We start from the raw sequence: 72,089 nt of genomic DNA, 5'->3' as shown, positions 1-72,089 counted from the left end.
CAAGGTAAAATCGATTTCTACTTCACTATTCCTTCAAGTTTTACTATTTCTTCTTCTCCATAAACATTTTTCTTTGAGATTATTCACATGCATGTTCATAACCATGATTTTTATGATGATGGTGATATTATTTCACCCAAAAACCAACATGCTTGTGATGATCTTCAAGCTTAGATGCTTGATGATCAATGTTTGTTGTTAAAAGCTTTCAAATATGTTCATGAAGGATTTAATCCCAAATAAATCCCTAAAACTTCTTTTTTGTTCAAATGCGATTTTTCCTAGAATCCAACCAACAAAATAAGATGGTCTGTAAATTTTCAGAAATTAGCTCATTTGTCTTGAATTATTATAATTATTGCAATAAAATAGGGCAATAAATCATATAAAATACTTTCTAAGGTCTATAAATATTAGGTATATTCGTGGATCACCCCTAAAGTAAATAATAATATCTCAGTAAGTTTCATCGATTTGGTTACTGTTTGATACGGTTTTGAATTTTCTTTTTGTTTAATTCAAATAAATCATAAAACAACTTTAGGGAATGTGAAAAGGCAATCTAGATTTTTTGCTGATCCTACCTCATGTGGAATACTCAGAAAAATATTTTCAGAATTTTTCAGAATGCATACCTATCTTCCCTTGATTTTTGTATTTATAATGGACTAATAATGGGAAAAATAGTTCTGATCATCCTAAATTCATTAAAATTTACCAGACGATCTTATAATATATTAGAACTCTAATTAAAAATTTGGATTATTTTTCTATTCAGTATGCTATTTTTCTTCTATTTTCTAAGATTAAATACACTTGAATCCACAAAATCAGATTACATATATAAAAATCACCATTGGTATTTTCCTAGGATTATGTACACTGTAAATGAAGTTGCAAAATTTTTGGTAATTTAATTTAACTTTTTGATAATTATTCACAAATTAATGATTATTCAAGAGAATAAAACAAAGAAAAATAGCAAAACTAATTGAAAAATATCTTTTATATTTTTTTCACAGCTTCTATATATATAATAATAGTGTTAAAAAAGTTTGGGAAATTTTGGAAACTGTCTTCTATTTATTTCCATTTTTGTTAGAATAAATTAACAAAAATCATAAAATCAGGTTAAACTATTTAGAAACTCATTTTTATATTTTTCCCAGCTTAAGTATGTTCAATGGAAGTATTATAAAAAGTTTGGTAATTTTTATCACCTGTATACTATTTTTCAAAAAATTATATTTTTATGAAGGCTTAAAAATTTGGAAAAATAGCTAATCACATCAAAAATTCAAGGGAAAATTTATGGAAGAGCTCTACTGTAATTGGAACGAAAATGTAAAATTTAATGAGTTTTGGAAACTGTTTGATAATATTTTTGGATTTTAGGAGTTTAAAACATCTTTAAATGTATTGAAATACCCTCAATTAATATTACAAAAATCTAGAAAATAATATCCAAAATTATCTTAATCACATGAGTTATAAAATTTCACCATTTCAGAAAAATGTTTGTAACTTAACAATATTAAATCTTGACGCAATATTGGTATAATTCTATTGTAGTAGTAAATATACTAGTGTTAGATTTCGATTAGAGACTCACTAGTGTGTACCATTATTGTAGGAATCGGTAGTGGTACAAGTGGAATGTAGTACAAGACACTATTTGCATCATCTCAATGCATTGTGGTATTCACGACTCCCCCTATTTTCGGTTTTTATGTTTTGGGGTGGAAAAGCATGTCCGAAAAACTATTTATTGTTCGTTGTGTTCAAATTGATTTGTATCAAACTGAATTGCTATATTTTGCTATGTATGTTTATGAAACTTGAAACACGAGGCCTTATCGTCTTAAGTCCCTTACCTTACACTTTATTCTAACCATTAACTCTTTGAGCCAATGGTCATTATGGATAGTGCTATTAGGAATTGACAACTCCTCGCTCGCCCGATTGCTTGAGTGCATGATACCATATTAATCTATGGAACGATAAGCCTAGATCTTGATAGGGAATCAGTCATAGGCTTGGTTGTGAACTAATTGTTTGCTCATATACATACAGACTCGTTTATTAATTATAGCAATGAACTTTGTTTCTTATTATAGCAATAAACTTTGTTTCTTATTATAGCAACAAACTTTTATTATTGGATACCTATTTACTTGTCTTAGCAACGAACTTGTTTGCTACTTGTAGCAACGAACTTGTTTGCTCCTTGTAGCAACGAACTTGGTTGCTCATTATAGCAATGAAACTTGTTTACTCGTTTTAGTAACAAACTTTATTTCCCATGAGAATATGAACGTTGCATGTCATTTGGGCAACATACTTTATCTCTCATGCTGACAACGAACATTGTTTATGCAAACTTATTTACTCATTTTTGCAATATATTTCTATTTGTGGAAACTTTATTACTTGCTTTAGCAACGAACTTCTATTCATGAAAACTTATTTACTTATTTTAGCAATGAACATTTGTTTATGGAAACTGTTATCAATATTCTGATTATCATGACTTCAATCTATATTAGGTTACAAACCTGTAAGTACTCACCAACTACTTTTATAGTTGACACTCGTTTTACATGCTTTTTCAGGAATCATCTAGTAAGAGGCACGTAGAGACACAACACTTGTAGGAGCATTTGCATGTGTTGACTTTTAAATACATTGTAATTTCTTTTAAAAATTTGTTCAAACTCATTGTAAATTTGTAATGATTTTTAATACTATGGTTGGTGTTGTCTTTTAACTTTTGCTATGAGACCCTTTGTACTACAATGCGTCGTGTTTCCGCTTTAGCGTGGTGTGACACCATAGAACCCTCCCTAGAGCCTAGATCTGAGATATGAACCACTTGGGACGTCCCAACTCTAAGGACCAAGGTTTTTGAGCCAAAACCTTCATAATATGGAAACAAATAGATCTAAGAGAAGAATGATCAAGTTGGAAACTTGATTACCATAAATGGTAGCAAATAGAGTGTAGTTCCTGGATCTACTCCTTTTCTCTTGAATCTTCTATCTTCTACTTCTACCATAAGTTTCAAAAGGCACAAAATAACACTCAAAATGGCAAGAATAGCTCAAAATCACTTATGGAGGATTAGGGTCTTGGAGTTAGTGATTTGGAGGTGGTGGAGGCTAGGATGGAGGCCCGATGTGTTGCTTGAATATGGTGCAAACCATAAAGATTAGGGTTTTATCGATCCTGGCCTACTCGCCGAGTCAGAGATTCGACTCGTCAAGTAGCTCCATTAAAACCCGCGTCCACTCTGGCATCTCCTCGACGAGTTAGGGCTACCAACTCGTCGAGTAGCTCATACAAAATAAAAATTTAATTACTAAAAATGCGTACCAGGAACGGGGTGTTACAAAATACCTTTATTTTTTATACAAATTGGATGATATAGATGTAAAAAATCATTACATATCGACGAAAAATATATTTTGGATGTATTTATTCTTAATTAATAGATTGGATATAAGTGGGCTGGATAGACGTAAGTGTATGGGGTTAACGATCCAAACATCTCACATATCAGATACACATTCTAGAGTGTTATTATTTGGTCTATCTGCATATTTAGTGATCAAGGATTAGATATCTATACCACCACATATAGAGATTATCTTCAGCTGAAAATGAGTTCATTATCGACTCCACAAACAAAGTTGTCACCCTTCGGTTTTGCTATTTAATATTTGAAAAATTAATCCCACTAGAGTTACCTGTACCAAGAAACAAGAACTTGACCGGTTTAATGTGACATCCCATTTTCTCAGCCAGAAAAGACCAATTTTTTTTATGCTTTATAAGAATCAGAGTACCTTTTTAATAAAAATGTTGCGGAATTCGTTCCCAGAAAAACATGATAAATACGTTATCAAAGCATTTCCGAAGAAATGTATTTTATTCATTTTAAAACATTGGGATGTCATCATCAATACAGAAACATAAGCATAAACAAAACTTACATTCATTATCACTAGTGATTTATATCTCCTTAATCTCTCAGTGTAATGTAACTTGATATCGAAACCTATGATACAAATAAACTGAGTGGGTCAGGTTGGAAAACCTGGTGATTACATAGGGTTTTCAACCCACAATAATATAGTTATTATGTTTAAACATCAAACAATCAACCCAATTACCCATCCCCATTATCTTCTTTATTCTTAAGGATCTACCCTAAGAATCAGCTATTCCTCGTTCATTTATTCCTAAGGATTATCCTAAGGAATCGGCACGAAATCCATCGTTGCCAGTGTTTTTCTCAACGGGCACTAAATCCATAGTTACCAAGGTTTGCTCAACAGGCGCTAACTCCATAGTCGTCGGGGTTTACTCAACAGGCGCTAACTCCATAGTCGCCGAGGTTTATCTCGTTTATTGATAGTATCGTTTTCGAGAGTTCACTCGCAATACATGTCAATGGGTTTTTAGAGTACACCGGTGAACACATCGTTCACAACACCTACAGGTTGCGAGCCTGCTAGTGTTCCATTGGACTGTCAAGAATAGTCTGTGGTTGTCATCCATACTCTGCTAGATGACGAGGCCAACATTTGGGTAAAGGCTTCTTACATCGTCCACCTCTCACCCTTGCCTCATGGTCTATATCACCTCTCAACTCATCATCCAACTAATATTTCATCTACCCATGTTTTACCCAACATATTATGTAGATATAAATACATATACAGTTTAAATCATATAAAACTTGTATAAAATCGTTCATCCAGCATAGATAGCAAGTATACAAATAATATGCACACATATCATGTAGTTTATATAAAATACTCATATCTATGTGTAAGATGAAAGTAACTATGCACTCACTTGTTAAAGTGATGATTCCAAACTCGGGCAGTGCTTCGCTTTTAACGATTCTATTTTCCTTCGACGAAACCTAGCATTATTATTGCTAAAGTTTAGTCTAATGTTTGACGAAACTAATTAATAGTCTTTCTATTATTACTATTATATAAGTGTTAAACAGTACTTTTCACCCACTATGTGCAGACAGGGGCCAGACATGAAATACCGGAGGGCAGGATCATTTTGGCATATAACACTTCTGAATCCAGCAACCCAAGCGACCCTCCAAACCAGATTCCCCATACCGCGAGCGGTTAAAAAGATATTATAATGACACTTATACAACTCATAATAATAGCCCAAATAATTATTATAAGTTCCTAATAACATTACTATATTGAAACATAAGATATACTAAAGATAGGTTAGGCGTAGCTCACTTACAACGAGTTTTCTCGAAAACCGGGCTTCGCTGGAGCAGCGTTACCAAGCCAAAAGGCTCTTTTCTTGGGGATTTGGGAGCCTCTGGGCTTCCTTTGGGTGCTAGGGGGGTTTACCTAGACTTTAGGGGGCTTAAAGGAGGCTAGAGAGAGAAAGTGAAGTTGGGATGGTGTGAAGAATGAGGGAACCCGGTACCTCTATTTATAGGTTGGAATCCTGCTCTACTCGTCGAGTAGGAGGTCCTACTCGTTGAGTCCATGGCCAGGTGTCACCACCTGGTGGCTTGCCTTGGGGAGAAAGCCTTGGCCCATATTCAGCCACGTCACCCGATTTCGCACAACACCCTGCCGACTTCTAAACCCCGTAACTTTCTCATACGAGCGCCGTTTTCGACGTTCGTTATATCCACACGTAGGTAAAATCAAGATCTACAACTTTCATTTAGACCCCGTCAGATAATTCTCGACCGGTCTTAAATTTAACAGTAGGAGGATATTAGACTGTTAAATTACCGCGAAGAATTCGTAACTCCTTCATACGGACTACGTTTTCGTCTATCTTTTTATTGTTAAGTTCCTATTAATGAGATATTCAACTCTCATTTAGGTTGCATAGGCCAAAAACCGCTCGAACTAAAATTCGAGTTTCAGGCCGTGCACTGCTATGCCAAATCTTAGAAAATTCATAACTTCCTCATATGAAGTCAAATTTGGGCGTTCTTTTTTTTTGGTATGTTATCGGTTTAACGTATACTACAACTTTTGTTTAGATTACTAAGGCTAAAAACTTCTCTATCGTAAATTCACTATTTACGTCTCCCGGTGCCGTGTCGGTTTTGCCGAAAAACTTCGACGGACCATAACTTCTTCGTTATAACTCGGATTTCGGCGTTCTTTATATGTACGGAACCATTGAGACATATTCTACAACTTGGTTAAGATTATTTATTCTAAATAATATTTTGTCGAAAAGTCGTTTTCGACCCTTATTATCTCTAAATTGACTAGCCTGGATCTACGAGCGTTACATTTAAGTTCTTTGTTGTCTTGGGTTGCATGGTAAGATTCTATTTTAATGCAACACTAGTTTGCTTGCAGTTCCTGTTTTATTACTATTGTTATGATTGATGGGCCAACAATTTGTGGATTCAGATGTTTCTAATTTTCATGTGACCGCTAATCGTCATAGTCGATTCAATCTAAAAGGGGAACTACTTAGACATCATGTTCTTAACGATTGTAATTAAATTTAAATAACCAGCTCCTACCTCTAACATAGAGAGTGAGAGTAACACATAATGTGTAACCGTGGTCTTGGTTTTCATAAATTATTAAATGTGACATTAAATTTAACTGAGGGAAATATATGATAGGGGTATATTTGACATTTAAATTAATATAATGAGGTTAAATGTCATAAAGGGAAACTGTAATGTAAATTAACTTAATTAAAACAACCTAAATGAAAAATTACAAAACTTGAGGAGGAAATTTGTAATTTCAAAAAGTACGATTTAGTAGAATTAAGAACTTGGGTATATTATGAACAAGTTGGGAAATTAAGGGACCAAATTGTAAATTAGTATGAAAACACCCTATCGAGCGGCTGACGGGCTGAGTTTACACGTATCCCCGTTTACGGATCTTCATTTGTGGCCCCCCAGTTTTTTATTTTTACTTATTTATTTATTTATTTTAAACTAGTCCCTTTACTTTTAAAATTTTTACATATTAGACCTAAAACTAAAAAATTTGATTGTGGCCCCCTTTGATCTTCACTTTTATACATATTTTACTTTCGGTCCCCAACTCAAATGTTCAAGCTCCGTCACTGTGTATCCCATCCATGTTGCTTCTTATCCTAATGAATTTAACCCCAATTCATTGATATTTACACTTCAACGACTTACTAACCGATTTTAGATGCAGAATAAATAATGCAACAAGCAAATAAAAGCACAATCAATCTATATGGTTTATAGATACATCCATCGACAAACATGTGAGATAAAGATTTTATTGATACGGTCTAATTTCTTACATGTTATAGTTTATACGAATTCAAAGGATACACACACTAGTAAGTTGACCTAAAAACTGTCAATAAAGTCAAACCCAAAAACTCTAAAAATTAAAATATGGTTAGCGTTTATATGGTCAAATGGTGAATTAGAATCCACCACTCAAAATGTGAATCGGGATACAAATCTCAACAATTTCCTACTTAGATGGTGGTAAACCAATCTACTGTCGTTCAATGTAGATAGTGGTTGTGGTGACTCTTGGTTAGGTTTTTTTTGATAAAAGAAAAGAGAAAAAAAATTCCAATCTAAATAGTGGTGGTAGTATGTTGTGATAGCAGTTGTAGTGATAAAGATGGTGGTTGTGGCGGTGTTAAGTTTGTTTAGGGTTATTTTAGAAAACTAGTTTCAAGAGGGTGCGATAGTGGTTGTGTGATGGTGATGGTAACAACAATGACAATGACAAGATTAGTGGTCGAGGTGGTGGTTATGGTGAGTATTGGTTAGGGTTTTTTGGAAAGAAGAAAAGAGAAAAAAAATCCATAAAGAGAATAAAAGGGTTCACATATGAGGGAGGGATATATGTGATTTGTTTATAGAGCGTTGTGGTGAGTATGGTGATACAAGTGTTTTTCATGCTTAAAATGTAATACATTAGGCTTTTGAGAATATTATTTTAAAATATTTGTCGTGATTAGTTGATTCTTATAAACATGAATCATTATATTTCATAAAGATCATCCTAATTACAAAGACAAAACTGCAAGAATGGTCCCTCTGGTATATTGAAAATTACCATTTTGGTCCAAAAAGATTTGACTAGAACTAGAGATCAAAACTTTTCATTTTGTTGCGAGTTTGGTCCAATTTGGTTTAAACTTTTATATAACGACGATTTTGCCCTTATTTTTTCCGGTTTTTATTTATTGATTTAAATAGTTTTATGATTAAAAGAAATGAAAAAAGAAAAATAAAATACCCCCTCTCTCTCAACGTCTTCTTTCTCGTATCTTTTTCCTCTAACTCAGACCAAAAACACTTTTCACATATAGATACACACTGAAAATTAAAAAAAATAGCACATAACTGGAGATCGATACATATAAATCAAACACATATACCTTACACATACTCTCTAGAAATCAAAAAACACAAACTCAATCAGAAGTTTAAAAATGTAGAACTACAAACTTTGTTAACCCTTTTACTCTCTTATATCATCTTCGTGTTTACTTTCCCTCCTTCCATTTGGTCAATCACAGTTAACCTTTTTCCTATCTTAGATCGATCATATCTATCAAGGATCCTCATATTTCTTTTAATTAAGGTGCATATGTGTAAGTTATGACCATAATATGCTAGTGGTTCCAATTCATGTAAAAAATCAGAAATCAAACAAGCACTCGTTCTTGATGAAATCAGAGACATCAGAGCCGCTCCACCTTGATAGCCGGTGCAAACTCCCTCATAAACCTCTAAATAAAGTCCTCTCATGTCATCACAACCACTTCTGCCGTCCTTACCGCTCGGGTAACCTCCTTTCACCAGTCCCGAGCATTGTCCCTCAGCAAGTAGGACGCGAATCCCACCTTTGCCCCCTCAAGGCAAAAGCTCGTTGAGCATTCTCCTTGTCAGTGATCTAGAAACGGCTAACTCTACACACCTTGAACTCCCGAAATGAGGGAGTTCACACCCCAATCTGCCCCGCAACAATCTTGGCTCAAAAAGACGTGAGATGCTCCTCCAAGAGCTCTAAAATCCCCTCCTTTATGGTATCGAAGATCACAGGAGTAATGCCAAGAATATCACAAGTAACCTCAGTTGCAATAAGCTCACGCAACCTCTCATCAATCGGTTCTGAGCCTAAGCCAGAACCTGAACCCGATCTAAAGCCCAAACCAGTACCTCCCGATCCCAAACGAGTGACCACCATCCTCAAATTGAAACAAAAGATATAAACAATCAAAAAACACTCGAGGCAAACTCGCAACACACAGGTACCATTAGAATCCCCATATCTCACTTGTATCGGGTAGAGGTCCTGTGATTTAGCAGTACAGGCCTAATACCACCTTCCACACCTACTTATACCTTCCTCGAGGTAAATTATGATTCCAATAAGGTACCACACTACAACCAATAACAAGCCTCTACTACCTAACATACACATCCTAGACTCTTCTAGGAATTCCCAACCTTCACCACTAGCAGTACCAAGAACCTCAATCAACACCATTGGTTGCCCTATGCATGCAAGTTGTACACAAAATAGGATCGCATAGACTGTCAAATGAAGATTCTACTCTAAGTCCTTAATCAAATAAGGAACATGAAATGAGGCTAAATTGATCATTCTAGGGCTATACAATCCTAATCATATACAACTTTGAAAGCATACACAACAAATAACTGAGCTGATATCAATTCCAAGTAATACATGGCATAAAATTCTATTGAGCTATAAGGCATCAAACAAATCAGGCAATCCTATCATACGATTCCTGAAGGTATCCTTAGCCCTAATCTAGCACGCAGTTCACATATCAACCATACTAATGACAATACATAAGTATGGCTAACTTGGGAAACACTTACTTGAGCTCGGCTGATTGCACGTATTGCACTCCCCTTTTTCTTAACAAAATATTTTTCAAAAATTCAAATTCTTTTCTTTTGAAAAGATTATCATTTCCTTAGTTTGAGTACTAACACACCCGAAAGTGTGCCCAAATCCCTCAAATCAATGCTCTAATACCAATTTGTAACGACCCAAAACCAAGATAAAAATTTTCATTTTAAAACAAGAGTTACAATCATCACATTGCTCCAAAACCATCACATAATAATAATATCAAATAATCAGATTACAATATCAATAAATGCAGAAAATAGTGAGGAGTAAATGTCATGCCATCATGTCGGGCCCTTCCCCTTAGAATCGGAAGTACCTGAAACCACAAACATAAACTATAAGCAAAAGATTAGTGAGTTTCCCCAAAGTACCACATACCAAACATAAATAAGTTAGTGCTATGGGCCAAACCATAGTCTTACAAGTATTTTCCTGCCGAGGGCCAAACCCAGTCTTCCATACAGTTGTTAGGGGCAAGATCCTGGTCTTACATACATATGCTAGGTGCAATATCCTGGTCTTTCATACAGTTTCCAGGGGCCAAATCCTGGTCTTTCTTATACATATCATAGATATAGCTAGCATCCTATATCACAGAGAATGAGCTGGACTTGGTGCCTTCGACCCATTGATACAGTGAGAGAAAACTCACCTCAGTCCGTTGATAAATAACTAAATGCTCGACTACCGAACCAGAAGATCCCACACTGAACACAAACAAATCACCCTAATCAGGAATAGGTTATAAACCATAATCGTGGGCCTAAATCCCAAATCCAAACCCCCTAAGATAAAAGCCCATTTTACCCTTCCCATAACGGGCCTAACCAAATTTGACCCAACAACACAATAATGGACCCTAAGGCCCAACTCACGCAACTTAAGGTCCACCAACAAATTATGAGCCCACCTACTCTAAACAAGCCAAGTCCTCACACCTAACTAAGGTCCAAATGTCCAAACCCCAGCCGATAACCAAAATCCCACTAAGAGGTGTACGCACTGCGTACATAGTGTACGCTTGGCATACTTCGACCACCATTACACACAACGTACTGGGAAACTTACCAACTTACGTCATTTAGTGCTTAATCCTTTCAACCATTCGGTCCAACTTTCAGATCTTGTCCATTATAGGGTTCTAATACATAAAGTTGGCAACTTTAACCCTTATCATGTCTTAATGGAACCCAACATCCATTTTTTCCATCATGACTCATATTAAGGACTCAAATTCCTGCATGGACTCATAAAACCATCAAGGTGACATTTTTATGCTTCTATAACAAAAAGGGATAGAGATCTAACACCTCTAACTCCTGGAGTTGTCCAAACTCACAAAGAGAAGCCATGAGACCAAGTAAAGCTCATAAACAAGCCCTAAAATCTAACTATCCAAATGAATCATCATGGAAAGAACTTTATACCTTCAAAATCCCCCAAAGTTGATGAAGACTCTAGATCTAGAAGCGCAATCTCAACAAATTCTTGGTCTCCAAGTTCATTCTTCTTGAAAACACACCAAAATGTCACAAAAATCACTTTATATCTCAAGAACACTCAAAGGATAAACTAGGGATTCAATGGGATGTAATAAATAGCAAGGTTGTAAAAATTGTTTGACGTTAGCTAATCGGTGGACTAGGGTCAAGAGATTAATCGGCTAGGTGGAGATTAATCGGAGACCATTAATTGCTAATTTGTTGAATTTTAAAAAATAAATATGACTAATATCATATAAAAGTTCATAAATACCACTAATATCATAACAAAATAGGTTAATATGATTAATAAAAGACTAATCATACCTTAAATAGTTTATATTGTGATATAACTTCTTCAAAGTGTTAAAATTTCATCGGGTTCTACTGCTTCCCTCATTGTGTATGTAGGGATTAATCGCTAGGCGCCCTCTAATCGGTCGAGTAACGCCTAGGGATTAATCAGAGATTAATCGGGACCTAGTCGGGATTTTTACAACACTGATAAATAGTGGAGGCTGATGAGGGTAAGTGTCTAAAGGCTATAATGATGTTTAAATAGGGCTCATGACCTAAAAATTAGGGTTTGGTCTTAGCTGTCGGACTCCTCGTGTACACCACGTACGCCCAACGTACGTGGTTAAGTTTCCCGACTCCAAGCGCGCCTGTACGCAAAGCATACCAAATGTACGCCTAGCGTATGAGGGGAAATTTTCACATAAATTCTCAAACTTCAAATGTGTGACATCCCCATTTTCAAGGCCTGGAAAAAACCGATTTGGTTATGATTTTTTTGAAAATCAGAGTATACTTTTGAAGAAATATGTTGCGGAATTTGTTCCCAAAAATATGATAAAGAATCTATCAAATCATTTTCGAAGAAATGTATTTTCATTATATTAAAAACCTCGGGATGTCATAGTCAATACATATCAAAAACATAAACAGAAACAACATAGGCATTACACCATCTATTTATTCTAGTGGACTATAATCCATTGATCTCTCATCAGATCATCACTCCTGTGCTATCTTGCCACTACCATTATACAAGAAACTGACTGGGTTAGGCTTGGGATCCCGGTGAGCATATAGGGTTTTCAACCCTCAATAAGTTTATTAATTTCATCAAATCAAATAACCCGATTACCCATTCCCGTTATCCTCACTTTATATCCCTAAAGCATCTAAAGTAAGGGACCTAGCCTAAGGATTTTCATCGGGATGACAACACTGCTTAGGGGATTCCTCAACAATACATGTCAATTAAGGCAACCATGAGGGGGATGGAGTACACCTGGTGAATATTTAGTTCAAAAACACCTACAGGTTGCGAGTCTGCTAGCATTCCACTAGACTGTCTAGAATTGTTTGTGGTCGTCATCTACACTCCGCTAGATGACTGGATCATCTTAAACATCGAGACCTCTCATCAATTTTATTTCCTCTTTGATCATCTATTTCATCTACCCATCTTTACCCATCATAATCATAGGTATTGAATACATATACAATTTAAATCAGGTAAAACATGTATATTTTCTTCATCCATCATAAATATCTAGTACACAGATAATGTGCACACATAGCACATAATTTATAATAAATACTTCATATCTATGTGTATGATGAAAGTAACTATGCACTCACTTGTTAAAGTGATGATTCCAAACTTGAGTATTGCTTCGCTTCTAACAATTCTATTTTCCTTTGACAAAACCTTGTATCATTACCGCGCGCTAGATTTTAGTCTAATATTTATTGCGACTATTTACAAGCGATATTGCTTTATCAGTGTTAAACAATATTTTTCAACCACTATGTACAGACATGGGCCAAACATGAAATACCAGAGGGAAAGACCAGTTTGGCATTGTAGCACTTCTCAAGTCCAACAACCCTACGACCCTTCAAACCAGATTCTCCGTACCGCGTGTAGTTAAAAGATATTATAGTAACACTTTGTATATATATATATATATATATATATATATATATATATATATATATATATATATATATATATATATATCAAGGTTGTAAAAGACGCTCGACGGTAGCTTGGCCGTAGACTGGGTCAAGGGATTAATCGGCTAGATGGTGATTAATCGGGGACTCTTAATTATTAAGAAATTTATTATTTAATTAATAAATCTAACTTTAATCCTAATAATATAAGTAAATAAGCATAAAACTTTAATCACAATGTAACACCCCGTTTATAAAATAAATAAATAAATGTATAGAAGCCCTAAAATGAATAATAATTGAGCGAGGCGTTAGTTTCGAGGAGTTAGAAGTCATAATTACAGAAGTCAGGGCGCGCTTGGTAATTAATAGACTTAAATTGAAAATATTTGAAGGCTTAAGGGTTTATTGGTAATCTAGGGATTTATTATGAAAGGAAATCATAGAATCAGGGGTAAAAGGGTAAATAATGGATTAAAAATGAAAAGATCCCATGGGGAGGGACCATAATTGTAATTATGGTAAATATGTCATATAGGTGGGTATGTATGAAACCTTAATTCGCTGGAAACCCTAACCCTACGCACCACTTATGCAGCCGCCATCTTCACCTTATTCCCCTTCCCCCTCGTCCCAACAGCTACCTCTGTGAGGCCATAGTAGGATCGCCGACGACTCCATGCGACTCCGATGACAGGCCTGTGGCTGGTGCCGAGATTACCATGGTGTTCCCTCTTCCGAGACCGTTCTACATCAGCTAGCCGCCGCCACCGCTTGTATAACCGACGAAGGGAGGCTATTCCATTCTTTTTCTCCGACTGCCACGGGCCACCGCGAGGGTGGCTGTGATTGGGTGCATTCCCTTGCTTATTTCGCCGTCACTCAGCCTTCTCTTTTCTCCATTTCTTTCCGATGGGTACAACATCGCTGCCTCCCCATTTCTGTCGCTTCTGTCGTCGTCGGAGGACTCGTTTCCGTTGCTCCGGTCAGCGATTACCACCCCGAAGGGGGGGGGGGGGGCTGCTGTGTGGGTTTTGTGTGTGGTGGTAGTTGACGACGTAACCTGCCGCTTCCGCCTTTCCGGGCTCTTCTGCCGTTGGCTGCCGCCTTCCCGTCGCCATCAGCCACCGTGGAAGGTGGCTGTGTGCGTGTGCTGCTATGAGTTTAGGTGTGTGATGGCGTATTGTGTTTTAGTGTGGGTTGTATGTAGTTTTGTTTGGCCGAAAAATTGAGAAACGTCCACCGCCACCACCGTGAGGTGGTGGCTGCCGACAAGCATCGCCGCCGGCCACCATGGTGTGGTTGTGTGTGTAGTTAGCTTAGTTAGTGTGTGTGTGTGTGTGTTAGTTTTAGAGTAAAACTTGTAATTGTAATTAGCTTTGATTATTAATGAAAATAATAATAACCACCGCCGTAAGGTGGTGGCCGCCGCCGTGAGCCGCCATTGACCACCACTACCCGAGGCGGTAGTGGGTGGTACCCCACAAGCAAACCCTAAAGGGCCTAGCAAGACCCTAATAGGCTTAAAGATTAATTTTGGGCCTAGTGGGCCATGTTTGAGTGGAAACCCTAATTGTGAGTAATTGGGCCTTAGACTTATTGGACCCATCTTTGGGCCATTGGGATTGGAGTGTGTATTAAGCCCAAATCACTCCATATCACTTATCTAGTAGAGTAAAGGACTTAATGGATTAAGTCCTTAATGGTTTAAGTAAGAAACACTTAACCCTAGTTATCCTTTTATGTGAAACCCTAATTTCACTTGGGCTTTGTGTTGGGCCATCCAAGAACAAGCAAATGGACTAGAATAATTAGTTGGGCTTTAGAGTAAGGCCCATATGAAGGATTGGGCCCAATTTGGAAAATTGGGCCATAGATGGGCCATAGTTGGGGCCTAAATGGTTGTATGATATTGGGCCCCTAGAATGATACATGTTGGACTGGAATGATCAATTGGGCCTTAAGGGAAGTCCATGTAGAGGCTTGGGCCCAATTTGGAAAATTGGGCCATATGTTGGGCTTTGATCCCTAGTTGACTTTGGGCCTATGGATTGGGCCTTGGGCTTGGGTAAGCAAAGCTAGGGGTAATGTAGTAATTACCCAAAGTATGTATTTATAGTTATGTGTTAGAACCCAATTATTAATTGGGTGTTATTTTGGTGTTGACAGTTAGGGAATCTGTCATCCAGCAACTAGAGGTTGAGTCTGCGGGACTTCAGCAGTGTGGGATTTTGTCTACGGGACTTCAGCAGTGTGAGGTGAGTTTCCTTCCAGTAGGAACGGGTCTACGGCCACAATGCCGACCCGTTTAGTTAGCAGTAGTTCCGGACTACAGTCCAATGCAGTAGTTCAGTATGCTTGGTGTCTTTGTGATACAGACATGGTATGAGTTATGCGTTCCGGACTATGGTCCGATGCAGTATGCAGTGTAAGTGTTCATATTATATGCTATGATTATGTTCAATTAGTTCCAAACCTCGGTTCGATGTAGTAGTTAGTGTGTTTGATGTCTTTGTGATTCAAGCATGTTTTGTGTTATGTGTTCCAGACTCTGTTCTGATGCAGTATATGTATTTATGCTAGTTGATATGTTACGATATGCTATGTTCAGTCAGTTTCCGGACTTCGGTCCGATGCAGGGGACGGGGTCCCAGTCAGTTCCGGACTTCGGTCCGATGCAGTCAGTTCCGGACTTCCGTCCGATGCAGTTAGTTCCGGACTTAAGTCCGATGCAGGGGACGGGGTCCCAGTCAGTTCCGGACTTCGGTTCGATGCAGTTTCCGGACTTCAGTCCGATGCAGTGGGCAAGGCCCAATATGTGTTTATATGTTATTGTATGATATGTGATAGTTTGGGGGAGCTCACAATTTTCGTGCTTACAGTTTCAGTTTTGGTTTCAGGTACTCAGTTTTTAAAAGAGGAGCTCGGGAAGATTGCAGTGCACACACCATTTGTTCAGCCTAGGATGGTTATACTCTAATATATTTGACAGTTGTTATGATATGATGAGATACATTGTTTATCATTCTTATATGACGTTTGATGAATATGGAATTTAAAACGAAATTTTCAGACTGTATTTTTGGGATGTTACAAACAAGTTTAAAAACCACAACAAATTATCATCCAAAATAAACATAAAAAGGTTAAAAATGTGATATATTATTCAAAAAACATAAAGTTATTGAACAATAAAGATTGTGAAATATTCTTGTAAGAATGAAGAATTAATTTGTGAGGAATGAATCTAAAAAGATATATAATTCTTTAAAGAATGGAATTGATATTCAACTCGAATGAAGGTCCCTCCATCTTGAACTCAGGTCTCCTTCTCTTGATCATCAACCCTTATATCTAATATCACATTCTTTGAGAATGAGATGTCAATTTCCTACATCTGAATACAAAATCCATGAGTTAATAATTATTGTTAAAAATTGTGTTGTAACTGAAATTCATTAGAAAGAAAATTCCTGAATTCTCTAAAAATAAGAGAAACATTTTCCATTATCAGATTATGTACTTTATATTTAGAGAAAAATTATTCATAAAACTTGGCTAATAAAGTCCAACGATTAGGATCTATAACACAATTTAATCTTATATACTCCAACATTCTTTTTATGCTATAAGAAGTATAATCATTAATTTGAAAATAGAGAAAGCACAATGACCATAATCAAGAAAACCATGGATGCCCTAACTTCATTTGGATCATCGAACCTATGACATCCCCATTTTCACGGCCAGAAAAGACCGATTTTGTTTATGCTTTATAAATAACCAGAGTACTTCTTTTAATAAAAATGTTGCGGAATTTGTTCCCCCAAAAAAAACATGATAAATGTGTTATCAAAGCATTTCCGAAGAAATGTATTTTTATTCCTTTTAAAACCTTGGGATGTCATTGTTAATACAGAAACATAAGCATAAACACAACTTGCATTCATTTACTCTAGTGATCTACATCTCTTTTAATCTCTCAGTGTAAAGTGTCTTCGTATCGACACCTGTGATACAAATAAGCTTGAGTGGGTCAGGTTGGGAAATCTGGTGAGTACATAGGGTTTTCAACCCATAATAATATAGTTACTTTGTTTCTTCACATAATACATGTCAAACAATTAACCCAATTGCCTATCCCCATTTTCTTCATTTAATATTCCCTAGAGAATTATCTTAAGGGTCATCTCCTATATCGTATTTACCTCTCATCTCTTTAAATCACATTTCCTTATATGTTCGTTCCTAAGGACTTTTCCTAAGGATTATTGCCTACAACGCATAGACAGTAATGATTCAGGGATTACCCCCTCAATACGCGCTTAGTAAGGGTTGGAGTATCATCGCATGAATACGTAGTTACAACATCGCCTAAACTCGTAATTCATAGTAAGGGTTAGAGTATCATCACATGAATATGTAGTTACAACATCGCCTGAACTCGTAATTCATCACCTACAGGTTATGAGTCTGTTGGTGTTTCCACGGGGTTGTCTAGAATAGTCCGTGGTCGCCATCTATACTCTAGTAGATGACTACATCTCCACATTGTCGGACAAGGTTATGGTATCTTTCATCCTACATCATCGATTCATCATCACCTATTTATCCTCACCTAATTATCATCACCTTCCTATCATCACCTATCTCTCATCATTTTATTTCATCACACACCAACTATTTCATCTACCCATGTTTTATCCCAACATATTTGTAGATATAAAATAAATATACAGTTTGAATAATTTAAAACATGTATAAAATCATTCATCCAACATAGACAACAAGTATTCATATAATATGCACACATAGCATGTAATTTATATAAAATACTTCATATCTATGTATAAGATGAAAGTAAGTATGCACTCACCTGTTAGGGTGGTGACTCGGTACTCTGATAGCGCTTCGTTATCTCAAAACAATTTTTCCCTTGACAAAACATAGTATCAATACCACTAGGGTTTAGTCTAACGTTAACCGCGACTAATTAATAGTCTATCTATTATTACTATTATATCAGCGTTAAATAACACTCTATATAACTCATAATAATAGCCCAAATAATTATTTTAAGGTTCTAATAATGTTACTATAATTAAATAAAAGCTATATTAAAAATAGTGTAGGCGTAGCTCACTTACAACGGGTTTTTATAGAAAACCGAGCTCCGGCGGAGCAGAGTTTCTGAGCCGAAAGGCTCTTTTCTCGGGGCTTCGGGAGCCTTGGGCTTCCTTCAGGTGCTAGGGGGTTTACCTAGGCTTAGAGGGGGGGGGGGGGGGTTAGGAACCCTTAAAGAGAGAGTGTAGAGAGAGAAAGTTGAAGAGGAGAGGTGTGAGAAATGAGAGAACCCGTCACCTCTATTTATAGGGCCAAATCCTAATGGACTCGCCGAGTCGGGTCACTGACTTGCCGAGTCAGTGCCATGTGTCATCATCTGATGGCTTGTCTTATGGAGAAAGCCTTGGCCCATATTCAGCCACGTCACCTGATTTCACACAGCACCCTGCTGACTTCTAAACCCCGTAACTTTCTCATAAAAGATCCATTTTCAACGTTCTTTATATCCACGAGTAGGTAAAAACAAGATCTACAACTTTCATTTGGACTCCATCGGCTAATTCTCGACCGATCTTAAATTTAATAGTGGGAGGAGATTAGATTGTTAAATGACCGCGAAAAAATCGTATCTCCTTCATACGAACTCCGTTTTCGTCTGTCTTTTTACCGATGAGTTCCTATTAATGAGATATTCAACTCTCATTTAGGTCGCATAAGCCAAAAACCGCTTGAACTAAAATTCGAGTTTCAAGTTGTGCACTCTATGCCAAATCTTAGAAAATTCATAGCTTCCTCATATGAAGTCAGATTTGGGCATTTTTTTCATGGACGCTCTCAGTTTAACATATTCTACAACTTTTGTTTAGATTTCTAAGGCTAAAAATTCCTCTATCATAAATTCACTATTTACGTTTCCCGGTGCCGTGCCGGTTTTGCCGTAAAACTTCGACGGGCCATAACTTCTTCGTTATAACTCGGATTTCGACGTTCTTTATATGTATGGAATCCTTGACACATATTCTAAAACTTGGTTAAGATTATTTATTATAAATAATCTTTTGTCGAAAAGTCATTTTCGACCCTATTATCTCTAAATTGATTAACCCGGATTTACGGGCGTTACAGAACCTGTATAGCCATGTTATCAAAATTTCCAATTTCAATTTAAAAATTCAAAACACATTTCTTTTTAGAAGAACAAGAAGAAAGAAATTCAGTTAGTTTCCTTCATCCAAGTGCTTCTAATACAATTTTAACACTTCCAGGGTTTCCTCTTCATACCACTTCACAAGCCGTTTCAAAAACTTGTTTTCTAAATACATCTAGCACTTGTTGAACCAAACACCATTTTTTCCTAAGTCAACCCTTTCTCTGCTAAATAATGATAAACCAAACACCAATGAATAACCCTTTCTCCTGATTTCTCTTGTTTAATCTCGACAGTAAATAAAAGAAGAAGAAGCGAGACTAACCTTTACAGATGACGACGACTGGATTTCGGAGATTAGACGGCATCGGAGGAGAAACAGAAGGTGTCAGAGGAAGATCAGACGTCGGAGTCGATAATGTTTAGAACGAGACTGTCGTGAGAAGCTTCAGAAGGTAAGGAAGTCGATATCGGTGTGCTTGCGGCAACGAGGAACCTCATAGACGAGGAAGATGTTATCGACATCGTGAATGGAGAAGAAGATGGCCGCATTTGACTGAATGTGAGAATTTCAAAAAAAAAGATTGAATGCAATGGAATGGATGAACCCTAGCATCAAGTTTTATACTTTCACAATTTAGCCCCTAAAAGTTTTTAATTTTCGTTGACTTGCGTTGATCGATTAGAGCGCCTAGACCCACCTAGCTCCGATTATCTCCGACTTTGACCGAATTTGACAACGCCCGATTATAGAGGCCGATTAGCTATAAACGTCTTCACTGGAGGACCACCAAGCGCCTAGGCGCTGATTAATCGGCCGTCTAGGCCGATTTTTACAACACTGATATATATATATATATATATATATATATATATATATATATATATATATATATATATATATATATATATATATATATATATATATATATATATATAGTGTTTATAAGTTCATAATAATGATAATAAACTTAAACATAAGCTGTACTTAAAGTAGGGTGAGCATAACTCACTTGCTAGGGGGTTTGGATGTTATGCACGTTCACGATTTAACGTATACTACAACTTTCTTTTATATCACTAAGGCTAAAAAGTATTTTATCGCAAACTTACTTTTTATGATTCCCGATGTTGTGTCGGTTTTGCCGCAAAACTTCGACATGCCATAACTTTTTCGTTATAAGTCGGATTTCAACGTTCCTTATATCCTAGAAATCCTTATTACGACTACTTCAACTTTCTTCAAAGATATTGGGTCTATCTATTATTTTATTTTGTGACGCTTATTTTTATTATTATTTTATTACGTCATTAATAGCAAGTATAATGCACATAAAATCACACAAGTCACATAATACTCAAATAATTTCTCTTCATTACTTCAAAATAGGTTACAATTGTTGAGCCTAACCATTATATCGTTAAGATAATGCTTAGCCTAGAAACACGGGCGTTAAAATTCTCTCCTCCTTAGGATGATTCCGTCCCAGAATCATGCATCAACAAACATATGTGGATAGCGACTCATCATGTCGCTCTCTGTAACCCAGGTGAGGTTCGGCCCATTCATATGTCTCCATTGGACAAGCACCAAGTCGACCATCTTGCATCATAACTTCTTTATCTTACAGTCAAAAATTTCCTCGGGCTCTTCGATTAGCCTCTTATTCTTAACTCCGAAAGTGGAATTATATCAGGAACTTCTCCCGTAAAATTCCTCGAATAACACACATGGAAAGTGTTATGAATATCATCTAGTTCTTCTGGAAATTCCAGCTTGTAAGCTTGGATCCCAATCCTTTGAAGAACCTTGAATGGTTCAATAAACCTTGGACTTAACTTTCCTCTCTTTCCAAATTGTATAAGTCCCTTCCACGGTGAGACTTTGAGCAACACCGAATCTCTAACTTCGAATTTCATTGGTCGTCGCTTCTTGTCAGCATAGCTCTTTTGGCGATCTTGAGCTGCCAACATCCTTTCTCTAACCACTTTTAGCTTTTCAGCATTCTGATGGACTGTCTCGGGGCCCATAAACTACTTTTATCAAGCCTCATGCCAGAAAGACGGCGTACGACACTTCTGACCATACAAAGCTTGATAAGGTGCCATCTTAATGCTCGAGTAGTAACTGTTGTTGTTGGAAAACTCTATCAGGGGTAAACTCCCATCCAAGTTACCTTGGAATTCTAGGGTACATGCTCTTAACATATCTTCCAGTGTTTGAAGTGTTCTTTCACTTTGACCATCAGTTTGCGGATGGTAGGCTGTACTTAAACACAACTTCATACCCATTTCCTCTTGTAGACTCCTGCAAAACCTTGATGTGAAATGACTATCATGATCTGATACAGTCATTAAAGGTACACCATGAAGTCTTACTACCTCCTTCACGTAAGCATTTTCAAGCTTATCCATAGACCACCTCTCATTGGTTGCTATGAATTATGCACTCTTTGTGAATCGATCCACGACTACCCAAATCATGTCATGAACGTTCTTCGTCCTGGGCAGTTTAGTCACAAAATCCATGGTGATGTCTTCCCATTTACCCATGGGTATAGGTAAAGGTTCTAAACTCCCATATGGTTTCTAATGTTGTTCTTTAACTCTCTCACATGTTACACACTCAACCACATACTTCACAACATCGAGCTTCATCGTTAGCCACTAGTAGTAAGGTTTCAGTTCCCTATGCATCTTAGTGCTGCCGAGATGAATCGAGTACATGGTATTGTGAGCTTCTTCCATTAGAAGATCTCTTATTCTTTCCATCGTAGGCATCTGAATCCTATCTTGGAATACCTTTAATCCTTGACTATTTGTACTGAATACCAATGTTTTGCCTAAACGTTCTTCCTTTCAGTTATTTTTCTCTAAAGCTTCTTCTTGAGCTTTCTTGATACTTTCCACAATCGTTGAGACAACTTCAATTCTTAACGCTCTTGGCCCCTTTTTCTTTCCAAGTTTACTTTTCAACTTAGAGCATCAACTACGACATTTTCTTTACCAGGGTGGTAAAGTATCTCATAGTCGTAATCCTTGAGAAACTCTAGCCAGCATCGTTGCCTCATATTCAATTCTTTTTTGATCAAAGAGATACTGGAGACTTTTATGATCAGTGAAGAGTTTGCACTTTTTGTCATAAAGATAATGCCACCATATCTTTAATACAAATACTACCACTGCCAACTCCAGATCATAAGTGGGGTAGTTCTTCTCGTGATCTTTCAATTGTCAAGATGCATATGCTATCACTTTATCTCTTTGGGTCAGAACACAACCTAACCCAACTCTATATGCATCACTATAGACTACGAAGTCTTCAACTCCGTTAGGTAAAGAAAGAATTGGTGCTTCGCACAACTTCTTCTTTAATTTCTCGAATGCTTATTCATGTTTATCACTCCATGTATAGGTAGCTATTTTATGGGTCAAAGCTGTCAATGGAGTAGTTATTGAAGAAAAGCCTTGGATAAATCTTTGATAATATCCAGCTAATCCCAGAAAGCTTTGAATCTCAGTGGGACTTTTTGGTCGTTCCCATTTCATCACAACTTCAATCTTTCCTGGGTCAACCATTATTCCATCCTGGTAAACCACATGACCCAAGAATTGGACTTCTTGAATCCAAAAATCACATTTAGAGAACTTTACATATAGCTTTTCTTTCTTCAGAACTTCTAATACTTCTCGCAGGTGCTTGCCATGCTCCTTCTGGCTTTTTGAGTAAATCAGAATGTCATCTATGAACATTATCATGGATTTATCGAGGAGTGGTTTGCAAACCATGTTCATCAAATCCATAAATGTTGTTGGAGCATTGGTTAGTCCAAATGACATAACCAAGAACTCATAGTGTCTGTATCTCATTCTGAATGTGGTCTTCTCAATATCCTGTTCTCTCACCTTCATCTGATGATATATAGACCATAGATCGATCTTTGAGAAATAGATCGAACCTTGCATTTGATCGAACAAGTCATCAATCCTTGGCAATTGGTACTTGTTCTTTACCGTTGCCTTGTTCAAATCTATATAGTCTATGTACACCCTCATGCTTCTATCATTTTTCTTCACAAATAACATCGAAGCTTCCCAGGGTGACGAACTAGGTCTAATGAACCCATTGTCCAACAACTCCTGAAGTTGCATCATAAGCTTCTACATATATGTCGGTGATAACCGGTATGGTGCTTTTGCTATTGGTGTTGATCCTGGCAACAAGTCTATTCGAAACTCTACTTGTCTATCAGGGGGCAATCCATGAAGATATTCGGGAAAGACTTATGGATAGTCACATACCACTGGTATTCTGTGTATCTCCTTCTTCTCCTTCTTTGCATCGATTACAAATGCCAAGTATGATGTGCATCCTTTAGAAAAACATTTTATGGCTTTCATCAGGGAAATGATTCCATAAATCACTCTAAGTTTGTCCCCGTACACCATAAATAACTCTCTTCCAAGTGGGTTTACTCTCGCCATCTTCTTTCTGCATAATATCTCAGCATTATTCGCACTAAACCAATCCATTCCCAGTATGATGTTGAAACAATTCAACTTAATGGGAAATAACTCCTCGTGGAATTTATTCCCATTCAAGTCGATAACAATGTTTTTAATAAAATCGCTAACAATTATGAATTTGCCACTGGCAACTTCTACCACTGGAGCACTATTAAGTTTATGTACAGGCAATGCTAGTCTTTCACCAAACTTATGCGATATAAAGGAGTAATTCTCTCCCGAATCAAACAATATATTGGTGGGCAATCCATTTACAAGAAAGGTATGTAAAGCAACATCAGCTTCATCCTTTGCCGTTTCCAGGGTCATCTGGAATGTTCTTTCCTTTGGCATCGGGGGAACATTAGGCCTTGCTGCCTCTTTCGTCTTCGGGTAATCCTTAGCAATATGCCCTTCTTCATTGCACCCATAACACACCCTCTTGTTGGATGTGATATCATTGGCATAATGCCCATTCTTCCCACACTTGTAACAAGTCACCTCCTCGCTACATTTTCTAGAGTGCTTCTTCTTGCACTTCTCGCACCATCTTGCCTCACCTCCTCCTCCTTTAAACTTTTTGGAACCAGACTTTGAGAATTTTCTTTTCTTGTTGGACCTTGAAGATCTGCCAAACATCCTTTTCTCGCCAACCTCAGCTCTCTCCAGACCCTTTTCTCTTATCTGGGTCCCAACATTCTTAGCTGCCCAGATGGTGGATTTCAAAGTGGTTGCTTGCTTGACCATCAGAACAAAGTACACTTGAAATCCTTTAACAAACTTGTCGACCTTGGAGAGTTCAGTCAAAACTAGGTATAGAACAAGCTTCACCTTCTTCGTAAAACTTGCAGCATACTCGGTGACACTCATTCTTCCCTTCTTCAGGTTCTGAAATTCATTGTTGATCTCCAGCAGATCCTGCTTAGCATAGTATTGCATCATTAGTTGCACCAAAAAGTCTTCCCAATACATCTTGCTAGCTTCTCCCTTGGGCATGGTATCAGCTAGTAGCTTCCACCAGCTCAGTACTCCTGACTTTAACAGTGTAATCGCGAGGGCAATCTTCTGTTTGCTGCTACAGTCATAACTTTAAAACATCATCTCCATCTCGGAGATCCAATCCATGAATTCCACTGATGTTTGGCTTCCAGAAAGACTTTGTGGTTTGGATGCCATTAAATCCTTTTACTTGCACCCATGTCCATCATTTCCTCGATTGGGTTGGTTTCTTCTACCAACTCGTGGCTCAACTTGACTGACATTCTGACTATAGTTTCCTTTGCCTGATAGTTCAGGTTGTATGATGGTCAAAGTAGGTTCATCCCTATCATGCAACATCTGTCTCATCTCCTCACTTTGTTCGGCCATCATATGCCTAATCATTGCTTGGACTCCTGCAATTGTGATTGGCTCAGGTGCAACTGCTACTTCCGGTGCACGCTCAATCACAGGCCGCTGATTAGCATTTCCATTAGCATTTCCGAGTCCACTTCGGGTTCTCGCCATGTTGATCTATACACCAAAGTAAGTGAATTTAGATCTTTATTTACGATAGACGTTTAAATCCTCCTTGTCACTCCAAAAAGTTACATGCTAGTTCTAATACTGTAATTATACGTTTAGAATTCTGAACACATTTCTGGATCAGGTCGGAAATAGACCATAAATCCGATCAAATAATAGCATATAAAGCATCTTTGTAGCTATAACATAAATCATTTATCACATTATAGCAATTTAGGCATCTTTCCTAAAATAAGCTAGTGCCCGTGTCTAAAATATAGTAGACATTCATCTCATAATCATCACTTAGCATTCTAAGTGTAAGTCTAGAAATCCTAAAAATTCCTAGTTCTCTTAAACTAATGCTCTTATACCAACTGCGACATCCCCATTTTCACGGCCAAAAAATACCTATTTGTTTATGCTTTATTTGAAAATCAGATTATACTTTTGAAGAAATATGTTGTGGAACTTGTTCCCAAAAAATATGATAAAGAATTTATCAAAGAATTTTCGAAGAAATGTATTTTCATTATATTAAAAACCTCGGGATGTCATTGTCAATACAGATAAAAAACATAAATAGAAACAACATAGGCCTTACAACATCTATTTATTCTAGTGGCCTATAACCCATTGATCTCTCATCAGATCATCACTCCTGTGTTCTCTTGCCACTACCTGTATACCAGAAACTGGTGGGTCAGGCTTGCGAGCGTGGTGAGCACATAGGTTTTTCAACCCACAATAATTAAGTTTATTAATTTCATCAAATCAAACAGCCCGATTACCCATTCCCGTTATCTTCACTTTCTGTCCCTAAAGCATCTAACGTAAGGGACATAGCTTAAGGATTTTCATCGGGATGACAACACTGCTTAGGGGATTCCTCAACAATACTTGTCAAATAAGGCAACCATGAGGGGGATGGAGTGCATCTGGTGAACATTTAGTTCAAAAACACCTACATGTTGCAAGCCTGATAACGTTCCACTAGACTATCTAGAATAGTCCGTGGTCGTCATCTATACTCCGCTAGATGACTGGATCATCTTAAACATCGAGACCTCTCATCATTTTTATTTCCTCTTTCATCATCAATTTCATCTACCCATTTTTACCCATCATAATCATAGGTATAAAATACATATAAAATTTAAATAAAGTAAAACATGTATATTTTCTTCATCCAACATAAATATCAAGTACACAGATAATATGCACACATAACACGTAATTTATATTAAATACTTCATATCTGTGTGTAAGATGAAAGTAACTATACACTTACTTGTTAAAGTGATGATTCCAAACTCAGGCAGCACTTCGCTTCTAACAATTCTATTTTCCTTCGACGAAACCTAGTATCATTACTGTTAGATTTTAGTCTAATATTTATTGTGACTATTTACGAGTGATATTGTTTTATAAGTGTTAAATAATACTTTTCAACCACTATGTATAGAAAGGGGCCATACATGAAACACCAGAGGGCAGGACCATTTTGTCATTATAGCAATTCTGAAATCCAACAACCTTATGCGGCCCTTCAAACCAGATTCTCCGTACCGCGAGTAGTTAAAAAATATTATAATAACACTTTGTATATTATATTTTATAATATCTCTCTCTCTCTCTCTCTCTATATATATATATATATATATATATATATATATATATATATATATATATATATATATATATATATTGCTTATACGTTCATAATAACGTTAGTAAACTTAAACATAAGCTATACTTAAAGTAAGGTACGCATAACTCACTTATTAGGGGGTTTAGCTAGGAACCGGGCTCTGCGGGGGCAGAACTTCCGAGCCGAAATCTGTTCTTCTCGGAGCCTTCTAGCGCTCCGGCACTCGCCTCTAGCACTTAGGAAGTACTAAGGAAGAGGAGGGATAGTTTTGGAGTGTTGAGAGAAATAAGGGTCAAGGTATTAAGAATTGAGGCTTCCCTCGCATCTATTTATAGCCGTTGGCCTCAGACTACGTTGGGTGTACTCCTCAGGGTACGCTGTGCGTACGAGGCTATGCTGAGCGTACGAGGGGGCAGCTGTTGGCTTCACATGGGAGATCGTGGAGGACAAGCAAGGGCCAAGGTTTTGCCATGTCACCCTCTTCTATTTTCCTTCGACGAAAGTAACTATACACTTACTTGTTAAAGTGATGATTCCAAACTCAGGCAGCACTTCGCTTCTAACAATTCTATTTTCCTTCGACGAAACCTAGTATCATTACTGTTAGATTTTAGTCTAATATTTATTGTGACTATTTACGAGCGATATTGTTTTATAAGTGTTAAACAATACTTTTCAACCACTATGTATAGAAAGGGGTCATACATGAAACACCGGAAGGTAGGACCATTTTGTCATTATAGCACTTCTGAAATCCAACAACCTTATGCGGCCCTTCAAACCAGATTCTGCGTACCGCGAGTAGTTAAAAAATATTATAATAACACTTTGTATATTATATTTTATAATCTCTCTCTCTCTCTCTCTCTCTCTCTATATATATATATATATATATATATATATATATATATATATATATATATATATATTGCTTATAAGTTCATAATAACGCTAGTAAACTTAAACATAAGCTATACTTAAAGTAAGGTACGCATAACTCACTTATTAGGGGGTTTGGCTAGGAACCGGGCTCTGCGGGGGCAGAACTTCCGAGCCGAAATCTGTTCTTCTCGGAGCCTTCTAGCGCTCCGGCACTCGCCTCTAGCACTTAGGAAGTACTAGGAAGAGGAGGGATAGTTTTGGAGTGTTGAGAGAAATAAGGGTCAAGGTATTAAGAATTGAGGCTTCCCTTGCATCTATTTATAGTCGTTGGCCTCAGACTATGTTGGGTGTACTCCTCAGGGTACGCTGTGCGTACGAGGCTATGCTGAGCGTACGAGGGGGAAGCTGTTGGCTTCACATGGGAGATCGTGGAGGACAAGCAAGGGCCAAGGTTTTGCCATGTCACCCTCTTCGCAACAGCCTATTCCCAACTTCTAAATTCCGTAATTTTCGCATACGAGCTCCGTTTTCAACGTTCTTTATATCTACGCGTAGGTGACAACGTACTCTACCACTGTCATTTGGACTCAGTCGACTAATTTTGACTTTATTTTTAAAGTTATATTTTAACAGGACTGGACATGTAAAGTCCGTTAAAAATTCATAACTTTGTCATTCGATGTCTGTTTTCGTCTGTCTTTATATCGTTGAGTTCCTGTTAACGAGATCTTCGATTCTCGTTTAGGTTGCATTGGCTAAAAATCGGTCGATCTAAAATTCAAATTTCGGGTTGTGCAATACTATCTAAATCTTATAAAAATCATAACTTCCTCATACAAAGTCAGATTATGCTTAGCCTAGAATCACGTGCGTTACAAAATGACCAATCAAGAACATACCTAGAATCGAATGTTACATAGATCATTGGAGGAAATCCCCTAGCCTTCTTCTCCACCATGACACCACCAGAAACCGCAAATAGGAGCACCTAAATAAATTCCCAAAAAAACTAGAAGCATCATTATGTATGGGAATTAGGTTTTTAAGCGCGATTAAGGTAGGTAGGTAGGTAGGTAGGTAGAGAGAGAGAGAGAGAGAGAGATAAACATCCAACACCATCAGAGTTCACCGTAACTAAGGTTTGTTACATTTGTTCTATTGGATTAGGTGTCTAAGCCCATAACTATAATTAGTATAAACTTGAAATGATAGTAGCACAGTAATATTTAATTAATAATTAATCAGAAATTATTTAGAATTAATTTTGGGATTAATGGAAGTCATTAAAAGTGTAGGGTCTAAAATGCAACTGCTTAAAAGTTGAAAAAAGTCTCCAAAATCTTCTACCAAGGGGGTGGACGGTTTCAAGGGGATAATCTAGGGTTTCTTGAGTATCCCATGTGGATAAATATGGAGCTGGATAATTACCAATTTGAAATTTTATTATTACATTCAGATTATGGTTATCCATGTCTTCCTTATATCACTATAAAAAGGACCCTAGCCCATCGTATTTCGGCCACTCATACTCTTAGAGAGATAGCCAGAATTTTGCTCTCCCCTCTACTCTCTCTATAATCTTCCTCTTTCTGGTTTGGGTGTGATTCCATTAACGGCATGACACTTGTGGTGCTTACTTCCAAAAGATCAACAAAGGAGAATTCTGGATGTTTACAATAACAACTAAAAGGTATGTAACCCTAAACCTTCTCATTAGTAATTTCGAAAATTACCTAGGGTTTCTAGGCTTCTTATTTTGATGTTCTTAGTTATAGGTTCAATAGTGAAAACATATATCTTGTTTTAGGTTGCATGCACACTTAAGAGTTTTAAGTTTGTTTTGTTATGCCTAAAACCCATCAGTGATATCAGAGCGAGGTTTGTTTTTAAAGGAATTTTCTATAATTAGTACCCTTTTAGTTTCCAAAAAAACATTAATTATCAAAATCTAGGATCCAAGTTGCAAAACAAATAAATAGTTAGGTATCCTTTATCCCATTCATTTGAATCCAACTAGGCATATATCAATTATCAATTATATTCTACTATACAATTTTTATTTTTATAGGATCACGAATAACAAAGTTTAATAGAGATGTTTGATCCCATCTATGCCTCAGAATTCTTTTGTGTAGGTATCCTTTATGATAAAAGATTTCTGATCAAACCATCCAAGTTGAACAACTTGTGTAATCGGACTATAACTTGGTTATAGAAATCGCGAATACACCCCGTCCGTCAAAAGATAACACTATGCGGTTAAGTATCCTTTTTCCCACTAACGTATCAAGAGATGTGCGAGGTTTTCAAAATTGCTTGCACAGATTTGAGGTTTTAAGGAACATTTTTATGTTTTAAAATTCTAGTTTTAAAACAAACGTATGATATCATGGTTATTACATGCATATAAAAAGTCATGGTACCAATTTTCAAAAAAAAAAAAAAAGAAAATTACTTTTAAAGGTTCTATATAAAAAGTTAGTTTTTATATAATTTGACACGGTTCAATTTTAAATTTAATAACCGGTATTAAGTTTGAGTTTGAGTGCTTTTGAACATTTTATATCTTTAATAAAACTTCCTTTTGTTATATATATATATATATATATATATATATATATATATATATATATATATATATATATATATATATATATATATATATATAACCGGTATTAAGTTTGAGTTTATAAGTTACAAAAATCACCATTTTAATACTTACAATCGAGTATTTCAAAATTTTCTATTATTAATGTTTTTATGTTAAAACAATAACTAGTTACATCTTATGTTCACATTTTAAATTTTTAAATATAAACTCCATATGATGTTTATTTGTCTAAAAAATAGTTTGAATTTGTGAAAAACTATTTTATCAACCACACAAAATATTTAAATACAATAAACAACACAAACATGCATAATAGTGCAAAACAAGCAAAGATCTAGTGACACTTTTATGAGGCATCATAAAAGTTTCAAGTCCTTCCTAAGGGACTAAATGGACCAAAATTTTCAAGTGTTCTTCATGCTGACTTCAAGCTCTCACTTGCATTGATAATCTACTTTGTTGCAATTTTATTAAACTTTTATAAAAGTTATAAAGTTTTTTAAAAAGTGTTACAAAACCGTGGGCCTCCTCTGGATGTTTGAAAAGGGCCATCCTCTTTATCTTGTTACATTTTATATAAAATAAATCTAGTCTAAAAAACAATCTATTACATTAAATAACAAAGATGAAAAAACTAGTTATTTTTATTACATACTTTATGAATAAAAGAATATTGCAACTATTTTTAGCAAATCACACAAACAACAACATAAATGGTCCATGGCTTGTTTATACACTCAAAATAACATATAAACATAAAACAACCTTTATTTATCGAAGATAACTTTAAATGTCAAAATATGCATGAAATTTTTTGTGAAATAAAATAATGATTATAAAGTTGTCTAGAAAATATGTATGCACTTATTTTCTAACAAAAACAAGTTATCCAAATTTTCTAAAACCTAAGATTTCCAAAAATCATAAAACCTAACCAAACTTGCAAAGTGGCTATGATACCAATTGTTGGGCTTTATTCAAAAATAGTTTGTCAAAACTAGAGTAAATATGGCAAACGGAAGACTTAATTTTCGAAATCATAAAACAAGTTTATAACCTACCAAGGATCATCTTGCAAAGTTTGGAAATAAAATAACAACCAAAGAAGAAGAAAAACATAACAACTTCGTAGTCTTTGAATCTTCAAGAGGAGGTTAGGAAGTTGATGAAGAGTGTAGAGTAGAACTCTTACCTTTGCGAACACCAACAAAACTTCAACTTAATGTAGATGCTAGTCCATAAACTCTTATACTCTTAAGATTAAACTTCATAACCAAATTATGAAATTCAAGAGAGTAAAAGTGCAAGTATTCTTCCAAGTAATGAACCAAAACTAGAGAGAATGCATGGGAAGGGAGGATTTACGGTTTTTGGCTTCAAAAACTAGCCAAGAGTGAAAGCCCCATGTGTAGTCTTAAAGCAAAGGTAATACCCTTAAGGTCTTAGCACTTTAATACCTACCATGTCCCTAATGTTCCCATACCTCTAAGCCATGATTTCTTTAGATTTAAATAATAAAAAGGCCATGCTTCTTTTATTCGTTCTTATACATATATAAAAGAAGATAAAAGTTTACAAATTTTGTAAACTTCTTTTATAAAATATAAACTTTGGCTTTGGGTTAAAAGCAAAAGTCTTTCTACTCCAAAATAATGTAAATAACTTAATAAATCATACTATATGATATATTATGTTACTTGCCATTGAAAATTAATATTTCAATGAAATAAATAATTTCCAGTTAATTATAAGAGTTTATTGAATATTTATTAAAATCAATTTCTAATAAATAATCAATAATATCAAGTTATTATTAGTGTGACCCTTTAGGATTATATATTATCTAGAAATATCATTTTATAATTACTCTTGGACATAGATCTTTCATAATGATCATTAGAGTGCCATAACAAGCTCTGGAGTTCCTCAATCTCCAAGAGCATCCATAATCATCCAAAATTAGCTCAAACTTGCATCTAGAAGAACAAAGGTCAAGGTATGAACTTTATACCTTAAATAATTCAGAAATGTGAAGAAGATAATGGATCCAAGCTAGCTTCTTGCTTCCTTGCACCAAAATGGTGTTCCTCATTTCTCAAGCTTCACCAAATTCCAAAGAACAAGCTGTCAATCATGCATGGAGGCTAGGGTTTCGTGTTAGATGGTTGGAGGCTGAAGAGGATGACCTACTTCATGAGTTTAAGCCTTTAAATATGTAAGAAACCTTAAATTTCATGGGCTTGGGCCACAACGTTCACCGCGTCGTGGCCATCCTCTTGCCACATTGTGGTGACCAATTAAAACTCATTCTTCATTACACAACGTACCACGCCGTGGTCATGAGCCTACCACGTCATGGTACGCTTGGGCAGCAAACCCAAAATCTGACTTAAGCCTAATATCACTCTAAGCCGAAAGCCTTAATATCAAGCCCAAGAACCTTTACTAGATCAATTACCGCCCGAACCTTCAAGTTAAGATTATCTAGGAAAAAGACGTTACATCCATGTACGTTGCTTTTATATCTAAACGTAAGGACTACATTTTTTATGGCAATAGATAGAATGCAACATTTCGTACAATATCTTCTCTGTTCTTTTGGAGTATGTGATCAACATTGTTAGAAATTCCTACAAACCGGCGGAAAAACTTGTGCTGTTGTATCAAGTAAGATTTTCATGTTCAGAGTCGACTCCCATCATAGTGTAAACATCTCTATCCCGTGATGTTAACAAGACCTTGAAGTAAACACCCTAATTTGGCAAAGGACTTATACCGATATTATTCATATCAACAAACTGCGATACATTGTTAATTATTACTAGGAACTTATTTTTACTACCATGTGACTTGGCAAGTAACATTTTACAAAGCTTATAAGCTATTGTTGATTTAGTTTTTTCTTTGAGCTCTAACCGAGGTAGTATGCTACTACCTCCACAATAAAATCAAACATTTTCTTTTGAGTAAATTACATGAATGGTCCTTACTTTTGGGGTAATTTGCGTGTTTGGTCCCTAATTTCCATTTTTAACGTATGTCATCCCTATAGTATATTGTTTGGGGTAAATCGAAACAAATGGTAGCAGCAACAGATGAACAAAACAACAATCAAAATCCTTGAAATTAAACAAATCATACCAAACGGAATACAAAAATGATCCAAAAAATCATACCCAAAGTAGCCGAAATTTTTGAATAGAGCTCTGATACAATAGTCTTCAACAATGCGCACAAAGTCAGCGTGCTTGCTACAAGTCGACTTCAACATCAGAAAAAAAAAGGATTGAATAGAGCACCGATACCATGCAAACTAATAAATAGTGGAGAAGAAAGATTGCTAGGGTTCTATTATTGAGTAAAAGTACGAATAAAAGAAGGGAAAATACAACTATAAATAAGAAAGCTAATCTAGGTTAACCTAGCTAAAATCCCATAACAAAATAAGCCCAATAAGTTTATTAGGCTAACACTTCGACCAACAATTTTAGATCAAGGAGTAGCGTGTTATTTGATCCATACGGTTTTCTCCCCGTTCTTGAACATTTTCATAGCAACCACATTGTTCTTTAGTATCCTCTTCATATGATCAACAATTCTTTTTTTGAATACTACCGACACATAGTCCTTTGGTTTAGATGATCATCACCATTCAACCTAAATGTCAATGGGAGTATTAGAACATTTACATATCGTCATGAAGAATATGTACATTCCAAAAATCATGAATTAAAAGGCCACTAACTGTCAATTAGGAGACGTGAAAATAGAATTTACCTCTAATATTCACTTGTCATCAATCGGAGACTTTGTCTATGCTTATCAGAGTGGGTGCTGTATAAACTACATAAATAAAAGTTTGTAAATATAGGTTGCGGCTTTTGACAATAACAAAATACTTGCATGAATTCTTCAAATGTACTTGAAAAATGATGAAAGAAAGAAAGATCTAGTTTATTACCTGTTGTCTGATCTTTATAAAGGAGTTGATGTCTTCCCCTGCATGAAACGAGTGATAAATTGTTTCTATTTCTTTTAGCTGTGGAGTAGCTGAATTTCCATTGGTGAAAATCGTTATTTTTGGGCATTTAATGAATCTCAAAGTATCCAATAATGGGAATGAAAAATCCTCCTTCCCCAAGCTAAACCCCTTAAGACATGGAAGCAAACCAAGTGTTATGGACCTTAGACAAGGTAACACAATCTCATTCCTCTTGCCATTAGATTCTTCCTGCGCTTCTTCTACAACTACATTTGCATCCTTACTGATCACCTCCTCCATACGCTGGCAGCTCCTTACAGTTAGGTCTTGGAGTTGCAATAGACTACCAACCATGGGAATAGTAAATACATATTCTAACCTTGCACATTCTTTAATTTCAACTCTTGTTAGGTTTGCAAGCTCAAATACTGTCCACTGATTGCTTCTCCATATATACCTCAGATTCATTAGCCCCTCTAACTCCACTTGTGTTAAGTTTGGAAGTTTGACAAGAGTAGTTTGTGATGCAGAAGCAGAACCACTATTTGTCCCTTGGAGTGCTTCAAATACCTCCTCTACCAAATTACAGCGCCATAGTCTAATCATTTCCAGATTTTGCAGTTGCTGCAGCTCATTGCATGGAAAAAGCTTTTTAGGAGTTTCCATATAACTGGACACATGTAATTTGATCAAATTTTGATAAGACCAAGGTACTCCTCCTTTTGTAGTAGCAGGGGATGAGCTTGTAATGTTTGAACTCTGGAATAGGTTCTGCAAGGCGAATAAAGAAAACGTAAGGCATAATTGGAATGCCGTGTGTTGTAATTATAATGAAACTCAAGTTAATTAAAGAGTAGTAATTAATCAATATGACGACTATCAATGAAAAGATTATAATTATTAGTGATGATGATTAAATCCTACTAATTGTTTCTGTTCAGTTACTATTTTTGATCTCACACAGTAAGTTAATTAGTTAGATATGTAAGGTTTGTTTTGGATCGACCTTCTGCTCTTCGATCAATACGGAAAACTTTCATTCGACCAACCTAAATTTGACTAAAACTAGTATCAATGTTGGCATGATTCTTAATTAGATGATGTAAAAAAAATAGTAATAAATAAATATATAATTATACCTGATGATGCGCAGTGGTGGACACATGAAAGTTAAGCCCACATTCAAGAATGTATGTGCCTACGCCTGTTTGTACATGCTTGAGCTTCAGAGCTGTCAACTGACCAGATGTAAACACCACCATTTGGGGACATCTCTTGATTACAACATCATCCAATAATGGAAATTGGAAGTCATTCATCCCCAAGAAGAAACCCACAAGGTTTTGTAGATTGCCCAGCGTAATGGACTTTAGACGAGGAAAGACCACAACCTTCTTAGAAGAAGAAGAAGAAGAAGAAGAAGATGATGATGATGATGCATCTTCTTCTTCCTTCTTCACAATCACTTTCATTGCCTTGCAATCCCATACCCTTAACTCTTCGAGTTGCTTGAGGCTTGCAACTGCAGAGAATGTGAATATGTGTTCCAAACGGTCACAATCTCTAATAATCAGTATCTTTAGGTTGGGGAATTGAATGTTAATTAGACCATATTCAAGACTATGTTTTCCTAAGATTGTGTCTATATACTTGATCTGCGGGGCTGTCGACCAACCATGTGTGAACTCATTCATCCCCAAGAAGAAACCCATGAGGCATGGTAGATTAGATAGTATAATGGACTTTATAGGAGGAAAGACCACAACCTCATTAGAAGATGCACCCTTTGTTCTTATTGTTTGCTGCTCTCCATCATCTTCCTTCACAATCACTTTCATTGCTGAGCAATTCCTTATCCACAATTCCTCAAGTTTCCCAAGGCTTTCAAGTGCCGAATATGGGAATACATATTCCAAATGGTTAGCACTGTTGATATTCAACTCCTTTAGGTTCACAAGTTGAAGCATGCTACCATTATTCCGTCGTGGAATTGCTGGTGTATCAAAATTTCCTTCCTCATAACCAATATTGTTGTTGTTGATCCCTTGAGTTTCAAATAGCTCCTTCATCCCACCGCAATTTTCTATTGTCAGCTTTTCAAGCTTTTGCATTTGTCTTGCTGCATAGGATGGAATCAAACTTGACAATTTATAGCACATCCGTATTGTTATTTCTCTAGAGTATTGGCATAAGGCCCAAGAAACATCACCCACTTGAGAAGACTGCAACACATGAAAGATAATGTAAAATTAAATCAATATAATTAACAAAGCGCAGTTCTTTGTTACCCACATACATATACACCACTTTTATATAAAGATATTTAATTCAACATTTGTACTTAACGAGTATTCTTCATGTCACAAAAGTATTTTTGGTTTTCTATTATTAATGTAGTAGTATTAAAGAGAAAATAAATGAAATACGACTTTACAATCTAAAATCTGGAATGCAAAATAAACGAGGTTGAGAAAGCATGTGTTTGTCACAACGAGGTTAAAGAAATTCTAGTTTTTTTTATAACGTCTAACACAAACACCCTGTAAATCCTATTTCTAAACTACAGTTTTGTCCACCACAAGATTTGAACCCTAAACCACTTAGGGGAAGGACACCTAATTCTAACACCTGATACGGCTAGGGTAAGGGACATTTGGTAGTTAGCAAGACTTAAATATATAATTGGTTGGAATGATAGCTATAAATGGAAAATAGTCCAAAAAATAACATAATAAATGTAATATTTATCATGAAAAAGTATTTAAAATGCTTGTTTACAGAAAGAACAAAGGATATGCATCATATAGCCACAACCTAGGATGGTTAGAAGGTCAATTAGATAGAAACAAAAAGAAAGTTATTAGTAGATAAATGTCTTGATCATACTTTTACAAGTGAATTAGTGGTGATTGTCCGTGCCTTACAGGGGATTTATGAATACTATATTTTCGACTGAATAAAATAATATAAAAGGTTGGTATAAAACATAATAATTAAAGAAGCAAAAACCGCAAATGATATATTTATGTAATTTCGCTATTATACCGGGACAATTACTGTAATTTTGTCTTACATAAGGACCATTTCTACAATGTCGCTAGTATAAAGGGACCATTTATGTGATATCGCTATTACATATGGACCATTTTTGTAACCTCATTATTACACAGATACCATATTTTAAATTTTGTTACAATGGACCATTTCTATAATTTTGTCTTACACAGGGACCATTTCTGTAATTTTGTTACACAAGGGCTACATCAGTAATTTTATCTATTATACAGACTGTAAAAAATAGGCTGTAAAAAACTCTCATGTAAGGGATCTCTTCATTTTGTTTCTAGCATTGCAATATAAATATGATATCAAAAAGAAAATTAAATAAGTTGGTTCATATATAGAAAACATACCTTAAATTGATCAACAAAGGCGGTAGTGGTAGTGGAATTATTGGAAGATATTTCATTATTCCCACCATTGGCACAAACACTACCACCGATACACTTGAGACTATCAAGACTATTAAGAGATAGAGAATTAAGACATGGAAACACAGTGGTGCTTGTGTTGGTAAATACAGATGTAGTATATTCTTGATCCTCGTCGTCTCTATTTGAAACAACTTCTTCAATACCATCACACTTTACTAAATCGATTGTCTTTAGGTTGGAAAGAAGTTTTCCCATGAGAGGTGAAAACAAGTACTTAATGGTTTTGCATCTGTAAATATTTATGGTTGTGAGGTTGTGGAATGGGGATTCTGATTGTTGTTTTGGAAGAGTGAAGAATTTATTCCAATTCTTGCACTTCCACACATGACTCATGTTGTCCATTTCCCATAGAACTAATTCCTGGAGGTTGGGAAGTATAATAGGCTGTTGTTGGTTATGGTGAGTTGTTACCAATTCTCTACTTGTTGGACTCTCTATCTCAAACACCACCTCCACTCCTTCATATCTCCGCAATTCAAGCATACGGAGGTTATGAAAAGAGTTTGCAAGACACGATGAGAATCTAAAGATCTTAGAAATACTATCATCGACTTGTGACGTCTCTTCCTTTGATAGAATATTAGTCTGCGCACAATTTGATATCCCAAGAAGAAATCTAATTAGTAACATGAATCACCTAATGCCGAATTGCATAAATTATTTAATTGCACATCGAAGGCATATGTAGAAATAACGGAAATAGTAAACAAATTTAACAAATTTAATAAGGATTTTTTCCCCTTTAAATAAAGGAACCATTTAAAAATTGATTGTAAGAAAATTATGACATAAGGGAAAAATATCACGGAAAAAAAACCAAAGACCCTTGATGTCTTTTTCAAAACCTCTTATCATTACATTTAAAAAGGAAATTATAATTGTGTTTAAATAATGAAGGATGGAAAGATGGTTCCATGCAACAAGCATATTCGGAGATTAAAGAAAAATACAAATCAATTAAGATGTGACAACCAAAAAGCCTTTGGCCTAGCAGTAATAGATGTTTTGAAAGAGTGCACCTCTCCAATGATTGAAGGTTCAAGTCTCATTGTGGACAAAAGATATGGATTTAAGAGTACGATTAGATGGTTGTATGAATTAGTTGTTCTAACAAAAACAAATTAAGATGTGATATGTTTTCAAACAAGAGACAAAAATGGATTTTTTATACAACATAATATCCACTTTTTTAACCGACATTTCATAAAAAATAGAATAAAATAAGATAGGTAAATTACAACTTAGGCATCATAACAATTATAAAAAGGACATCACTCATGGCTGGAAACCATTAAATTTCCTATCAGAAGTTAGTTTGTAATAGAAATATTATAAAATGTAATTGATTATGGTTGACCAATTTCCTTATAAAATCTTAATTTTTTTTTTTACTTATGGTTCAATCATTTTCTAAATTTGTACTCATTTCAAAAACAACATGGTTCTTGATTAATTAACCGTCACGTTTTTTAGTTAAAACTTATTTCAGTTAACCGGGTTTTTTTTAAACATTGACATTTTAAATGTTAAACTTATTACAGTTACTTACTTTTATAGTAAAATCAATAATAATTACTTGTGTATTGTAAAATGGAATTGGGGATATTTATAAATATCTAATATATATCGATTTTGGTGAAGTGTCTATGTGACACTAGTAAAAAAGTAGGATGCCAACCCTTAATGAAGTAGAAAGTGAAATTGAAAGCCATACCTTCTTGTCGCTCTCCGTGGATTCATTCTTTCTCCGGGTTTCTCCACAAGCACTAATGGAAACCTTGATAAGTGCCCCAAGATCAAAATTGGTGGTAGTAGGCATGAATATATGTCTAAACCTCACACAACTTCCAATTGTAATGCTTTCAACGGCTTGAAAGCCACTAACCAAGAGATGGGAGTTATTTTCACCTTTTACCCTCCAAACCTCACTTAGATTCCTTAATTGAAAAACAACGATGCTTCTCAAGTTGCTGCTGCCGCAATCTTCTCCAACTCCACCAACACAATCTAGGTCGATGTTGAATAACATCTCAATGGAGCCACAATTCTTGACTTCAAGCTCTTCAAGATAATGTATCAATGGCATGGGGTTGCATGGAAACAAATTCACAAGATTATTACAATAATCCACTTTAATCTCTCTCACTTTAACTTCACCACTCATCCTATATTCACAAGGCCATATCTCCTTCAAATTGTCCATTCCACGAACAGACAATTTCTCCAACTTAGGAATCATAACCTACAAAATTAAGCATCCATTAATACCCTTGTCCATGCAATACATTATACAATAAAATTACATAACTTTAAAGATTGTTTGAATTAAATTAATATAACACATATTAATTTACCTCTTTGTTCAGTAAACAAGATGTTTCCGAATTATTCTTGTGATAAATGTTTGTGATATTTGGAATATAGAATAGTTCCAACTCCAGGAGTTGTGGGATCTCAATTATGTTCACATTATGGCACAAACCCGATAGCTTCGATAGTGTATGCAAATATAAAAACTTCAGCTTGGGGAACGTAATTTTCTCTTCTCCGTTACCCCCGGTATGTATGAGTTCTTCCATGTTCTTGCAGTAGGAAACTCTCAGATGCTCAAGTTTTGACAAAGCTTTTACAACGCTAACTGTGAAAAGATATCTCAACTCCGTGCAACGCGAAACGACAAGGACTCTTAAATTGTAGAACGAAGAGGATTGAGGAGGATGCAATGACTTCACCTCAATATCTTCAAGATCATTCATATCCCCTACACTTAAATAGAGCACGTCTGTTTTTTGAAACAACTCATTCATTTTGGATTCCAATAGTTCACCTTTTTTGGTGACCAACCTCAACGTGTTTTCGAACGAGTGAGTACTCGATATCAAATGATCCACTCTTAACTCACTTCCCATTGAGATCTTGAATCGTTCAAGTTTCTCAAAAGACATATTCTTCGGTTGAGCATTGATTTCAAAGAACTCAAATTCTAATGCAAAAAGGTTTTTTGAAAGTTCCACCATCTCATTGCAGTTATCATCTGTGAAGCTAATGGCGTTTCTATTTCCGGCTTTTTTACTTCGAACAGCAACTCTCATATAAACCTCTTCAAGTTTGACCAAATTTTTTAAGACACCCTTATCTATACGAAGACCAAAACAATCTGTCAAATCCAGTAGCCTTAGCTTCTTCAAATTTCCAATTCTGGAAGGTAACCATTCAATGCCAGAATTAGCAAAGCTCAATACCTCCAGATTAAACAGATTTCCAATACAAGAGCAATCAAACATCAATGAGCATTGATGGAGATGAAGAACTCGAAGGTTGGTGGAGCAATATTGAGGAGACGAGGGAAGAAACGGATATTTCATTTCATGAAACGATACAACTTGAAGCTTTTCCATTTGTTCATAAAAGTCTGGAGGAAACTTGAGAAACTTATCTCCATGCATAAGTTTTAAAATTGTGAGGTTTGGAAAGTTGAGGTCTATAGGAAACCCAGACATACCCTTGCATGTTAATGAAATTCTTTGGCAAGAGCCACTCACATCATTTTCAGGCCACCCTGACATGCTACCATGGTTGACAATTGAAGCATCCTGCACTTTAGAAAACATATCCATAACAAAAGCAAGTGCTAGATCATGCATCTTTACACACCCAACAACATCTCCTTCCATCAACAAATTGGTATGGATAAGCCGCTCAATGCAGGTGTTGAGTCTGGCTCTTGCTTCTCTTATAGTATACACCTTTTTAAATAAATTTAATCCCCATCCATACCTCATTAACTCCTCAGGAGGAATATTGTAGTCTTCGGGAAACAATCCACAAAGCAAAAAGATAGATTTAGTCTCCTGGTCTTGAAGATAATCGTAGCTAATTCCAAAAACTTCATTCACAAAATTGTGAAAGTCATGATGCTCTAAACGAGAAAGTGCATCACTCCATGCATCCTTGCTTTTATTTCTAAGAGTAAGGGCCATGGTTTTGATGGCAATAGGCAAACCACAACACTTTCTTACAATATCTTCTCCTATCTTATGAAGCTTGGGATCAACATCACTCGAAATTTGTACAAACTCCATGAACAAACTTTGTGCTTCTTCATCTAGTAAGATTTTCATGTTGAGAATTGAATTGGCTTCGACTCCCATCATAGTGCAAACATCTACATCCCGTGATGTTAGCAAGACCTTGAAGTTAACACCTTGATTTGGCAAAGGACTTAAACCAATATCTTCTAAATCAACAAACTGCCATACATCGTCAAGTATTACTAGGAACTTATTTTTACCACCATCTGACTTGGCAACTAACATTTTACGAAGCATATCAGCTCTTGCTGATTTAGTTTTTTCTTTGAGCTCTATACTGAGGTAATCTGCTACTGCTTCCTGAATAGCAATGGGATCCGTTTTGTGCCCTATAACTGCCTCAATAATAAAATCAAACATTTTCTTTTCTTGCACAATCTTCTTCAACCTTTGCATCATTGTGGTTTTCCCAACACCACCCATCCCACATAAGGCTATCATGTGGGATTTGTGGTTTGGGTGGAGTGCTTGCAGTGCTTCTGTGAAAATCTGCTCTCTTGACTTGAAGTCATCATGATAAGTAGATGGCGTAGAGACGGATGCCTTCATGGAATCAACTTTTCCAAGAGGAATCGGATGATCAGTCCAGATGATTAGAGAGTGTTTTCTTGTGACACTTTCAACTTCCTCAATGATCTTGAAGGCTTTCCTTCCGACCTTGTGCCTAAGCTTGAGACTGAAACAACTGCTGACATCACTAGGTATGTCTTCCACTTTTGCATTGATTTTTCCTACATCTTCCAACCAACCCCTGACTTGGGCTGGAACCTCAAGAAGGCTACTTGTGTTCTGTTTAATGTGATCTTCAACACCAGTTTTTGCAGAATTCAATTCGCTCAATTTGTTATGCATATCCCTAACATATTTTGTACAGTTTATCATGTAGCCCAGATGTCTCTTAACAGGAACCATAAGAGTGTCAACAACTGGTTTAATAATTGCATTAATAACATCCATTGCTCAAAATTGTTACTTCTGATCACACCTACATAGTACAGCAGCCGACAATTTAAAAAGGGCAATTCGATGGAAGTACATATATAATGAACAAATACATGCATCTTAGATTCATTTCGGGTAAGGTTAAGTTGCATTATATTTCAACCATAGGCCTATGACGTAATCTTGAAAAAGAGAAAACTTAAAATCTAAAATAAATTTGAAGAGAAACTTTTTGATTAATTTAAACATGATGATAGTAATAGAAGTTAAGGCTATTGTCAAGAATGATGTTCAGTGTTGTTCATCTGGGTTTACTTGCTTTATCTTTTCATCCATTATTTTACACAAACACAAATTCATGCGATATGTGATGAAATATGAAGTGTGGATATTATAATCGGTGTTCAGTTTGAAAAAGATAGACAAAAAACCATGGATGGTACAAAAAAATGCTTGAAAATTACTACGGATCGATGAAAGAGCGTACCTGCACTTTGCTTTGTTTGCTATATCTTCTTGTCTCAAACAAAATGTACAACTCTCAAATAAAAGAGTAAGAACAGTAAAAGTGGGGAAAAAAAGCATAAACACAAAGAATAAAGGTTTAGGAGATGTTGGGGGGTTTTGGTTGATTCTATATTCTTTTTTTTTTTTTTTTTTTTTTTAAGTATTATGTTTTCATTATAATTAAGGAAAATCTATCATACAAAATATCGAATCCATTCATTGTATACTTCATTCCCTCTCACATAACATTTTATTTAAAACAATTCGTTAATATAGTTGCATACAAGTATAATTTTATATGATTTGGATTAATTGTCTATTAGGATACAACTATTTTGAAGAAAAATAGATTTAAAAACGGAACCAATTTATATTTTAATGCTTGTTAGTGGATAAATGGACGAGTTTTAAAAGGAAATAACTCTCAAAGCTAAAAATAAAACTTTCACAAATTTTAGATAAAAAGAAACCCAATTGTAACAATATGTTTCATGGCTTATTTTCTATGTTTTGGTTAAACGTTTGCACATGGATGATGGATGCTATGGATTAGGTATGTCAATGATGCTTTAAAGGTTTCTACGACTGCATTTATTAGATAAAAAGAAACCGAAATGCAGCCAAATTAATTATGATGACGATGAAACACAACAACTAGAAAAATGGAATCCCAAGGTTTCCATGACCCGTTGTTTGAAAGTTTAACTAATCGAAGAGACGTCAAGTAATGTTTAAAGAAACCAGTTCAAATCATATTGGAAATTATTTTTTTTAAATGATGTGTCTAAAGTTTTATTTTCATAAAATGAATTTTTACAAGAGGAGCAAATGAGTAATTTGCACGAATAAACCTACAAAATCTAGAAATTGTGGGCAAGAATTGAAATAAAAGGTGAAATGAGATTTTGTTGAGTGTTTAACAAGGAAACGTCGAATAAATTTGGCACATTGCCTTTTCAAATTAATACGTCACATTCCACCAACCAAGGGGATCCATTATGTGTTCAACACTTCAACCACAACGCGAATAACTGGTATGTGAGTGTGCAAGTGTCAAAAAGCTTAAGCAAAATAGATATCTATGTTACTTTAACTTTGATATTTTCTAATTATGCACTCAAATAAAAAAATAATAAAACAAATTCTTTATATTTTTATGAACATATCAATTACTTTCATTTCTGTTCATCTCCAAAATGGCAATGAGATTGAATGGATTTATACTGTACACTAAATTACAAATTTAGTGCATCATCTACTTCATGAAAAATATTATGGTTTCGGTCCATATGTTTTTTTTTTTTGCAGTCAGTCCCTAAAACATATTTTATTGTACAAATGGGCCCTAACATGTACGACATTAACAAATGGGTGTTAAGTATAAGTAAATGGCCTATTTTGCCTCATATTCAATCTCCTTCAAAATTTTCATCCTTTTTGGAGAAAACCCTAAAAAATATATTCCCCATCTTCTTTGGCTTAAACCCTAAAATCAAACTAGATAATACCAAAATGAAAACAAAACCAAATCCAAATCCAACTCCAAATCAAAACTCAAACAAAATCAAAGCTAATTACAAAACCAAAAAAAAAAAAAAAAAAAAAAAAAATCAATTAGACACAGACTGAATCCATAATAATGAGTTACGAGCTATGAGTAGTTTATAATTACATAAATGGATAGAAGTTAAGTTACATCTATGCTCACGTGTAGTCTATATAACTTAAGATAGCTCTATATTTTATCACTTTACACATTAATTGTGTTCACCCTCATTTTTTTCATGAGAAAATTTGCCTATGAGAAATTGAGAATGATTGAGAGAGAGAACAAGATTGAAAGAATCTAAGTTATAATGATGATGAAGCGGAAGACTTGTTATCTTCTTTCCTCTCAACAAGAACACGTCTAGAAGGTGGGCCAAACATGCTTAGTACCACCTACAAACATATAACCATTAGTTTGTACTGTGTTTGATATGCATTGGAATGGAAGTCAGACTATGCCAATGTGACAAAATGAATTCTTTTTCATGTGGAAAAAGAATGTATGAGGCAAGAACCATGGAGAAATGGTTATAATAACTTACTGGCAAGAAAATGAGCCCATGTAAGAAACCAAGAAGAACCAATGCAAGGTACATTTGGAAGTAGTAAACCTGCATACCAAAATCAAATGTTAAGTAAGTAGTAAATAAAGTGGATCATATAATGAGAATATATATATATATATATATATATATATATATATATATATATATATATATATATATATATATATATATATAGTTGGTGGTCTAACTTTGGGGCATAAATAGTCTATTTTTACTATAAATTCCACAAACAAAAATTCCATATATTTATGTAGAAATGTTTGAGATCATGATAAACAACTTTTGTAGACATGATATGAATCCATGATAGTCTTGTTTGGTGTGCATTTTACGTTGATTGATTTTGTTCCAACCGAAAAGGTGGAACATGAAGAAAACACTTTACATATCTTGTATGTTAAATAAATGCCCTCCTTCTGAAATCTTATTTACCAATGCAATTTTAAGATTAGAGTAATACCACAAATATTTCGGTCCTTGAGAAGCAGAGGACGATTACTCCTACTAGCTTTGTAATTGTTATTCCACTGCAGAAGAAAGAACAAAAATAATGTTAGCGTTTCAGTCTTTTTTATCAAAATATAAAATGCTAAGTTAGCATAGGATAAACTAAGCAGTGAGAAAAAAGAAAAACTGGAAACCTGAAAACTGAAGCACCCATTGTACCCAAAGCCTCCTTTGTCCGCTGATCTCTATCACCGCTACTAACCTGCCAGCAGAGCAAAATAGCAGTGAGAAATGACCTTTCTACCCCTTGAATTATACATAAGCAACAGGAAATTTCAAAGATAAAATTGGGAGAGTATGACTTACCAAGAAAGCATGTGTTATATGTACACAAAACTCGACAGCAATACCCACTGACATCACGAGGTTAACAACAGACACAGCATTCAGTTGGATGTTCAGAATGGCCATCACTCCCTTCACACAATTCAGGAACAAATCATTTCCACAATATATATATATATATATATATATATATATATATATATATATATATATATATATATATATATATATATATATATATATATACTAACATAATTCAACAATAACACTTTGGAATTGTTGAGCTTAGGAATGAAACATACCAACATATCCACAAGAATCATCACCAGCACAAGTACAATGATACTCGAGCTCCATAGGCTGAAATGGAAGCAAAAAAGAGGAAAAGAAATCAGCATTTAACTCAAACTTTGGTAGTTTTTTGGCATGATGGAATCAGAGAAGGAATGGAATGGTTCAATATAGTGGAATGAAGAAAAAAAAAAAGCTGAGGGTGTGTTGGTTCTCCTGGTTTCTAATGAAATCTATTTTGATGAATTATGCCATTAGAATACAAAAATACCCCCATTATGTATATCTACTGAAATAATTAAAAATAATGATTTCAAACTTATATCTTTCTGTAAACAAATTAAATATATTTATATAAATAAAATTATAGTCTTTATGTAGTTTTAATTTACTAATGAATTTCATTCCATTTTCTTCTAACTAAATGTGTGGCAGATGATGACTTCTTTTTGATCATTCCAATTCCTGTAGATTCCAATTCCTTTGATAGATTCTATTACTTCCAAAAATATTCCTTTGACCATTTTCAAAGGAATGTTATTCCTTCCATTTTGTTAATTTTCATTCCTTCTCATGTTGTAAATTCATCCCATCATAGAATGGAATGAAAAACTACAACATAGCCCATTTTTATTTATGTATTTTTATCGACACATCCTTTTTTTTTTTTAACTTTCCTTCTATTAGTTAAACTACAATTTTATTTTCTAAAAGTAACTAGAAAATATATTTTTTTATTATAATCTTGTTTGAATTTTAATGAACTCTTATAAATGTTATTTCCTACTTTTGTAACAAAAACACCATTAATTATAATTAAATAATGTATAGAATAGAATTATAAGTATGCATAAATATAAAATATTCCGATGAAAATTCATATCATTCCTATTGCCCATTCCATGACCTTTACATTCCATTCCTTCATCAATTCCATTCCATCACACCAAACAGATAAGAAAAATAGAGTATGTCAGTCCTACCATAAGGGGAATGGAACTTACCTACATGTAATAACCAAGCAGACAACAAATACAGCACCTGTAGAATCATGGGGAAGTAATTTATCACAATTTAGAAGTAATTAAGCATCCATTTAACTAATAAAAGTGAGAAGAACACTAGAATTCCTTTTATGAAAAATGGCTAACCAATGGCTATTGCAAGACTAATCAATGCTGTCTTCCATATGTCAAGATATTGCTCAAAGAACATGTAAAATACAGAATAAGGAAACACCTCAATCTGCAAAAGGAGGTAAATGTTATATAGTAAAAACATCATTTTTAAATATATAAAAATACAAAACAGATTTATAACAAGGCATTTCCTGTTTAACTATTGTATTACATTTAAGGAATCAGAAACCCTTGAGCTAAATTCTCGTGCAGCCCTCATTGAGTTAACAAAATCAACCTGGATTAAAAACAAAAAACCTGATGAATTAAGGACATGATATAAAGTACTTGGTTATGTTTTAATAGGGCTAAATGTATGAAATACTGACAAAATTTCATTTATTTGTGTAGTATAACATCCGAATTTCATTTCTTTCTATTACTGTAGCTTTATTTTTTCTTATCAGGGCATTGTAGGGGGAGTTTGTGATTGCTTATGTAACGTGCTTATTAGCTTATTGCGTTTTGGTAATGCTAATAAACTAATTTTAGGATTTAACAAAATAGCTTCTCTTATTTACTTAAATAAGCACTTTTGGAAAACTTGTTCATTTTATCAGCTTATAGTGGTTTCGTGACGTTAAATTTAATAAGCTAATTTGAGTACTGGATAAGCTAATAAGTAACTTTACCAAAATACATAAATTGTTTTAATAAGCAATCCCAAACAACCCAATACTTTCACAATCCCTTTTTTATTTTTCCTATTAGGACATTCTCCTTTAAAAAATCTACCCAATTATAGCATTAAAAATTGTTTTATATTCAGATGACATCATTATAATTAGCTAGATTTGCTACCTGTTTGTTCAGGGGTGTGTGATATGTACGAAAGGAAGATGTTTGAATAATACCATTCTCGAAACCTGAGGACAAAATGTAAACTATTATTATAGTCATGCTGATGTAAGCATCACTTCAATGATATTAAAATTAGTTGTACACTATTTTAAGTCACTTTCTTATGTGAAAATAGTGCTTCAACAACATGAATGACTTGTTCTTTGTGTTTAAATTCATAGTACATTTCAATAACATAATTTTAAAAATATTAAAATTAGTGAACCTGTAAGTTCCACACTATTCGTGTAAGCTCCATGGCCACCTTTTGCACAATCAGCAGAAGGGAGAGAATCAAGGAACCATGGAAGCTTCTCCTTGAATTGTGGTGTAGTTGGACGATCATTTTGGAAATCTGAGTGACGAAAACACTGGAAATCATAATATAGGTTAAATACAAACAATGTGCTTTTCATGAAATGATTACTATAGCATTTTATTTTCCTTTCTTTCTATTAAAGACATTCTATGTAAGAAAATCTACCTGATTATAGCAGTATCATCAAATTACAAAGCATTTTTAAATGTTATAATTGGTTATATTTTTCAAAGTACAATGTCCTAATAAAATAATATAAACTAAGTAACAATTTATTGAAGCAGTTACCGTGGTACAGTCCTTGCAAAATCCATTTGTGCTACAAGAACCATCACTAGAAGAACAACAAGGAGGCTGAAAGAAACATCATATACTTTTAGTACATACACTTCTTTTGACATATTTAGATTCAGCTTAATGATTTTAAACAATCTACAGATGACATCAACTGAGATATATGATGATAATTTTGGAAGACAAAGTTGTGTGTTAAAGGAAGCAAGAATATTGGAAGTGGTTAAACCTGATCATCAGGGGGGCAATAACTTCCATTAGTGAACTTTCTGCAGCATCCAAAAGCTTCTGGAGATACCCAAACAAGAAAATCATCAAGCCATGAAGCAGCAGGTTTTGCAATGTAGCTTGATGTAGGTACAAGAGATGCCTTTGATATCTGCAATTAATAAATTTTAACTTCAACACAAGGTATTCGATTAATATTCCATTTCCTTTTAAATTATAGAAATATGGAAACAGAATTAAATAATATAAGATTAAAAGTAAAAGTTATAGAGAAAAACTAAAAGGAAGCTTTAGAATATGGAGTAACTCTAACTTTTTGTCATAACTGTATCCTTCTAGGACTTCATATTTGGTGCTTATTATCACCCATATTACAAAGCAGCACAAAGTAAGTTGACATAAATGCTCTAAGATAACAAAGCAATTTCTATTATGTAATTTTAATGAGACAAACCTTTTTTTGTTATAAATAAATTACTTTTTAAATTTTAGAATAACTGAAAAAGATTACTTTCATTAACTTAATGGGGTTTAATGAGCTTTTGTTATGTATAATTTTTTATTTTTGTAAATAAAAGTTTATTAATTATAATTATATATTGTACACAATAGAATTAACAACTCATTCCATTACTCCTTTCATCATAATTCCATTCCATCCAACCAAACAGTTTCCCAAATAATTAACACTTTCATACCTCATTCAAAAGGGAGTTTGCATCACAATGATTGATGGAGCACAACTGATTTGTATGTCTTGATTCTGAACTGAGAAAACACGAAAACTTAATGTGAAAAAAACAAAAACGTGTAGTCTACATTACAAGTTGAAATGAACTTCATCAAAAGTGTTCATTAAGGAGAAAAAAAAATATACCTGTAATTATAGTTTTTCACAACAAAATATAGAGGTGGACCAATTCTGAGATACTCTGAGACATTATTAAAATAACCCTGCAGAAGAAATAACGTTTTAAAAATGATTCAATTGTTGACACGTTACCACATGAGTTCAATTTTTTATAAATCGTTGTATCAGAATTCAGAAGCTTATGATACCTGAAGATATGAGTCTCGAGGCAGAACTATTTGTTGTTCTAAACCAGGTTGAATCCTTGTACATAATGCCTTATAAATAATTAAGATGAAAAATATTAGAGGGGTGTGAAATGAAAAATTATTGGATAACAGATTAAGAATATTCCAATGAAAAAACTTACAATGCTGGCCAATGATAATGCAGCAAACACAGCAATGACTACAAGTTTGACTACCCATAGACCCAAGATGGGTGCATGAACCTCCTGAAAAGTAGCATAAATTTGAAACAATGTGACCACATAAAGCTATTTCATAAAGAAAACTATTCACACACTGATACTTGCATATAAATAATGGGTAAAATGCAAAAAATAGCAACATATTTTTGTTCATTAGTTTATTAACATTATACTTTAAAAAATCTGCCCAGATATGGAAATGTCATCCAAATACAAAGCAATTTTCACTGCTACAATTGGTAGATTTTTCAAACTATAATGCTTTTATAAGAAAGAATTGAAAGTGAGATGCTATAATAGAAAGAAATGAAAGTAACTGCTCTAATTGATTAGATTTTTCAAAGTATAATGTCCAAGAAGAGAATAAATGAAAGTATGAAACTACAATGTTGTATAGTTAAGTATAATTTTCAAACTACAATGTTATGACTGTTCACCTTTTTGTTATACTACAATGCCTTTATAAGAAATAACAAAGGTACCATGTTGTAATAGAAAGAAATGAAAGTAGGATGCTATAATACACCTATAAATGGAAGTAAGTTTTCTATAATTTAGCCCTAGATTTTAATGATATGTCACATGCTTCTCTATATCCATAAAATAAACTCATTTCATTTTACCATTTCCTTACCTAAAACTTCTAGCCTCAGTGATCATACCATTGTGCAGATACAAAAAAAGAAAAAAGAAAAAGAAAAAACATTTCATAGATGATGGAAACATGTTATATACCTTCATATACCGAGTAAGTAATCCAGATTTTCTCTGATTATTAACTGAAATAGCAATGATTTCAAAACCCTTTATATTATGCAAAATAAAATATAATTAATGCAGTAAAATTGAATAAGGTAGACCTTTCACAGACCTTGATCAGTATCAGAAACTGAACTCGAAGCTTTAATACAAGGAAAACAATCAATCCTCTGGTCCTCAGCTCTCATAAAATCAAAAACAATCAAAGCTACAAAAGCAGTGACTTGCAGAAGGAAATCCAAGAGAATAGCCAGTGCTGAAATGTAAGTGTGAAGCAATGTTACACAAGTCCATTATAGTATTATCAAGGGTCAAATGCAAGAAATTGCATCATACTTAAATAATTTGTATATTATAACATCCTAATATCATTCCTTTCTATTACAACATTCTACTCTAAATAAAACCCCCCCAATTGTAACAATGTGATCCAAATACAAAACAATTTCACTGCTATAAATGGGTAGATTTATCGAAGTAGTATCTCAATAAGAAAAAGAAAAACTGAAAGTACAATAATAGTAATAAGAAACTGTAATAGGATGATGCTTTAACTAACAAATAAATGAAAGTATGTTGCCATTTGTCGCATTTAGGTCATTGTCAAGGGTTAAATGCAAGATATAGCAATGTACTTTCATTGATTTGTTTGTTATAGCATTCTACTTTCATTTTTTCTAATACAACATTGTATTTAAAAAAAAAAAATCCACCATGTTATCAAAATACAAAACAATTTTCACTGTTATAATTGAGTAGATTTTTACTACAATGCTATAACATAGTAGATTTTTCAAAGTATAATGCCTTAATATAAAGTATAGAAAGGACAATGTGTTAATAGAAAGAAACAAAAGTAGGATGCTATAAACAAAGATAAATGAAAGTATGTTGCTATTTCATGTCACATAAACAAAAATCCATGTCTAACCTGCAAACATGGAAAATACGCGACATGCTGGCATAGGAATAAAGCTTCCAACCGCAAATGCCAAAACTTCAGACAGACTGGCGAGAGTTATAGATGGTCCCACTTCTGCAAGTGCATTACTTATTCGGCCTTCCAAAGGCAACTCCACTTGTTGCCTTTTAACCGCATGCACCAGAATGCACATGTTGTCTACCCCAACCTTTCAAAACATATACCAGATTAATAATCTCTTCATCTCATATAGGTCAATCTTACTTAAAGAGAAACATGAAAGAAATAGCAATGTACTTTTAATTATCTCTTTATCATAGCATCTTATTTTCATTTTCTCTTTAGTAAGGCATTATACTTGGAAAAATCCACCTAATTATAGCATTGTACTTTGAAAGTTCTCCCAATTATGGCAATGAAGAAAGCTATAATTGGTATATTTTTGAAAATACAATGTTGTAGTAGATAAATATACAAAAGTAAGTTGCGATTTCTTGCATTTAACCGTTATTATTGTTCATATACAAACAATTGGAGAGTATTAATGATACAGAAAAGGATGAAACTTACAGCCAAAACAAGAAAAGGGATGACTTCCATGATGATAAGTGTAGATTTTACTCCAATTGCACTGAAAAAACCAACTGATGCAATAACTGATAGCATGACAAGCATTACTCCAGAAAGCCCAAGCAATACCTAGGGTATAAGAATATTTAATAATTAAAATGTTGAATAGTGATTATCTTAAAAGTATTATTATTTAAAGGCATTGCTAGATGATGAAAATACCTTGGACGAAATATAAAATGATGTGAAGCGAGGAGTGTCACCCAATGCCAAAGATATATAAGCAAACATCACAAGGTAACTTATCTGAAAAATAAGCAGAAATATAAACCATGTATTTTCACTTGAAGTTAGATCTATCAAACTAAAACACCATCAAAATTTCCCACGTGATGGACAAAGATCAAACACACACACACACACACACAAGAACAAAAAACAAGCTCTTACCAAAATTGTTATAGCATCTGCAGTACTTTCTCTTTTCAATTCTTCTTCAATAGAGCTTTCAGAAGAATAGGATAATGTCAAATTCTTAGATGCCACCATTGGCAGGAGCTCATCCTGATATGTATTAAGAGTAGAAAATAAAGTGATATGTCATAAAAAAAGTGTCCATTTCAACTGAAAAGAAAAGAGAAAAAAGGAAAAAAGACAAACCTCCACTAATTTAATGAAGGCTTTCTCCCATGCAATTGCCCTTTTAGTTTCATTGCTTTCTTTATCAATCACATTGTTCACAGGATAAGTTATGATGAATGCAGAAGCCTGTCTTTTAATCATTGTTGTAGGGTCACTATAAAACATATAAAAAGTTGCAATAAAAAAATAATATATCATGGAATTACCTCAGAGTAATTGCTACCAGAGAAACCTCCTAATGCTGTGCTTGGTTCTAGTGGGCCTTTGAATGCACTCATGCAGTTCTCATCAGAAGTGTAATGCTATCATAAATCATCCAAATAACCAATTTCAGATTGCTTTAATTTTCATGATAGATGCCAAAGACATGTTACATGCAAGGATATGATTTATAAAAGAGTAAATTACACGAATGGTCCCTATGGTTTGGGGTAATTTGCGCGTTTGGTCCCTAACTTATTTTTTTAACTCGGAAGGTCCCTACTATTTGTTTTTGTTACAGGCTTGGTCCCTATTGTTTGTTTTTGTTATGCGTTTGGTCCCTGTCTTACCTAAAACGACCATTATTTAAATACGAAAAAATGGTGGGGTAGGTAAGGTAAGGTGAGGGGTGGAGTTGGGGGTGTGTTTATTTAAATAAATTTAAAAAAATCAAGGGCAAAATAGTCTTTTTAGGTGAGACAGGGACCAAGCGCGTAACAAAAACAAGCAATAGGGACCTTCCGAGTTAAAAAAATAACTTAGGGACCAAACGTGTAAATTACCCTAAACCATAAGGACCATTCGTGTAATTTACTCTTTATAAAATACCAATATAGAAATAAAAATTTGCAACCATGCATAAATAACATTGTTGGGATTAGTTGGTTAATATGAAACATGGATTTTTTCCAGACAAGTATTTATACCTGAAAGCAGTATTCAGCATGTTCAATACCCCCATAATTCTCAAAGTTTTTAGGATCCATTTTGTAATACTACAAAATAAAAACAAAAAAAAAATAAATCATTAGACAATACACAACATATGGTACAATTATGTATAATCTAAATAGAGGAATTCTTCAACTTGTAATTCATTATATTATGAAAGCTTCCATATAGGTTTAAATGTCAAAAACTACAAAATTTATCACAGTAAAAAAGAATTACCTGAAGAATACTTTGTGTAGCACAAGCCTCACCCAGAGGTTTCATGCATATGTCTGTCAAAGAAACCAATGATCCAGTATAATTTGCTCGAATTCCATCTACCTATTAAAACATTTCAACTTATACATTTCTCAACACAATAACCAAAAATATCATGGCATTGATAATTAGGAAGTAAAATCAAATAGTACCTTATCTTGTATTGCAAAAAGCAACTTAATATTTTCCTCTGTCACAATAGTTGGTGGTTTCTCATGTGTAGCCAAAGGTTTAGTCGCCAATAAGAGCTGTATATTATGGTTGGATGCATTATATCAAAATGTAAACAAAAACAATATTTGAAAATGTGTCAATATCTAGAAAAACTAATTATGCAGATAGATAGTCACCTGCTCGATTCTATAGAAAGGTGCAAGGTGGCTATCAAAGTATTGTTTCTCTTCTGCAGCTCTACTCCCATGGCCTACCCAAAGCTGCAATAATAAAAGTACAAAGATAATAAGTCCCTGTTTCTTTTTAACTTAATCTGCTTAATGAATATAGGACTACATATATTCTTTTTGACTTTATGGGTTAAGAAGGTCTGTATATGTTAAGTCAAGAGGAGTAAACTACAGAAATAGTCCATGTAGTTATGTAAAAACTACGGATTTGGTCCTCATCCTTAATTTCAACCTTTTTTGTCTATGAAAGCAAGTATTGTACCCCTTAATTTCAACCAAAAAATGACTATTTTGTCTTTATACGATTTTTTAAGAAAGTTGTTAGTTATAATTTTATTGTAGCAATAGGAAAACTGGTCATGCAAAGTTTCCTATTGCTATAGTACAACTATAAATAATAAACAAATAATAAAAAAAAAAAACGATAACGGAAAAGTAGTCATTGTAGGTTGGCTACAGACAAAAGGGTTACAATACGTACTTTCAGGGACAAAAAAGGTTTAAAATTATAGATGAGTACTTAACCTGTAAATTTTGCATAACAACAGGGACAATTTATGTAAACCATGAACAGAGTTGAGATATAAAGTAAATTAGAAAACTCAAGTAAAAAATAATTAGTTGTAGTTCATACTTTCTCAGGGCGTGTCTCTACTTGAAAACGGATTAAGCCTAAACCAAGAAGAAGAACAACAGCTAATGAAGAACACAAGACAATAACTGGATTTCTAGCAACCCACGCTCCATATAACCTGTAAAATAATGTCTCTGTCAAGATCTAATGGTTTTATTTTAGAATTATTAACAAAAAACACAAAAATTAGGAATGTCATATCACAAAATGACAACCCATTTCACAAAATAGAATCATCCAATGTTTTTTTCGAATTTTTTTAGTGGTCCCACATCATATCTCACCAAAAAAAAAAAAAAAAAAAAAAAAAAAAAAAAAACGTAACACTTTTTTTATACTTCACGAAAAAGAATCATCCAATGAGATTGTTTTTTAGTGGTCCCCACATAATTTTCTGCCAATCAAATATGCACTCCTATTTTTATCAGATAATAACCACCTATTTTGTGAAAAACAGTGTGATTGTTTTTTTAGTGATCACATCATATTTCGTGGCAGAAAAAAAACGGGCAATACTTCTTTTATGTGAGAAAATGACCTCTTATGTTCCTAAATTGTTATTTAAGAGGCCCCGGGTCCCCATGTCATATTTTCGTGAACTTAGAATCTTTTTCACAAAAATGATGTCATTTTCACGAAAAAAAAAATGATGTCATTTTTGCGAAAGAAATGATGTCCTTTTTCCCTAAAAAAAAGTTGCACTATTTTAAAAAAAATTCTGGTGGGGACTAAGTAATTACGTGAAATAGGTAGTCGTTTTTTGTGATAAATGTTGAAAAGGTGAACATTAGGTGTTATATTTTTAACTATTTTGGTCTTTTTTGTTATAAACTCTTTATATGTGTAGCTATTAGCATTGACTAATTGACTTTATGAGTTATGACCTGAAAGTTTTTGCCATGTATCCTTGAACAACTGAAAGCTGAACCCCACTTGCTATTTGAGGGTTATCCTCAGGCATCTAAGATTAACATAATCGATAAGATGATAGTTATTGAACAAATAAAAACTTCAAAACATTTTTCTACATGTTATACATTTATTCTATAAAGGGGCAGTATTAAACAAATATGAAATTATAATGCACCTGCATGGGGATATTCTTGTCTTTTTTCCCATGGACATGCTGTACTTGATCACCACCATTTGTCACATTCACTAATGGTCTAGTTCTCAAAGATGTTTTCCTTGCTCCTCTTTTATAAAACAAACCCCATGCAAGAAACAAAGAGGCCAAAATAATATACACTATTGCTAATGAAACTTCGACGCATCTTGCCTACAAGAAAATTTAAGAATCACTAAATAAATATCACAATATGTGAGCAAAAGTTAACATTTATAGATTGGTAATAAATTTACCTTAAGAGAGCCGATTTTAACTGAGCAAGAACCCTTGTTGTGAGGTGATGAAAGGGTAGAACTTGAACAAACAGGAGATGAAGGACAATCACCACAAGAACAGCCTAATGACGTGTCACCACATGAATAAGTAGTCACATTCATAGGCTTCATTCCTGTTGCCACGTCAGCATCTGGACGAAAGTTTATTCCATAAGGTGAACCTGGTACTTGAAGGTCTGCTTTTCGACCAATGAAAGCAAACCACTCTGCCAAAAAAAAAAAAAAACAGAACATTTAATTTTAAAAAAGAAAAATGTAGGATTTGATTCGAAATTAATGTATATCTCTTTTAATAGAGTAAATTACACAAATGGTCCCTATGGTTTTGGATAATTTGCATGTTTGGTCCCTAACTTATTTTTTTAACTCGGAAGGTCCCTACAGTTTGTTTTTTGTTGCACGCTTGGACCCTGACTTACCTAAAAAGACTATTTTGCCCTTGTTTCTTTAATTTATTTAAATAAACACACCCCCAACCTCACTTCCACCTCACCTTACCTTACCTTGCCTACCCCATCTTATTTAAAAAATCAATGGCAAAATAGTGTTTTTAGGTAAAACAGGGACCAAACGCACAACAAAAACAAACTGTAGGGACCTTCCGAGTTAAAAAATTAGTTACGGATCAAACGTGCAAATTACCCCAAACCATAAGGACCATTCGTGTAATTTACTCCTTTTAATAATATTGTAGTAAACTGTACCTTTGAAATTCTTAGCACTAGCACCAACAAACTCAATAGCCCGAGAATTCATGGTGCCAAACTTTACATCCTTGCAGGAATCAAATAAACCCTCTCCAAATGTGTCAGTTATATAGTAGTCAATACCACCCACAGTCATATTGTTCTTTATCTGAAATCAAAATAATAATAAAAAATCAATATTTCATTGACAAATGTGAAATATAAAATATGCAATATGCACTGCATTGGGTCAACTAAGACCAATGGGAAAATGAAATCTCCAAAAATTACACCCACACTCTCCAAAGCTTTAACAAACACTTTTCTACGATATAAAACAAAAGAAGAAAAGAAAAGAATCAAACACTTAAAGTGTATTTGATTGGAGAGTCCATTTATTGGGATGGAGCCCACTCCCCCTTTTCTCTTGTCATCAAACATGGGAAAAACACTTCTTTTATTTTAGTCAAATCTCAACATTTCCCTCCATCTATCTGATAAATCTTAAGAACTAAAAATAGCTACTCATTGGTCAAGAATATAAATATAGTCTGACCTTAGAAATCGAAGTCACATTGATGAATTGACTTTGATGTGGAGAGCATGTAAGCTCACAAAACAGATTCAAAAAGTTTCTTAAGCATGCGGGACATCCAACTAGAAAAGGTATTGCCTGCAAGAAAAGTCAACATAAGTTGACCATTTGGTTAAGTCAACTATATATAAAAGGTGCATAACATTAAACTATACATGGTGAATTTTTTTTTTTTTTTTGGTTTATAATTTATAAAAGAAGGAAAACATGTTACTTGTTGGACTTGTGTACGCAATGTATCGAATTGAGCTTCTGTACAACAAATGTTTCCAGAAATTGTTGGACATAAACTTTGGATCTTAGCTGATAATAAATCATCTGGCTGAAAAGAGGCAAACAACATTTAGGTAGTGTAATGTATTGAATTACCCTTTCCGGAAAAAAGCTAGTACCTTTACAGATGGAGAACCGAAAGGGCAATTAAGTACTTTCCCATCGCTACGTGCTCCACATATATCATACATTGCACAATATTCTTCACCATGTTTTTCACTAGATCAACACATTAATTTCTTCTCATCAATAAAATTAAAAAGACAATAACCAATAGTGAGAACAAAAATGTAAGTCACATATTCAAATATGCCAAAAAGATACTCAAATGAGTTGATTAAAGTATCGCATAATTAAAGAAAAGTTCACCTCTGTGTGGCAAGTATCCGTGTATTATACCTTTCTGCATTACATATACATACAAACAACAAGATCTGAAAAAATATATTTACAAGTAAATTAGTCATCAAAATATTTTATTAACTGATAGACTAATTTAAAATACAAAGAATATATTGTGGTTTAAATAGGTTTAGTCTTTCATTTTCCATTCCATTTATTGTGGTTTGCTTTTTAGTTGTAGAAAGTACATAGGCCAGCTTTTTTATTATTATTATTTACGAGAGTGTTGTGTAGTAATTACATCGTAATCAAAACAAGATATTTTCTTCCATCAGAAATGAAAATAGTAACATATAGTTATAAAAAAGTATTATGAAACAATACCTTTTTCCATGCATCTTTATTTTGGTAGATATAGATGAAAAAAAAGATATATACACCAATGACATTTTGTATGGAAAAACTTATTCAACAATGTCCACATAATATTCAAATACATAGAGGGGGACCTGAATAATAAATAAAGATTTTTCCCATCCATAACATTGCCTATACTTACCATATTTATTAAAGTATGAGATGTATATCATGCATATATTATAATGTATGTTTCTTTGTGATGAGTACATTGACTGCATTTATTTATTCAGAAAAAAATAAATGGTAAACATTCTCTAAATAATAGATGAAGTGATCTGTAAGTAACAAGACCTCAAGGAACAGAGATACTAGCTACTCAATAATTGATGGAGTGATCTGTTAGTACATCATATGAAGTGACAGAAATTATTTTTTTTATTTTAAATAATGATAAATATCTTTTGGGGCCTGTTTTTTCTTTTTTTTTTTGAACAGCTGTTTGGACAGAATGGCTTATTGGGTTAAGCTAAAAATCCATGGCTTAATGCCCTTTACATTTTAACCATTTTTTCCTCCAAGCTCCACTCATCTTAAAATTGATAAATATTTTGTTTTTGGAATGTATGGGTAAAATGGTAATTTCGTCTCATTAACTATATAGCACTTTACACGCTTTCATCAACTTTGCCTGCCCAGAACTTAATGATGAAAAAAAAAAAAAAAAAAAAAAAAAACTCAGAGTTTCACCAGTTAGTATTAACAAATTCAAGCAAGATTTCTTTTCTTGAAAAAAATAGTTAAATACTAATCAGAGTTATTAATGCAACATTGCTTTATAAAAGCTAAAGAATAATGCACGCGTGCTTCACACAGACATGGGAGAAGAATGTCAACAATTTAGTCTCAAATTCCAGAAATTTTGTGACCACAATAACTTTTTTTTTTTTGAAATAAAAAAAGCATATGGTAGAAAAATGTCGATTATCTTGTAAATGAATTCGTATAAAAAAATTAACTGGATATATACGCATCTTTTATTTTTCTGTATTATCTTTTTCAGTGTAACCAAATTACCCTAAATCAGGGATATCAAATCAAAATTGCATGAACGACCTACCTATTTTTTCTGAAGGAGAAAAAAAAAAAGAACAGAGCTAATTAACATTTTTTTTTTCAAAATTACTTTTTCCTTGTAATATTCAGTGCTAGATTAACCAAATTAAATAAGTTAATTTCATCGCAGAAAAGTTGCAGTATTGGGTAAATTTAGTCTCTGAAAAGTGAACTAACTTTACTTACCTTTCTAAGACTATATAGACTATTTTTAGATTCTAGGTTGATAATTAATTAATGTCTTTCAATTATTCGTATTTGTGCTTTTTCCTTCAAATTGAATTGAATTCTCTAAAAATAGTAGAAATACGGTTCTTCTGAAAACAGAGATGAAAGTTAATAAATGATCACGCTTCAAAAAACACGAAAATGTTCTGTTTTTTTCTCAAATATTAAATAAATCTGTTTTAATAAATCAATCAAATTAATTAAAAACAATTGTTTATAGTTCCATTTAATACACAGCTAGCGCTTACGAAATGATACGACAACGACAAAACAACTCTCCAAAAAAATTCATAATCTAATAAAAAACTAAAAACAGATTGAAGTAGATACCACATTCGTTGTATTGATCATTAGTAGAAAAAAGAAAGAAGCACACGCATGCAGATAAAATTTTAGTAAAAGAGAGCATGCCTGAAAACAAGCAACCGCCGTGGAAAGCCGCCGTGGGAGCGTCATCATTACGGTGATACCACCGCTGTCGTTGCATAAACCGCCGATCAGAGGCCGTAAAATAGCTCCGGCGACCGGAGGCGTTGGGCCTTGGTAGTTGGTGACAAAGAGAAGAGAAAGAGAATTTAAAGAATTTTATAGCACTGAAATTTAACCAAAGAGTCGCAGACTCAAGTTGAATTAAAAAAAAGAAGCTTTCTAATTTGTAATTAATGGAGAGATAGTGTAGTGGCCGTTTTCGAGGCTGAGGGTATTTATGTCATTCAACAGGAAGTCGATCTTTTGTGGGATTATGAATTTACAGAACTCTCCTTGCTTTCGGTTGATTTGTCGACTACGATTGACGCGTATGTTCCTTGAATCCTTGTGACCAAATATTGTCGTTTTACCCATCAAACAAATTAACATAAATGACCAAAACAAAAACGTATTATTTTTTTATACGAATAATACCTATTCTATTTTTCATTTGTATTGGTAATATATTTATATTTTTATATATTCAATAGCAATGTTTTTATAATTTACTAATCCGTAATAGCAATATCTAATATTGAGTTTGTAGACTATTTACTTTATTTTTACTTGTAATAGCAATATGTTATTTTACTAGGTGTAACTTACATATATTATATGAGTTCATTTAAAAGAAAAAATTAAATATGAAGTTTCTAAATATTTGAGCTGTTTGAATTTATAAGAAAAAAAAATAATTGAACTATTAAAATTAAAATGTTTTTTCTATTTTAAATTTAAATAAATAATTAAGATAAATAAATAAAGGAAACTAATGAGGCTTTAATTTATAAATTTATAAATTAAAAGGAATGTAAATTAATAAAATTGATATGTATTATCAAAAAAATGTATTTATTATTATATTTATAACAATTATTATATTTAAATATTACGTGAAATTTAATAAAATAAAAAAACTATAAAGTTTACCTGAAGTTTTTTTATCAGTTAGTCGCTTGACAAAAGAACATAATTGTATTGTAACTTTCTTTCCTGGCTTTTTGTGTGGCACGGGGACTAGAAACGAAGAACTTGATTAGTGTGGGTAAGTGTAAGGAGGGTCTCTATCAAATGGATTTTGTTGCAAAGAAAAGAGAAGCTATGTCGGTCACACCTGATGTGGAGATTTTGCACAAAAGACTTGGACATGCTTTGGAATCCAAGCTTCATCGAGTTGAGTTTTTGAAGAATTTAACATTTGTTTTAAAAAAATAAGAATTGTGATTCATGTGTAAAGGCTAAACATACAATGCTTTCCTTTCCTAGTTCTTATATTAAAACTATTGAGTGCTTTGATTTATTGCATTGTGATATATGGGGTAACTGTCGTACCACATCTCTCACTGGTGCACGTTATTTTTTGACAATAGTAGATTTTAGTAGAAGTGTATGGGTCTATCTTATCAAACATAAACATGAAGCAAGTAATTGTCTCATAAACTTTTGTACCACGAAACTCAATTTAGGAAAAAAGTTAAAAGAATTAGAAATGATAATGGGGGAGAATTTACTTCTAGTTTCGTAAGTGAGTATTATGCTTCCGAAGGAATTATTTTAAAGGCCAATTGTGCTTACACACCCCGACAAAACGGTGTTGTCGAAAGGAAACACCACCATTTACTAGAAGTTACTAGAGCTTTAAGATTTGAAGTCATGTTACCTATCAAATTTTGGGGAGAATGCATCTTAACAACCACTTACATCATTAATAGATCACCTTCAAAGGTAATTAGACACAAAATACCCTTTGAGATTCTTTTTAAACAAAAACCAGATTATGAACACATGAAGGCGTTTGGGTGTCTTGCTTATTTTAGAAACACATAAACAAAGGGAGGCAAGTTTGAAGTGAGGGGGAGACATGGTGTCTTCGTTGGCTACCTCCAGGACAAGAAGGCTATCGTATTTATGATTTTGAAAAAAACAAGTTGTGGTTTCCAAGGACGTCAAATTTTTTGAAGAAACATTTCCTTCTGCTAAAGCTGAGAATTATCTTGAATCCTACAAAGTTGAACCTCCTTTTAACTTATGTGATTTGGAATATGATGATATTAAAGATCTTCATTATGACCTTAGTGAAGGTTTGGCCGAGAAAGAGGTTGATGATAACTTACAACATGATAACGATATACGTGATGAGACTGATCAAGAAGTGGGGGGTAGCAGTGAAAATGGTAATCAACCTCAAAGGGGGAAAAGAATCAGAACACAACCAAAAAGACTTGAATACTTCCAAGTCAACCTACCACCTTCAGTTGACAAGGCACAACCAACACACGGTTAAAGTGAATCGACAGCTCATTCTATTACTAACTATGTTTCTTATAAAAAAAAATTTGTGCAGCATAAAGCATTCTTATCTGCCATTACCTCAGTCACTAAGCTTAGAAGCTTTAAAGAAGATGCACGGGATGAAATGTGGCATGAACCCATACAAAAAGAAATAAAGGCTCTTGAAGAAAACGAAATGTGGACCCTCCAGCCATTACCAGCGGGAAAATGCACTATTGGATCCAAGTGGGTTTACAAGATCAACTTCAAGCCAAGCGGGGAAATCGAACACTACAAGGCCAAATTAGTTACAAAGGGCTTCAATCAGCAAGAAGGAATTGGCTTTCATGATACCTTTGCACCGGTGGCTAAGTTGGTTACAGTTCGAACCTTGTTAACTATGGCCACTAAAAGAGATTGGATAATTCATCAGTTAGATGTTAACAACGCCTTTCTTCATGGGGATCTCCATGAATAATTCTACATGAAGGTACCAGAGGGATTTGCAAAGAAAGGTGATACAAGAGTATGAAGACTGATAAAGTCACTCTATGGTCTTAAATAGGCTTCGTGTAATTGGTACTAAAACTTCACAGAAACATTGATCCATTTGAATTTTCAATAGTCTCATACAGATGCTTCATTGCTCATATACAAAAAGGAAAAAAAAATTGTTGCAGCCATGATCTATGTGGATGATGTAATCATCACTGGCAATGATGCTTCAAAAATACAAGACACAAAGAGTCAACTTGATAAACACTTTAGCATTAAGGACTTGGGCCTTTTCAAGTATTTTCTTGGGATTAAGTTTGTAGAGATAGTTGATGGGATTCTTCTTAGCCAACGCAAATACACTCTTGATATTCTTGAGGATAGTGGGATGGAAAGTTATAAACCCAACTATTTTCCTATGGAAAAAATTTACAATTAGATCATTGTGATGATAGCCCTTGTGTTGAAGTTAATCGATATCGTTGTTTGATTAGGAGACTGCTTTATCTTCAAGTAACTAGTCCAGATATAGCATATGCAGTTAACATACTCAGCCAGCTTGTGTTAGATCCCAGGGAACAATGCATGAATGTTGTCTTTCGGATACTCCGCTACCTAAAGGCGACACCTAGTCAAGGTATTCTCATTCCAAAATGGTGATTTAGATCTCCTTACTTATTGTGATGCAAATTGGAGATGGTGCAGCTTCATAAGGCGCTCGAGAACTGGTTACTTGTTGCTTTTAGGAGGAGCTCCAATTTCTTGGAAAACCAAGAAGAAAACTGTGGTTTCACGCTCATCAGTTGAATCTGAGTATCGAGCCATGGCCATTACCGTTAGTGAAGTACTTTAGGTGCGTTGGTTGTTACAAATCTTACAAGCTCATCAGTTAGGTCCTACTCCTCTCTTATGTGACATCCAAGCTGCACGACACATTGCTAGTAATCTAGTTTTCCATGAATGAATAAAGCATGTGTAAATGGATTGTTATTTCATTAAGGCATGTGTTGAAACCAAAGAAGTCAAGCCCGTCTACGTTGCTACAAAGTTACAAGTAGCATATCTCTTCATGAAAGCTTCAGGAGTTGAGAGATTCCGTACTTTTCTTACCAAGTTGGGCATTCCAGACTTACATGCTCCAGCTTGAGGGGGGGGGGGGGGGGTGAAGGAGTTCACGTTGTTATCTCCATATTATTATCTTTTCAGTTATTATACTTAGTTGAATTGTGTACTTATCTCTTTAGAACTTTTCTATATTTATGCTCCTAAGCTTTGTTAGTGAACATGATTATTCTGATCTACAAATTTTATAGTCTCAGCCCTTCTTGCAGGCGTCTTCCTCGTAAAATAGACAAGTAAGTTGTTTTTTTTATAATTCCTGATGTAATGCTCTTGATTTATGAAATCGATTTTTGATTTTTTATTGGCTGAAATTGATTTTTGATTTTTGATTTGCTGAAATCAATTTTTGATTTTTGATTTGCTATAATCAACTTAATGCTCCTGATTTTTGAAATCAATTTTTATTTGTTGAATTGGTTTTTTTGATTTGATGAATGTCTAGGAGAAATCTAATTTTGTTATACTAATTTGTTTCCACCCATATATAAGTTTCCTTTCTTTGTTGAAGTGCATGTTTAAAATGTGGGACGGATCTCTATACATCCAGTGATAGTAATTTTAGAGGGAACAAGTTGTGCACTACATGTGCTTGATGAAATGCTTGAGAGAATATTGAAGTTTAATTTAATTTCATTTCATTTGGTCTTACCTAGCATATCTCTGGTAACAAATGCAAATGTTTAAATAGTGAAATGATCTTTGTTGGTGCCTGTTACAAAGCTATTGGCACATCTCTATAATTTCTTTATAAAAATGTAAAAATATAATGTATTTATGCTTGTAATAAGAAGTATGATGATAAAAATGTGATGTATTTATATACTTTGAAATCACACTTTTATTTGTGGAGTTGGTGAAGCAAAGTCAAATGGAGCCAATAGAATGTTGTTCCAAGTGTTGAATCAAGATTTTGTGAGTAAACTCCAAATCAAGAGCAATTTGAAGCAACTCATAAGGACATTATTTAGTTAAAACAATGTAATTTTAATGTTAATTCATTTCATTTGTAATTAGTATTTAATAATATTTAATGTTTTTATAAAAAACATGCAATGAATTTTATTTCAATGTTGTAAGATTGGAATTATTAAACTTTTTGTGTTGAAAAACTATTTTAATTTTGTATAGTTAGTTTATTTAAATTTTAGTTTATTGTAGCAACATGTAGATATTAAAAAAAAAAAACTTTTTATTACAGGCTGCAGCTGTTTGGTCCACCTCTTCTGCTGCAAAGGGTTACAGATGTGATCCTCAGACTTCAAGAATTTTCACTTTGAAAAAACAAACAATACCTTAGTGTAAAACACTTACAAACATTTAGAAATTTTCATGTTATAGATTGTATTTATCAATACACATATAAAAGTTTGTTCATGCTATAAGCTTACTTGTTTGTTCTTATTATAAGCTTACTACTTAGGGATGAGCAATGAGTCGGACCTGGACCAGACCGGCCCGAAGACCGAAAATCATGAATTACCTTATCCAAATACTGGACCGTTTTTGGGTGTATTGGGTCCGGGTTCGGTCCGTTTCGGTTCTGGGTACCAAACTGGGTTTTGGTTTTGGACCAAATTAGACTTTAGCGTTGTTGTTTATTGTTCCGTTCCGATCCTATTCCAGGCACCAACACCAAACTGGATTTCACATCTTTGTTGTTTACGGTTTTGGTTTTTGTTTGTCATATTACTCTCAGGTCGCTAACATACTATTTCAAATTACAATTTTACTACATAACATCCATCATTCGTATGTTTTTTGTTTTCACAATTTGACTCAAAAATACATAAAAGAAGATCAATGCAAAGGTAATAAGTAACACTATATCATAATGATCTCTCTTTTTTTTTTTTTAAATTGTTGTCTTGTAAAATTATATATTACTCAATGTATGTAATGAAACACTATAATAAATTTTATTTTGTGTTCTTCAAAACAAAAAGACAATATATTTTTGTGAAAAAAATAAAGTACAATTATAATCAATTAATCATATAGTTTTCATTATATATTTTACTTACTTCATATTCACCTAAAAATATTATATTTGACTTTTATAATCATTAAAAGACGATAACAAAAATGACTTAGATCCTTAAAATTTATATATCTATATTTGGAAACGTCATAAATATATGATTAGATTAGTAATAAATATTTATAGGTGACATCATAAAATAAATTAAGGTGAAAATGTTTTATAGTTCGGTTCGGGTTAAATCTCATATTCCGGGTACGGTCCGGTCCAAGCCCGAAACCCGATTAGTGGTAAAAACGATACCCAAAAACCGGCCTACTAATATGAATATCTGGTACAGCCGGGGCCGATCATGAGTTTTTTTTGGACCAGGTCCATCTAACGGTTCGTATGCTCATCCTTACTTACTAATATGCTTAATGTTTATGTTAACATAGATGTGAGGATATCAAGCTTGAAAATAACAAACACTAATTATATATGTATGTATTACTTCTTTGACATAAAGTAACGTATTGTATTTATTTATATTTAAAGAAAAAAATAAAAACATATTAAAACATTACATTACTAAAAAAAAAATAAACATATCAAGATGTGAGCATTTTCAGTAGTGTAATCCCAGAATCAGAAAGACTAAGAAATGAAAGGAAAACCCTAAGTCAAGGGGTCAACTTGTCGAGTCCATAGGTGAACTCGACGAGTCGAAGCGGGATCCGGGTCGGAGAGTAAGTAACCGACTCGACGAGTCGGAGAGTGGACTCGGCGAGTCCGGTCTGGATTGGGAAACCCTAAATTCGGGACTTGGTGCCCTATTTAAACGTCTCATTCTCTTCCCTAGGGTTCCTTTACAGTCTCTCTAACCCAGAATACCGAACCCTAGCCACCATATCCATTTTGAGCAAGATCTAGCCTTGGTGAAGTGATTTGAAGTTTGGAAGAGAAGGAGGTTCGTAGTGGTGCAAGAGGAAGCCTTGGATACATAGTTGGTGTGAGTTTTCAGATCCTTTGAGGTAATAAGCTGACCCTATTGCGTTTAGATCTATCTTATGGTTGAGATTTGGGCATTTTGAGTATGGAGGAGATCTATTTCGAGTTTGGAGTAGATCGGAGGTTGCTACCTTAGATCTAGGCTATTAAGGATCCAAAAAGCCATAAAGTTTATGCCAATAAGTTGTTGGTGAAGCCCCTTGATCTCAAACCCTAGCTCTAGAGTGTTTTAAGCCCATATCTCTTTGGTTTCGCGTAAACTTTGCAACTTTACGTGAGGAATAAACTTGGGAAAAGTGGATATATGAGTTGGAGCCCTTGCAGGACTCGAAAAGCCACTGTATAGATTAAGAACTGAAGCGACTCGGCGAGTCACATGGGTGAACTCGACGAGTTGGATGAAGATGGGCATGGACTCGACGAGTTGGAAGAACAACTCGGCGAGTCTGTTGAAGATTGTCATGGACTCGACGAGTTTGTTCTTGGACTCAGCGAGTCAAGTCGCAAAACACTAACCCTTTCTGGGTTAAGACTTAGATCGGTGAGTTGGGCGGTGACTCAGTGAGTTGGGCAGGATGAGACTCAGAGATCATTGAACTCGACGAATCTTGGGGTGACTCGGCGAATTGAGTCGTATTATGGGAGTTTCTGAATTCATGGACTCGACGAGTCTTGGGGTGACTCGGCGAGTAGAGTCAGTCAGGAAGGTTGACTTTGACTAGGACTTTGACTTTGGCAAGAGTGGACTTAGCCGGCTTCTAAGAGTCCAGTTTGGGACTAAGTGTTATATGATATTGATATTGGTAGCTCGGGGAGCTAGTGGAGCAGCAGTTCAGAGAATTGTCGATCAGCAGTCAGAGGGTTATCAGCAAGTTCAGCAGTGCAGGTGAGTTTCCCTTTGTGTGAATGGGTCTAAGGCCACAATGCCGACCCATGTAGATATGAGTAGGAAGACCCAGGGGTTAGCCCTAGGCACTGTATGCCAGTATGATATTTAGGACCAAGGTCCATTGATAGCGAGCGGGTGCCCAAGGATTGGTTTGCATGATGGAGTATACTTGTTGTCTGTGTGATACTTGTATGTGCCTGGTAGGGAGGTGAGTGTGGGCGAGGTCCCGTATCTCACCAATAGCAGAGTGTGGACGGTGTTCCACATCTCATTAGCAGTAGAACAGGGGCGAGGCCCAAGTTAGGGAAAGAGTGAGTGTGGGTTGGGCCCGTATCTCACTACCAGTAGGAGCGTGGACGGGGTTCCATGACTCATCAGTAGCAGGACAAGGGCGAGACCCAAGATAGGCGAGGCCTTAGGGCAGGATCCATTAGTATATGCTTAGCTTATGTGTTGCGATGTGTTTATGTGCTATTATATGTTAGCGGGCGAGGCCCAGTGATAGGCGAGGCCTAAGTGAAACAGATCTGTATCTGAGCGGGGCTCGAAGCCAGGCAGGGCCGTTGTAGCGGGCGTGGCCCAGTATGTGTTGTATGTGTTTATGCAGGGTATGTGGTAGGTTGGGGAACTCACTAAGCTTCGTGCTTATAGTTTTTAGTTTTGGTTTCAGGTACTTCCGGTAGCCGAAGGAAGAGCTCGGGGTGATCGCATGGCACACATCGTTGATTAGTCAGCCTGGGATGTTTTACTCTGATAATGAAATATGTTTTGGAATTAATACTCTGAATTTATGTTATGACTTATGATATGTTTTTATGGATATGGCTTTAGTAATGATTTAAAGAAAATTTTTTGGTACGGATTTTTGGGATGTTACAAGTTGGTATCAGAGCCTTGGTTTGAGGGATTCAGACATACTCTCGGGTGTGTCTGAATTCAAACTAAGGGATTGGTCTAAAAGTTTTCAAAATGAAAAGTCAGTTTTGTAAAAAGAGTTTTTAGAAATGAAACTGTTTTAGAAAAGCGAAAAGAATTCAGCAAGAAAAGAATTTTGATAAGAGAAAAGGGTGTGGTGCATGCAATCAACTGAGCTCAAGTAAGTACCCCAAAATACCCATACAAGTTTATGTTATGATTATCAGTTAGTAGAACAGCATGCTAGATTAGGACTAAGGATCTAGGGAGGATGCCTTATGTGCATGTTATATGTGCTTTGAACTGCATGATAGTGCTGATTAGACAGTAGTAGGATAGCCTGTTTAGGTTATGCCTGAGTATATGAGATTATGTTGCATGCTAGTACAGATTCTTGATATAAGATTATGATTGTTGAGTATGTTATGGTTAGATTTTCCCTTGTCTGAATGCTGCTTGCTTTGTGCATTGTGGGATTCTGAGTGATGGGAGTTAGCCATTAGGTGAATACGTCATGCCACATGTGATCAGGGTTGAATAATCTCAGAGTGTTGGATTTAGCCTTATTGCGCAGCTCTCGTTTGAGTCTAACCGTTGTAGGGACGAGTCTTTTACTCGAAGGATTATCTGAGCCTCGTCACATGTGATGGTATTCAGGTGATGGCTAATTGGCATCGCAAAGAGGCCTTCAGCAGCTCAGGACTGTTTTGGGTGGAGTCAGAGGTTTCCCTAGGGTAAGCCTAGGATGAGATAGTGCTGGGAGTTGTAGTAGTAGAGAAAGGGACCTGGTGGAGTCGATGCAGTTCTTAAGGAAAGTACAGATAGATGTGGAAGGTAGTATGGGCCCGTACTACTGAAAGCAGAGGATTCGTACTCGATTCAAGAAAGGCCGAGATGAGACCGGGAAAATTGTAGTGGGTGCGTGTGATCCCTCAGCAGTGATGAGTATTCTGGTAGTATTGCGATATGTTTTCAGCATGGTGACATTGCGAGAGAGACCAGTGGACAGATTAGGCGCCAGAGAGGGATCGGGCTCAGGTTCAGGGGCTGAGCAACTTGAGGAGCGGATGAGGGAGTTGATATCAGCTGAGGTTACGCACATTATCCTAGATCAGACTCCTGTGATCTTTGGCATGGTCAAGGAGGGTATACTAGAGATTTTGGATGAGAGGCTGGGAGCCTTTCGTACCGAGATAATGGCTTTGATGGGAGCGCGTACTATGACATTCCGAGAGTTTAGAGCTTGCGGAGCGCCAGATTATCATGGGGCTAGGGACCCCATCGCTAGCAGCAGGTGGTTGGCCGATGTTGCTAACGCATTCTGTATGAGTCGGTGTCCCGAGGGGGACAAGGTCAGACTCGCCTCCTGTCTTCTGAAGGACAGAGCGAGGGATTGGTGGGAGGAGGTTGGTCATGCCATTGGTGATGATGTCGCGTTGGACGCGATGACATGGAGCAATTTCTCGACCATGTTTAGGGTTGAGTTTTCACTGATTATTGAGGTGCAGCAGTTGGCACGGGAGTTTCAGGATTTGACGCAGACTACTGAGACTGTGGCAGAGATCACCGCTAAATTCAGGGAGAGGGCCCTCCTTGTTCCGCAGTATGTCGCGGACGAGGAGATGAAGAAGGCCCGATATCACGAGATGCTGAGGGCTGACATCAGGGAGTTCGTGAGCAGGTCTGGTTGTAAGACGCTGGAAGATATGATTTCTCGGGCAAGAGAGAGAGAGATTGATTT

At 34.8% G+C, this 72,089-nt stretch overlaps 2 protein-coding genes across 2 annotated transcripts; both read right to left on the bottom strand.

Annotated features, from left to right (window-relative positions):
- Positions 1 to 34,066: 34,066 nt before the first annotated feature.
- LOC111886140 (uncharacterized) lies at positions 34,067 to 43,781 on the bottom strand. Its single transcript, XM_023882366.3, has 8 exons — positions 43,742 to 43,781; positions 40,576 to 43,297; positions 39,936 to 40,463; positions 38,141 to 38,806; positions 35,867 to 36,949; positions 34,707 to 35,498; positions 34,523 to 34,588; positions 34,067 to 34,402 (listed from the first exon to the last, which is right to left on the bottom strand). The coding sequence occupies exons 2-7, from the start codon at positions 43,267 to 43,269 to the stop codon at positions 34,568 to 34,570; spliced, it is 5,784 nt and encodes a 1,927-aa protein (XP_023738134.1). The 5' UTR covers positions 43,270 to 43,297; positions 43,742 to 43,781; the 3' UTR covers positions 34,067 to 34,402; positions 34,523 to 34,567.
- Positions 43,782 to 45,387: 1,606 nt separating this feature from the next.
- On the bottom strand, positions 45,388 to 61,874 carry LOC111886137 (uncharacterized). Its single transcript, XM_023882362.3, has 39 exons — positions 61,632 to 61,874; positions 59,547 to 59,611; positions 59,297 to 59,396; positions 59,119 to 59,226; positions 58,866 to 58,982; positions 58,328 to 58,478; positions 57,582 to 57,829; positions 57,307 to 57,498; positions 57,104 to 57,180; positions 56,220 to 56,337; positions 55,532 to 55,615; positions 55,334 to 55,429; positions 55,143 to 55,244; positions 54,899 to 54,967; positions 54,197 to 54,292; positions 54,009 to 54,116; positions 53,799 to 53,912; positions 53,571 to 53,654; positions 53,349 to 53,477; positions 52,788 to 52,986; positions 51,969 to 52,112; positions 51,833 to 51,876; positions 51,038 to 51,121; positions 50,877 to 50,945; positions 50,695 to 50,771; positions 50,516 to 50,585; positions 49,819 to 49,968; positions 49,584 to 49,649; positions 49,203 to 49,347; positions 48,938 to 49,002; positions 48,309 to 48,374; positions 48,110 to 48,203; positions 47,963 to 47,999; positions 46,970 to 47,027; positions 46,689 to 46,799; positions 46,517 to 46,584; positions 46,336 to 46,402; positions 45,852 to 45,920; positions 45,388 to 45,702 (listed from the first exon to the last, which is right to left on the bottom strand). Exons 1-39 carry the CDS (start codon positions 61,677 to 61,679, stop codon positions 45,613 to 45,615), a joined length of 3,879 nt encoding a protein of 1,292 aa, XP_023738130.1. The 5' UTR covers positions 61,680 to 61,874; the 3' UTR covers positions 45,388 to 45,612.
- Between the last annotated feature and the right edge of the window lie 10,215 nt (positions 61,875 to 72,089).

Source organism: Lactuca sativa, chromosome 2 (genome assembly GCF_002870075.4).
Source record: "Lactuca sativa cultivar Salinas chromosome 2, Lsat_Salinas_v11, whole genome shotgun sequence".
In the NCBI taxonomy this organism is placed as follows: domain Eukaryota; kingdom Viridiplantae; phylum Streptophyta; class Magnoliopsida; order Asterales; family Asteraceae; genus Lactuca; species Lactuca sativa.
Note: the sequence above shows the minus strand (reverse complement) of the source record. Positions and strands in the feature narration are given on the sequence as shown.

What these genes read in the sequence shown, in the direction of transcription:
- LOC111886137 (XM_023882362.3), bottom strand. Translation starts at nt 61,679, where the DNA reads ATGATGACGCTCCCACGGCGGCTTTCCACGGCGGTTGCTTGTTTTCAG. An exon ending in TCCCTTTTCTTGTTTTGGCT is followed by an intron (nt 52,987 to 53,348) that starts GTAAGTTTCATC and finishes ATGTTTTGAAAG; the next exon opens with GTTGGGGTAGACAACATGTG. An exon ending in CTCGAGACTCATATCTTCAG is followed by an intron (nt 50,772 to 50,876) that starts GTATCATAAGCT and finishes TTTCTTCTGCAG; the next exon opens with GGTTATTTTAATAATGTCTC.
- LOC111886140 (XM_023882366.3), bottom strand. Translation starts at nt 43,269, where the DNA reads ATGGATGTTATTAATGCAATTATTAAACCAGTTGTTGACACTCTTATG. An exon ending in CCACCACTGCGCATCATCAG is followed by an intron (nt 35,499 to 35,866) that starts GTATAATTATAT and finishes TTCGCCTTGCAG; the next exon opens with AACCTATTCCAGAGTTCAAA. An exon ending in TTATAAAGATCAGACAACAG is followed by an intron (nt 34,589 to 34,706) that starts GTAATAAACTAG and finishes TTATTTATGTAG; the next exon opens with TTTATACAGCACCCACTCTG.